The 69,874-nt window shown below is 32.5% G+C and overlaps 9 protein-coding genes and 1 long non-coding RNA gene across 13 annotated transcripts; 6 read left to right on the forward strand and 4 right to left on the reverse strand.

The window, feature by feature from the left end:
* Window positions 1-2,920: 2,920 nt before the first annotated feature.
* Window positions 2,921-3,382, forward strand: LOC128042567 (uncharacterized). The gene has a single exon (XM_052633957.1). The coding sequence runs from the start codon at window positions 2,921-2,923 to the stop codon at window positions 3,380-3,382; it is 462 nt and encodes a 153-aa protein (XP_052489917.1).
* A 15,401-nt stretch (window positions 3,383-18,783) lies between these two features.
* On the reverse strand, window positions 18,784-19,598 carry LOC105789048 (heavy metal-associated isoprenylated plant protein 21). Its single transcript, XM_012616258.2, has 3 exons — window positions 19,446-19,598; window positions 19,281-19,356; window positions 18,784-19,195 (listed from the first exon to the last, which is right to left on the reverse strand). Exons 1-3 carry the CDS (start codon window positions 19,515-19,517, stop codon window positions 18,897-18,899), a joined length of 447 nt encoding a protein of 148 aa, XP_012471712.1. The 5' UTR covers window positions 19,518-19,598; the 3' UTR covers window positions 18,784-18,896.
* A 947-nt stretch (window positions 19,599-20,545) lies between these two features.
* Window positions 20,546-22,766, forward strand: LOC128042327 (uncharacterized). Its single transcript, XR_008197546.1, has 2 exons — window positions 20,546-20,746; window positions 22,529-22,766. It is a non-coding gene; the product is annotated as an uncharacterized LOC128042327 (long non-coding RNA).
* Window positions 22,767-24,342: 1,576 nt separating this feature from the next.
* Window positions 24,343-25,740, reverse strand: LOC105789023 (heavy metal-associated isoprenylated plant protein 21). Its single transcript, XM_012616223.2, has 3 exons — window positions 25,543-25,740; window positions 25,380-25,455; window positions 24,343-24,791 (listed from the first exon to the last, which is right to left on the reverse strand). Exons 1-3 carry the CDS (start codon window positions 25,615-25,617, stop codon window positions 24,493-24,495), a joined length of 450 nt encoding a protein of 149 aa, XP_012471677.1. The 5' UTR covers window positions 25,618-25,740; the 3' UTR covers window positions 24,343-24,492.
* A 3,696-nt stretch (window positions 25,741-29,436) lies between these two features.
* LOC105789017 (uncharacterized) lies at window positions 29,437-33,324 on the reverse strand. The gene is made up of 12 exons (XM_012616209.2): window positions 32,997-33,324; window positions 32,852-32,914; window positions 32,084-32,218; window positions 31,706-31,808; window positions 31,570-31,640; window positions 31,380-31,484; window positions 31,263-31,296; window positions 31,082-31,182; window positions 30,432-30,491; window positions 30,161-30,367; window positions 29,961-30,081; window positions 29,437-29,864 (listed from the first exon to the last, which is right to left on the reverse strand). Exons 1-11 carry the CDS (start codon window positions 33,129-33,131, stop codon window positions 29,992-29,994), a joined length of 1,104 nt encoding a protein of 367 aa, XP_012471663.1. The 5' UTR covers window positions 33,132-33,324; the 3' UTR covers window positions 29,437-29,864; window positions 29,961-29,991.
* A 1,216-nt stretch (window positions 33,325-34,540) lies between these two features.
* On the forward strand, window positions 34,541-37,728 carry LOC105789012 (ATP-dependent Clp protease proteolytic subunit 3, chloroplastic). Its single transcript, XM_012616198.2, has 5 exons — window positions 34,541-34,884; window positions 35,697-35,811; window positions 36,319-36,494; window positions 37,132-37,227; window positions 37,312-37,728. Exons 1-5 carry the CDS (start codon window positions 34,615-34,617, stop codon window positions 37,573-37,575), a joined length of 921 nt encoding a protein of 306 aa, XP_012471652.1. The 5' UTR covers window positions 34,541-34,614; the 3' UTR covers window positions 37,576-37,728.
* LOC105789004 (uncharacterized) lies at window positions 37,689-39,480 on the reverse strand. The gene is made up of 2 exons (XM_012616185.1): window positions 39,290-39,480; window positions 37,689-38,622 (listed from the first exon to the last, which is right to left on the reverse strand). Exons 1-2 carry the CDS (start codon window positions 39,414-39,416, stop codon window positions 37,793-37,795), a joined length of 957 nt encoding a protein of 318 aa, XP_012471639.1. The 5' UTR covers window positions 39,417-39,480; the 3' UTR covers window positions 37,689-37,792.
* Window positions 39,481-40,069: 589 nt separating this feature from the next.
* On the forward strand, window positions 40,070-42,347 carry LOC105788974 (thymidylate kinase). Of its 2 annotated transcripts, XM_012616140.2 has the most exons (7): window positions 40,070-40,135; window positions 40,785-40,845; window positions 40,935-41,294; window positions 41,450-41,561; window positions 41,649-41,708; window positions 41,790-41,894; window positions 41,961-42,347. In XM_012616140.2, exons 3-7 carry the CDS (start codon window positions 41,020-41,022, stop codon window positions 42,084-42,086), a joined length of 678 nt encoding a protein of 225 aa, XP_012471594.1. In that variant the 5' UTR covers window positions 40,070-40,135; window positions 40,785-40,845; window positions 40,935-41,019; the 3' UTR covers window positions 42,087-42,347. The 2 variants fall into 2 exon arrangements, with proteins under 2 accessions (XP_012471594.1, XP_012471586.1); XM_012616132.2 differs by lacking the exon at window positions 40,785-40,845 and having other exon boundaries at window positions 40,080-40,135.
* Window positions 42,348-42,695: 348 nt separating this feature from the next.
* Window positions 42,696-46,124, forward strand: LOC105788993 (uncharacterized). 3 transcript variants are annotated; one of them, XM_012616173.2, is made up of 3 exons: window positions 42,696-43,008; window positions 44,287-44,477; window positions 45,412-46,124. In XM_012616173.2, exons 1-2 carry the CDS (start codon window positions 42,753-42,755, stop codon window positions 44,439-44,441), a joined length of 411 nt encoding a protein of 136 aa, XP_012471627.1. In that variant the 5' UTR covers window positions 42,696-42,752; the 3' UTR covers window positions 44,442-44,477; window positions 45,412-46,124. The 3 variants fall into 3 exon arrangements, with proteins under 3 accessions (XP_012471627.1, XP_052489949.1, XP_012471618.1); XM_052633989.1 differs by lacking the exon at window positions 45,412-46,124 and adding an exon at window positions 44,588-44,800; XM_012616164.2 differs by lacking the exon at window positions 45,412-46,124 and having other exon boundaries at window positions 42,697-43,008; window positions 44,287-44,800.
* A 12,325-nt stretch (window positions 46,125-58,449) lies between these two features.
* Window positions 58,450-69,024, forward strand: LOC105788982 (uncharacterized). The gene is made up of 2 exons (XM_052633958.1): window positions 58,450-58,789; window positions 68,930-69,024. The coding sequence occupies exons 1-2, from the start codon at window positions 58,450-58,452 to the stop codon at window positions 69,022-69,024; spliced, it is 435 nt and encodes a 144-aa protein (XP_052489918.1).
* Window positions 69,025-69,874: the final 850 nt, after the last annotated feature.

Consider the following 69,874-nt stretch of genomic DNA (forward strand, 5'->3'; position numbering starts at 1 on the left):
CTACACAAATAACCAGCTAGCATATCAGTACTAGCCTTGCTCTTGAGCTCAGAGACACATCATAGCGCGTTAATAAATGTGTTAAATGAAACTTATGTCACTGATGATATCTCTATGAGCAAGCTAGATCGTCTAGTTAACAATCTGAATGCCGATAATTTTGTCTTTTTCAATGACAATGAAATACCGCTAGGGGGCATAAAATCCACGAAGGCTCTATACATCACTACCCGCTGCAAAGGATATACATTGTTAGGGGTGTTAATCAACAATGGATCTACACTAAACATCTTGGCTTTATCCATACTGAATAGATTGCCAATGGATAGCTCTCACATAAAGACATGCCAAAATATAGTGAAAGCATTCGATAGTACGAAAAGGAGGGTAATAGGAAGGATTAAAATACCTCTCCTAATTGGTCTGAACACATATGATGTAGACTTTTTGGTGATGGATATCAAGCCCTTTTATAATTGCTTATTGGGTAGACCTTGGATTCACTCAGCTGGGGCAGTGTCGTCGTCACTACACCAAAAAATGAAGTTGGTAACATAGGGTCGACTAGTGACGATAAACGTTGAAGAGGACATCATTGCATCTGTAACTAGTGACGTACCATACATAGGAGTAGATGAAGAAGCAATAGAATGTTCTTTTTGATCACTGAAATTTGTGAATACAACCTTCATTGTCGAAGGAAACAAGATCCCAATGCCCAAAATATCAAAAACTACGAGGATGGGCCTGCAGTTGTCGATTGGGAAAAGAGCCTTACCTGGAAGAGGACTCGAGAAATACCTCCAAATGAGAGTCAAGGCACCAATGCTGATGGACAAACAAGACCGCTTTGACTTAGGATACAAGCCAGATGTGAGGCAAAAGGAGAAGGAGCTAGAGAAGAAGCAAGAAAGAAGAAAAGTGTGACTAAGTGGGGGAGGGGTCAAGTGGGAACCGATGACCTTTCCCCATATATCTAAAACATTTGTGTTAGGAGAAATCATTTGTCCTGAACAAAAGACGTCAACAAAAGAAATTGCGGAAGAAATGTTGGGAAAACTGAGCATCAACGCTATATCTGAAGAAGGAATTAGGGAAAACTTATCAAGCATTTCTCCTTATATCCCCAGAAGTGTTCTGAATAATTGGACTGCGGAAGAGATCCCTGTAATTTTTAGAACTAATTCAGAGTAATGTTTAAAACACACTCATTGCTCTAAGCCTGAGATCAATAAGAATCCTTTTGTGAAAAAGGCATATGTCCATTATTTTTATTTCAATAAAATGCATCTTTACGTCTCATTTTGGCAAATATTCTTCTATTATTTCCATTTCATTCATACTCATACCACACAGATAATTAGTCTTAGATTCATTTGTTCTTTAGGTCTTCCTTCGTTCCTATAACAGGTCTCTAGATATCAATGATATGAGTGACATTGTTACTGGCTCAAAGTCTCCTTTTAAGCAGGATATGTGTCCAAAAGAACCCCAGGACTTTGAAGATGATCGATATTGTAGCCTATCTCATGATTTTTTCAAGATGGTAGGACAAGATGAGAAACAAATCCTACCTTACAAAGAGTCAGTAGCAATTGTGAGTTTGGGAGACAAACAATAAAAGAAAGAGGTGAAGATCGGGACTTGCATCACTGCAGAGACAAAGTGAGACCTTATTGAGTTACTCCAAGAATTAAAAGATATCTTCATATGGTCGTATCAAGACATGCAAGGTCTAAGTAATGATATCGTGGTACACCGGCATCCTATAAGGGAAAGATATAAGTCGGTTCAACAGAAACTTTGAAGGATGAGGCCCGACATCCCGCTAAAAATAAAAGAAGAGGTCAAGAAACAATTCGATAATGGTTTCTTACAAGTAGTTAAATATTCAGAGTGGGTAGCTAATATAGTCCCCGTCCCTAAGAAAGATGGGAAAGTACGAATGTGTGTAGACTATAAGGATTTAAACAAAGTCAGCCCTAAAGACAATTTCTCATTCTCTCACATCGACTCCTTAGTAGACAACACGGCAGGTTACTCGTTGTTCTCCTTCATGGATGGCTTCTCCAGTTACAACCAGATAAAGATGCATCCTGAAGACATGGAAAAGACCAAGTTCGTAACCATGTGAGGAACATTTTACTATAAAGTGATGCCATTTAGACTAAAAAATGGGAGAGCGGCGTATCAAATAGCCATAGTAACTTTGTTTCATGATATGATGCACAAAGAAATCGAGGTCTATGTCGATGATATGATTGCAAAATCTCGTACAAAAAAATAACATATACAAGTTCTGAGGAAATTGTTCTTGATGTTGAGGAAATTTCAGCTTAAGCTCAATCCAGCAAAATGTACCTTCGGGGCTAGGTTAGGAAAATTACTAGGATTTTTAGTTAGTGAAAAGGGGATCGAGATCGACTCAGACAAAGTCAAGGCTATACAGGAGTTGCCTCCACCGCGCACTTAAAAAGAGGTCCAGGGTTTCTTAGGAAGATTAAATTACATCTCCCAGTTCATTTCACAACTAACTGAAAAATGCGACCCCATATTTCGTCTCCTTAAGAAACACAATTCAGGCGAATGAGATATAGAGTGCCAGAAAACTTTTGACAAGGTCAAAAACTACCTATCCAATGCTCCAGTACTGATGCCACCTAGTCTAGATAAGCCCCTGATACTGTACTTGGCAGTATTTGAGAATTCTATAGGATACGTCCTGGGCCAACATGATGAGTCAGGAAGGAAAGAAAAAGTGATATACTACCTCAGTAAGAAGATCATTGAATGTGAGATAAGATACTCGCCGATTGAAAATTTGTGTTGCGCTTTAATCTGGACAACCCGAAGACTGAGACAATACATGTTGTACCACACAACTTGGCTCATCTCAAAAATAGGTCCTCTAAAATACATGATGGAGTCGACTGCTCTGAATGGAAGGATGGCCCGACAACAAATTCTTCTTTTCGAATTTGATATAGTCTATGTGAACCACAAGGCAGTAAAAGGGAGTGCAATAGCATATTTTCTATCCAGTAAAGCTCTAGAAAATTACGAGCCTTTAAACTTTGATTTCCCAAATGAAGATCTAATGTATGTTGCGACTACTGAAGAATATGCTCAAGAAGGACATCCTTGTAAACTAAATTTTGACGGAGCTTCAAATGCTATGGGTAACTTAATCAGGGCAGTCCTAGTATCCCCAAACAAAGATCATTATCCCTTTACTAGTAAATTAGATTTTGATTGCACAAACAATATAGCAGAATACGAAGCATGCATCATGGATATCCGTGTAGACATAGAATGCAAGATCAAAGTATTGGAGGTATATGGGGATTCTGCATTAGTGATCTATCAACTCAAAGGTGAATGAGAGATAAGAGATTCCAAGTTGATCGAGTATAGAAGACTGATCCTAGAGTTAATTAAATAGTTTGATGACATCACCTTCTGCTACCTCCCGCGAGATGAAAATCAGATCGCTGACGCTCTGGCTACTTTAGCTTCTATTATCAAAGTGAACAAACAAGAGGATATAAAACCTATCCAGATGAGTATTTATGAGGCTCCGGTCTATTGTTACAATATCGTGGAAGAAGGAAAGGATGGCCACCTTTGGTACCACGATATACTGTGATATGTGAAGAATTGTGAATACCCCAATCAAGCAACTGAGAATGATAAAAGGACGTTAAGAAGACTGGCTAATGACTATGTCTTAGATGGAGAGATCCTATACAAAAAAAGAAATGATCAAATACTATGAGATATGTAGACATTGTTGAGGCCAAAAAAATTTGGAAGAAGTCCATGAGGGCGTCTGTGGAACGCATGCTAATGGTTTTACAATGGTTAGACAAATCATGAGATTTGGATATTATTGGTCCACCATGGAAGGGAATTGCATCAGTTATGCCAAGAGATGTCATAAGTGTCAAAGTTATGGAGACAAAATTCATGTGCCTTCTTCATCTCTTCATGTTATGACTTCTCCATGGTCTTTCTCTATGTGGGGCATAGATTTCATTGGGTCGATCTCACCAAAAGCTTCCAACGAGCATCGATTAATCATTATGGTCATTGATTACTTCACCAAGTGGGTAGAAGCCGTTTTTATGTCAATGTCACAAAGATGACAATTAGCAAATTCTTAAAGAAGGAGATCATATGTAAGGATCATATCTGACAATGCATTGAATTTGAACAACAGCACGATATCATAAACCTGCAGTCAATTCAAAATCAAACACCACAACTCATCACCATATCACCCAAAAATGAATGGTGCAGTTGAGGCAGTCGATAAGAATATTAAGAAAATCGTGTGGAAAATGACTAAGACTTATAAAGATTGGCATGAAAAGTTACCGTTTTCCCTCTACGCTTATTGAACGTCTGTTAAAACCTCCACCAGTGAAACACCTTTCTTATTAGTTTATGGAATACAGGCAGTTTTGCCCATTGAAGTTGAGATTCCTTCTCTCCGAGTTTTGTGAAAGTTGAAGTTAGATGAAGCAGAATGGATCCAATCTCGATATGATCAGCTAAACTTGATTGAAGAGAAGAGGTTGAAAGCTATCCGTCATGGTCAGATGATGCGAGCTTATGACAAAAAGGTTCTACCTAGAGAATTCCATGATGGGGACCTGGTATTGAAAAAGATCCTTCCCATACAAAAGGACTTCAGAGGAAAGTGAATGTCAAACTGGGAAGGACCCTATGTGGTAAAGAAGGTCTTTTCTAGAGGAGCGCTAATTTTGATCGAGATGGATGGAAAAAAACATGCCTAATCCTGTGAATTCAGATTCAGTCAAGAAATACTTCACCTAAAAAGAAAAAGGAGAAGCCAAGGCGAAAACTCAAAAACGGGCGTATTGAGACTAAAAGGGGTTTGAGATGAAATCCATGGAAAGGGCAGCTCAGATTTAGATTGAAGATTGAACATGCGGTAGTCATATCCTTTCAAAAGAAGAAACGTTACATCTTGGGGATCAACAAAGTACTCTAGATCTCCTAAACACATATCAAGCTTAAAATGGTCCTCGAGAAGTTTGTGCAGAGAAGCTCATGCTATGATTTTTGGGGCACCTATCTTCATCTTACTCGTTTTATATTTTAACAACGTTTGCTATTTTGATTAATCTATTCATGTCAAGCTCTGCTCCCAATAAATTTCAATATTTTCCATTGTTATGATCTTTTCAAGCATTTTTCATTGAAATAATGATTAATGGACTAATAATATTCAAGTAAAATGGTTTTTACATGTTGCTCTGAAACGTTTCTAAAAGGTACAAGGACCTGAAACAGGACCGCTAGTTGGAACTGACCAAATCTAAGGGTTAAAAATAACAGGGAACGAATAGTTAAATTGTGATTACTTATTCAGGTTTTCTGTCAAAGATACCAGATTTGAACAAGAAGGCAGGGTAACACGTCAGTGATGGAACCTTGACGAACAACGAGCAATGTTAACCTAAGTACTAAATAGGGAATCATTCTAAAAAAATGACATTCTGCATGCACGCTATTATCATTCATACATCTAGCTAGGAGCATTTGATTCATTTTAATCATAACATCCTAATCGCTTGGCATAAATAAAGGCCCATGAAATAGATTCTAAAGGTAATGTTCCAAAAAGCACGGTGTAACAGATCAATGAAACCAAATATCTTATCTCCTTGTAGTTACAATAGAGCAGATTGAAGCACCAATTTTATCTCCCTGAAGTTGCACTGGAGCAGATTAAAGCTACAATTCTTATCTCACTGAAGTTGTAGTGGAGCAGATTGAAGATAGCAAATCTTATCTTCTTGAAGTTGCAATGGAGCAGATTGAAGATAGTGAATCTTATTTCCCTGAAGTTGCAGTGGAACAGATTAAAGCTAAGTTACAAACCTTATCTCCCTGAAGTTGCAGTGGAGCAAATTAAAGATAACGAATCTTATTTCCCTTAAGTTATAATTGAACAGATTAAAGCTACAAGTTACAAGTCTCACCTCTCTGAAGTTGCAGCGGAGTGAATTGAAATTAAATCCTATACATCTAAAGTTGCAGTAGGTCGGATTAAATCTACCATAGCGAATCTTATCTCCCTAAAGTGGTAGTGGAGCAGATTGAAGTTACAAGTCTCATCTCTCTGAAGTTGCAGCAGAGCAGATTGAAGCAACAAATCCTATACCTCTGAAGCTGCAGTGGGTTAGAATGAAGAGCACCAAAAAGGTCGAGATTCGGCAAGACAAGACCAAACAAAATTGGTCTTCTTTAAGGTCTTTGCTCCATTCCAGTTACACGATAATGAGAAAAGAGGGGCAGCTGTAAAGACCCAATTTAGTCCGGCCCAAAACCAAAAATAAATAAATAATTATAATTATAATTATAATAAAAGAGCCCAAAGTCCAATGATACAAAAAAAACCAAGGCCCAAATATACAAACCCTAACCCAATAACCCCGAAGCCCAAACTACCAGTTTTTTTATAACAGTTTATAAATGAGTTTTTTGAATTTTGTTTTACTTCAATAGGGCGCCAAAATGACACCGTTTCAAGGTGGTTCAAAAGGCCCCAAAATGACGTCGTTTTGGGGTTGACCCGAAACCCGACCGGTTTTCCTAGCAGGATTCGCGCTTTTTTGTGACTAGGGTATAATTTTCACCCTAGTCCTTCCGCTTTTTAGGTAGTTTTCAATCCGGTCCTGTTTCTTTTTTCTTTTTTAATTTTTACCTTGTGATTTTGATTTTGTTTCGTTTCAGTCCCTCATGGAACGACACGTTTATAGGACTGGGAATAATTTTCCAGTTGGTCCTTCCTCCTTTTCGCGAATTTCATTTTGGTCCTTTACCTTGTTTTATTAGTTTTTTATTTACAATTCATCCCCCTAAATTTCATTTAAATTTTGATTTAGTCTTATGTTTACTTATTTATTTTATTACAGTTTAGGCACTTAATTTCATTTTAATTCTGATTTAATCCTTATTTATTTAATGTCAACCCTTTATAGATTATTTATTTATTTACTATCTTATTACCCTTTTACATATTTAAAATTTATAATGTTTCTATTTCCTTTTGTTTGTGCATTTTTCTGATATATTATTATTATTATTATTATTATTATTATTATTATTTATTTTTTCTTTATCATTTAATTGTACGAATAGTAATTAATATGATTATTGCCATTGTTATTATTTGGTGTTTTATTATATTGTTATCATTATAACATTCCTTTATTTATTATTTATTATTTTAAAATTCTACCCATATAGCTACTTCACATTACTTTATTATCATTATATCATACACTATATTTAAACATATTTTTCCATTTTCATACTATACCCGAATAAACTAAATATACACCATTTTAATTATTACATTTGTTCTTACTCGATGCACAAAAAAAAAAAATTTTAAAATTAAGGCAATGTTCCATATTTGGAGATTCGAGAAGTCGTGCTCTAACTTACGGGGTTCGACTCTCTCATTGACCCTAGATAACCAAACATCCCTTTTAAAACTAAAACACATGAGATTTAAATAGTAATTAAATAAAGAGCAAGCTTATTTTCGAGAATTCGAGATGTCGTGTCCTAACTTATAGGATATGACCTTTTTGTTTCCTCGAGATAAGAAGGCCTTTTACATACGTTTCGATTTATTCAAGTGATTTTAATTAAAAATAACGTTATATAAAGTGGGATCATGTTTTTAAATTCTCTTCAAATTTTCTATTCTTGACACTAAGACATAGTGAAATCAACTAGATACCAATTTTGGGCGTCACGAGGGTGCTAATCCTTCCTCGTGCGCAATCGACTCCTGAACCCATTTCCTGAATTTTGTAGATAAAAAAATTGTTGTTTTAGTAAATCAAACTTTTTATTAAAACGATAAAATTACGAGGTGATCCGATCACACCTCATGAAAAGGATTAGTAGCGACACCCATTTTCGTTTTAAAAAATAAAAAGTCGATTTAAAAAAAATTCAACAAACCGAACTATGAACACCCCTAATTTAAATAATCTTTTATCTTGGGATAATTTTAACATCACTTTGTTTTTCATATTGACCTAATGAGTTTTTAGAAATTTATTGGTAAAGCTCAAAAATTAAACTCTAATTGATATGGAAGAGACTTCAACCTTACTATTAAGATAGAAATATTTGTATATTAGAGAGACATTTTAATCTAAGATTAGTTGCACTTCCAATTTTACTAATAGTATAACCTACAATAAACTTCTTTAGTGAGAGTAGCCTCACGAGGTAAGGAAGTAATGTTGTTTCAAAATTTATTCACATTTGCTCAAATTTAGCATAATTATCATATTCAAATTTTGTTCAAAATTGATTCATATTTGAAAATGGTTTAATTTTTTTATGCAAGCTCATACTTTTAATTTTGTTTTTAAAATTAATATACAGTAAATTTTAATATTTTCATTTATTACATTTTTGAATGATTTAGAGAACGTTGAGGTTCAGATTGACGATGAAGATCAGACTATGTTATTATTGTACTCTTTACCCTTTTCATACAAGTCTTTCAGGGAGACCCTAATTTATGGCCAAGATAACCTCTCATTCGAGGATGTGAAGGGTCATCTATTGAGTAAAGACAAACTTGATAATGAGTTTGGTTCGAATAGCAAATCAGATAAGTAAGCCTCAATTTTGGTAGCATCAAGGAAGCGAGACAAGAGATGTCGCTATTGTAAGAAGTTAGGTCACGTTAAGGCAGATTGTTGCAAACTGCGAAATAAAAGGGCTGCTAAGAGCAACAAGGAAGATTTAACTGGTGCTAATTTAGCCAATGATAAGGGTGATCATATCTTGTTGATGTCAACGAGTGAAAGCTCTGAGCTTACGTTAGAGTGGATCCTAGATTCAGGGTGTTCTTTCCACATGTGTCCTAATAGGGACTAGTTCTCCACATACAATTTAGTTGAAGGTTGAGTTGTGTACATGGGGAATAGCTCACCCAGTAAAGTAACCAGTGCTAGTACTGTTCAGATCAGGATGCACGACGGGACAATCAAGACACTATCAGATATCAGGCATATGCCTAACTTAAAAGAAAAATCTCATCTCCTTATGAAATTTAGACTTGAAAGGTTGTAAAGTTAACATCAAGTAAAGAAGCATTAAGGTGACCCATGGAGCTCTCATTTTGACGAAAGGTAAAAAGATTGGCAGTTTTTATGTTATAGAAGGATCAACAGTGACTAGTGAAACAGGACGCCCCTCGTCTATTAATGAGTCAAAGTTGACTCGTTTGAAGAGGAGACAACTTGGTCATAGGAGGGAAAATGTATTATCGTTCATATAACAGAGGTTCTTTTTTAAGTGCAGGTTTTAAAAAGATAGGGCACTGAGTTCGTGGAAATCAGACCCGAGTCAATTTTGATTTGACAGTGCATAAATCGAAGACTAGAAATCTTCCAACTTCTAAGCACAATTTCGACTCAGTTAATATCTTGCATTTCGAGATAAGCTCGTGGCGAGCTTTGGCAAAGGTATTGTGGAAATACGAGTCAATGTGGAGATTTGTAGAGTTATACCTCGCATTTTTCGGCTGTTCTTATCCCAATTAAACTTTGTTTTTAGTTTCCCACTTAAACTCTTATTAGTGTAGGTTATTTTAATATTAGTTTCTCAGATAAGCTCTAATTAGTGTAGGTTATTTTAATATTATTTGTAACACCTTAAACCCAGCCCAAACGAAAAGATAAGTTTAAAAAGTTACAATGTCTCACCAGACCAACTGTCATACTTAAAGCAAGTCATTCGCTATAGTTAAGTCGTAAACATTCAATATCCAAAACATAGTCAAACCCTAGAAGTTTTGAAATATGAATTCAAGTTATAGATTCACACATATATAAATATAGTAAGTCCTATAGATGATCGAGTCCCCCCATCCATCGACCGTTTAATCTTGTGAGTTCCCTGAAATTCATACAAATAATTAGAGCGTTGCAGCATAGAGTGAAACATAATTGAACTATACTACATATAAATGCTCGGATGATATTGAGTGTCCAAATACTATTCGGTATCATCATTCAAGTAACAACCTAAAGCAGATTCAGATACATAATAGTCCAAAAATACAGCAGATCAGCTATAGACGCACATATAACACAAACACATCAGCAGATACATATATCATATTGATACAGATATAGATGCAAATTCTTTAGTCCAACCGCTACACACTCTCTCCCCCCCCACTTTACACACCAATAGGTATATTATACCCGTCCATCCCTATACACCTCATAATGTCGGTATGACGCGTTGCAGTGTTTATAGTCTCACTGCCATAATAACATAATATACGGGTGGTATGACCACTAATTCTGTACAGAACACTTCACTTCATAATCTCCCCACATGCAGTTTTGGAACAAGAATCACATATAGATGTAACACGGTTGCATAACACTCGCAGTAAATAAGTCATACAACTCAGTCAATTCAAACGACGGCTTACCCGCCTTGCACATCAATTACCACACTAACAGGGATTTAGAATTCAAGCTCACACGCCCATACGGCCTGGCACACGCCCGTATGTCTTGCCCATGTGACTCTTACATCTCATTACCCATACACAGCCTCTCCCATGCCTGTGTGGTTTGCTCGTGTGTCCACAAATTCAGAGTTAGGGAGTTACACAGCCAGCACACACACCCGTGTGGCCACCTGTGTGTCGTCGACAGTCCCCGATTCTGGTGAAGAAAAATGCAGAAAAAGAGGGGTTTCGACACCCACCTGTTACCCGACGCTACAAAGGCACCAAATTGCGAATTCCAACCTAAAACAAGTTTCAAACATTCAATTCAAAAAAACTTTCACAAAATACTCAAGCAACAACAATTGAACTTCATCGAAACTTTTGACTTGCTACACGAAATGGTGAAATATTACTTACCGCAGATTCCCGACACCCGTTCAGTTCCTAAGAAAACGATAGGCATTAGACATCTCTTGGATCCCCCTTGAAACACACTAGAACAAGCAATGACACGATCTAACGAAACAATTTAAACGGAAGAATCAGACAACAAAAAGAAATGAATTAAGAAATTGTGAACGGAAAAGAAAGAAAAAAAAAAGCAATTTAGGAAAAAATATGAAGAGGAACATTAGATGGAAGGACATTTAAATTTCAAATCAGTTTTTTCTGAATATGCAAAAAAAAAAATAAAAATTCTTCTTGAGTACACAGAGACTCAAACACGAAACCAAGGAATAGACAGATGCTTAACTAGTGAACCAACAAGCTCATTCTTAATACAAATTGCACAGAACTAAATTTAGACAAGGAATCCTAAGCGAAGGGTTCAAGTCAAAAACTTAACAAAATTCCAAAAATTTAAGCAACTCAAACCTTAGATCTCAAGTAAGCAAACAGAGCACACAACCACAGAAGTAGACTCATTTTCGTCGACACAACTTAACAATAAAAACTCAAATTTTGGGGCGTTACATTATTTGACCTACAAATTTAGCCTATAAATAGGTCATTTTTCCACCCTAGAAAGATAACTCATTACACATTTAGGTATTAGCTTTTACAAGCTTTTAGAGAATATTATTTTTACGTTTTGAGGGTTCTTGTTTCCGGTTTCGGGATTTTGTTTTATTTCTATCTTTTGTACTCTTTGTTTTTGTCGTTTTAGTGAAATTATTTTTACTCGTGGTTTTTTATTCTCTTTAGAGGGGTTTTTTCTTGTAAAATATTTGTGTCTGATCTTTTCAATTTCTTTGTTATTTTAGTTGTTCATTACTTAAATCAGGTTTATCTCTAACATGGTAAAATTACACTTTACCTCCTCAAATAATAAGATTTTAATTTAACCCTTTAAAAATTTTAAAACTATTAATTAATACAATAATATAGTTACATTTTGAGTTTTATCAAAATTTATAACTTAATTTCGAACTATTTTAAAAAAAAAAATCAAGCTTTGTTGTACCAGAATTATTAATCTCTTGAACCAGAGCGTCTGACAAACACGTCTTTCTTTGTTACCCAACAAAACCACATACTTAAAATTATTCATAAGCAAAAATAGTCAATACTGGAGATGTGAAGTAAGAAGGAAGTAGAGAGCCTTGAATATTTTATTGTGTCTCAAATCCTTGAGAGTTGGAGTTCAAAATAAGCAATGGGTAGCCCGTGAACAAATAAGGTTTAAAAAAAGCCGACTTCTTTAGCAATGTTACAAAAGTTGAAATTGCAATTATGTATATGGTGGGGTCGATTAAATACATTATTGCATGAAATGGGTAGGATTCATTGTGAGGTACAATGCTAGTAAATCTCAAATGGTTTTGCATGTTCCTATCCTATTAAGGTTAGTTTACTCGTGCATGCTCATGTTCAACTCATTTTTACCTCGGGCAGATCATTTTTTATTTAGAAAATGCATATATATTATTAAACCATTACAATGTACGAATACATGGAGAATCAAAATAATTCGAATAAAATCTACTCACAGGGACAAATATGAGGGAAGGCAGGAACTTTGGTTTTTCTTCAAATAGAAAAATTATTATTTAAGTTCCTATAAAATAATTAAATTAAAAATTAAGCGATGGAGTCTCATAAACAAATGACGAAATAATAAATTATTGCATTATAAAGTTATGTTTTGATCTCTCAAAATTTTATTATTTAATTTTGGCGTCCCTTAAAAAAGTTGATCGTTTACCTATTGGATAAAACTCATCTATATAAGTTACAAATGTATATGATGAGACTTGAACTTTTGCTTACAATGCCAAACCTTAATTAGATTTAAAAGGTATTTTTTTATTGATAATTTTCCAATACACTTATCTTATTATAAATAAAAATAACCTTTTAAAGATTTTACCAAAAAAAAACTCAAATTGTTCACAAGATTGAAAAAATTAATAGAAAGAGTTGAAAATAAAATAGAAAAATCGGTTTATAATTTTGAAAACGTTTTAATATTTTTCATGAAGTAAGATAAAAATACAAATTTAGTAATAGTAAGTGGGTGAGATGTGGAGGGACCAATATTTATCATTATCAAATCCTCACCCAAAGTACAAATATTTCTTTAATTGTCTTTTAACAACAAATTATTGGGAAATTAATAAGTGGATTAATTCTTTTTGTTAATTAATCCTTAGAAACTATGTCAAAAATGTGTTTTAGGAGAAGAAGAAGCTTCACAAAAGATTATACCAAATCTTTTGTTTGCTTTATATTATTTTGAAAATTATTTCACTCGCATGCTTAGCGGCGAAAGTAATGATGATTTAACTTTTATTCACCACTACTATTATATAATGATAAGTTTGTATTAATTTTGTTGTCTCTTTGTATATATAATTAAGAAGAAATATATTTTAGATAAGATCATACCTAATTGCCGCTGCTATTTCATTAATTAATATTCTTTTGTATATCCTCAGGTCCATTAGATTTAAAGCCAAAAATTAGGAAATGTCGTTGAAATTATGAAAACTATGCTTGCCATTAGGACAGCCAATTCTTTTTAAAGAAATGTATTTTTGCTTCTTCTTTTTTTGAGGGTTCAAACCGACTTATAATTATTTTATTAATCATTTTCTTTTGGGTTTTTTTCCTTGATGTCCATAAATTAGTAGCATTGATTGAAGAACTTTTTTATTGAAATTCTATAAATTATTTGATGACATGTCATTTAATTGGTTTAAAATAAAATACTTAATTGCATATTGGATTTCAATGCCTAACTTTTCATATATAGATAATTAGGTCGAACCATATTATATATTATTATTTTCATGCCAATGTTGGGATAATTTTATGCTTATTGTGTTAACATCACATTTAACATTTTAAAAAAACTAATTGAGTAATTGTTTACTTAACTTTCCGGTGCTAATTTACTCTCAATATTTAGCTTTTGTGCAAGCAAAGCAAACTCGACAATGCTGATAAATTAAACCTTGGTTTAAGGTCTTATCTAATCTAATAACATCATATGGAAGTTCCTACCTTTTGTTTAGAATGGGAAAAAAAATATATATATATATATATATATATATATATATATATATATATATAGCATTGGATAAAGATGGGAGGCCAAAAGTGGAGTGAATGTATTTATATATATAAATACCAAATATTTTCTGATTTTATGTACGAGAAGAAATTCACTTATATTAATATAAAATTAAAATAATCTTACACATTTTAATAATTTTCTGAATCAATATACATTTCAATAATTCATAATGAATGCGAAGATTTTTGCATAAAAAGTAGCTAAACATTTTAAATTTACTCAAAACTTGACATGCATAATTAATATGAATAGAATATAAAATATAACAGTCCAATTGTTAAAATATTATTATATAAAAAATATAAAATAACGTAAAAATACTTTAATTTTACATTAATATTAATAGATCCTCTCATATATATATATATATATATATTACTCGGTATGGACTCATATAAGCAACAAAAATCATATATATATATATATATATATATATATTACTCGGTATGGACTCATATAAGCAACCAAAAATGGGAAATTGTATTTGAAATCTCAAGCAGAATATTCAACTTTGAGATGGAGAGTTCAAATAGAATAAATTATTAAATTATTTCAAATTTAATTTGAATTATTGTATAAATTCACTTTCATCAAAATTCAAATGATTTCAATTTTGATTCAGATTATTATTTTAATGATGAAAATAACATATTTATTTAAATTTAATTATAAAATATAAAAATATTAATATAATAAGGACGAAAATAAAAGGGAAGCAACTCCCAAAATGATAAATTTGTCATTTAATTCCTTAACTTTTTATGAAATTATATAGTAGTATAATAGTAAAATTGTATTTTAACTCCAGCTAAAATAATTTTCTAAATTCATCTTTTAACAATATATATAATTATTTTTATGAAAATTAAAAGAACATAAATTTATTCATAATCTTTTTTTTTTTTTTTTACTTTTTCTAGTTAAAAGAAACTGGAAAATAGTCCAACACCAACAAAAATTTGCAGCCGTTTGTTGTGGGAAGCAAAGAATCATATGCTTCACTAACTCCAAACTCTTCAATCTTGAAAATCTGTCCCTTTCTTCGAATAATTTTACTTACCAATCAATCCTTTTTAATATATGATGTCAAAAATTTTAAAATGATGAGTGTTACACCCTCCGCTATTCGAATATATATTTGCATCAAAAACATCGTCTGCCAACATTTTTCGGTAAAATCACTCACCCGCTTTTAAGTATGAACAGTCTTCTAGTGTGAACACATTCCTGATATAATAAAGAGTCCATTTAAGTATAATGATCTCGTATTGATAAGGTCTCATGATATATGTCTGTGAAGACCCTTTATGCATTTAGCGGGATTGAATGTTTATATGACCATGTCACTATAAATACTCTAAGGAACGATGAAGAAGGGATCGATCTTTTAGCACCCTAGAACTACTCTGAGCAGTTGTCTTCTTGGTCAACATGTTCTCTTGTCCTTGTTCCAACTCTCAACCTCTTTAGGTGAATTGGCCTCTATTGCACCACTTTGATCTCTTCTTTGTCCTCCTCTCTTGTTGTATTTTGTATTAACAATGAGTAAAATTTGACTCGATTTTAAAATATCAATTCATATTTTAAGTTAAAATAGTATGAATTATTTGTAATTTTCAATTCAATTTGAATAAATATTTCAAGTTAAATATTATAATATAGCCCTCAAAGTTACTGCTTGTGTTTTATTTTGCTTTGAACAACTCAAATAATTAATCATTGTATAATTTTGATCAAATCAATGGTTAAAAAGTCATTCATGGTTGGTTTGAGCTAATTTTAATTTACAATGACTATAAGACTCAAAAACGATGGGATTAGTCATCTAATGGGTATAATTTTGTGATTTATAGCCTAAGCAAGTCTTATTTTTGGGGTAAATATCTCCAACTTTCTCTCCTTATTTTTTAGGTCACTTACAATAATTAAAAGTAATGTACTCATTATGATAGTGGACAACAAAACTTTTAAGCTAACTCTTTAAGTGTGGTGATTTTTATTTTGATAATAATTACTTGTAACTATATTTATTTTTACATTTTGAGTAATTATTACAATTGGTCATGTTTTATTATGCTTCAACATAATTAAAATTTATTTTAACTTAAATAAAATTTCAACTCAACTATATTTAAATTTTTTTATCCACTCGATTTATAAGATTTCAAATTATGTTCAAATTCGATTATTTTAAAGTTTTTCCCCTTAAATCAATAATTAAAAAATTATTTTTAAAAACTCGTTTTGTGACTTGATTTGTTTCCTCTATTTTCACTCTCAAGCTTCCATCTCTCTCAAATGCTTTCTAAAATTTATATTTTGTGTTAGACATATTTGAAGGTAAATTTGTTTCTGTGGTTACTTCTGTGGTAGAAACAGTGGTTACATCTTCAAGCACTGTTTCATTGTTTTATTTGTTTATTTTAAGAGTTGAAATATTTTAGAACAAAAGTATTGGACTGATAATTTGAAGATATTTGGACGAGTAAAGCTCATAACTTAAAGACCAATTGAGTTGAAATTGAAGACTTAAAGATTGGTTTCTTGCGAAACACGTTAAGACATTTTCTATAGTTGAAGGCAGTTGATTAAATCGAAATTCTTATGCAAGTAGTATCTTGTGCTGATTTTTATCCTTATTTATAGAGAAGTGATTAGATTGTAATTCTTATGTAAACAAAACTTAAGTTTTGCCTAGGTCAAAGATAACTTGAGATCTTGAGAGTTTGATAGAGCACAATATGTTCAAGTGAGGAACGTGTGTGTGTGTGTGCGTGCGCATTATTTCTATAAGCAATTAAGAGTCTCTTGAGTTGCAAAGTTAAGCTTTCGAGAGAGAAGCTTAGTGGAAGAGTAATCTAATCTTTGTACAACAGTGAGATCGCTAAATTTGTAAGTGTTAAACCAATATTAGAACTTTGTACTACGAGAAAAATAGTGGTCAAATTATGTAAACAATCTCAATGTTCTTTTTATTGTTTTCGTAATTTTAATTCCATAATTAAAATTGTGACCAAAGTTCGAATCACCTTACAAAACAAGTACACTCATTTCTACATTTTGTTTCCTAATTTACTATCTCTCACTAATTGGAATAATCTCATTCCTTATTTGATTCACAATTCAATCTAAAATTTAGCTTTTTGATGATTAAGACCAATCAAATATTGGATCCCCAATAGTTATAATCTTAATTTCTTTTTCTTTTTTAATTTGCGTTAAGGAAAAGCATATAAACATTTGATATTCCAAATTAAACGATAATCATTAATGCAACGACCAGATAGGGTGACTAATGAATCTCATTCTCCTACTAAGGTTGACAGAAAAAAAATTCAACTTTCTGATTCTGGTTGAATTGCTTAAAATATATATCTGAATTCATAATAACTAATAAAATTTTATAAAAATTCAAAGAAAAGAGAAAATACAAAAAAATATTTAAAATTTTATGTTTGCAAAAATATCAAGGATGAAAATGAACTAAAATATGATGAAAAAGCTAAATATTTTGTTTTAAGATTTTGGTTTTATAAGTTTCAATCAATTTTTTAGTTTTTAATTTTTGTTTTAATTTTTTTATTCAACTTATCAATTGGTTCGAACTTTAGAAGCGGTATTATCGTGAGGATAACTATAAACTCCAAACATGAACAAGTGAAACCAACATGAAAAGTATCCAAAAAATTACTTCTAAAATTTTTAAAATTAAATAAGAAATTGTCTTATTCATTGATTAGATCACACCAATCCTTTTAATATTAAATGAATAAATTCAGTTCTTATATTATTAAAAATTAAATAAAAATAAATTGTAACATAGTTAACATTAAAAAAGTCATAAATTTTATTTATTTTTATTTGTAGTTCAACTCCAAAAAAAGTGTAATAATTACAATTTTAACTAATTTGAAATTTTCATTATCCATAGGTACTTATCTATTTAATAGTAGAGGGACAAACTTGATCCGATCATTATAATAGAGTGAACTACTAAGTATTTTCATCTATTAGATGCATATTAACAAGACTCATGTGTTAAAAAAAATATAATTATATTTATTTTTAATATTTTAAAATTATTCATTAATTTATTGATGAGCTAGGCATTAGAGGTATAAATGAAACATTGGTACGTGCAAGTTATTTGAGTTCAACTTCAAAAAATTTGAATTCAAATTGAAAGTTATCGAGCCAATCTTGAGCTTGAGCAGCTCAAGCTATCAACCGAGTTGAATTCGAGCATAATAATACTCGATTCGAATGGATTGCGAGCCTAATCGAGTTTATCATTTTAATATATCTTAACATTATAAAATTATATTTTTACCCTTATATTTTATAAAGAAAACCTTAAGTATGAATGAACTAATTCAAGCTTTAATAAAAAAATTGATAATAAAAAACTTAATCAAGCTCAAACATGAAAATTGATAAAAAAATTAACAAACTTGAATTGAATAACTCAATTAAATTTCGAGTCAAACTCAAACTTAAAATTAAAATTCAATCAAACCTCAAACAACGTCAAACCTCAAATTTTGAGTTAAAGCTAAAGTTTTGGCTATTCAAGTATATATAAAAGAGAGGTTTAATTAACATTCTCCAATAAACAATTGTAAAGCATAAAATGTACCACAACCATTGAAGATATATAACACTGTCGTCAAAAATCCATTATCTAACTTTATTATTCCCCCTACTAAAATGATACATACATAGATACATATATATATATATATATATATATTTGGTAACCCTAAAAGCTTAAGCTTAAGCCTACATGATTGAACATGCATGAACATTATCGTCACTGAAGAAAGATACGAAGTTCTCTTCGGGAGCGTGGGAAGAACTACCCGGATAAGCTTGAACCACGTTCCGAACAAATCCCGCCGGTGCCTTTTTGTCGTACGCCCCGGATGCGTACGGATAATACACCACATGTTGCGGTATGTATGGCCAAAACTCCGCTCTTTTCCCCGTGCTCTTCACTCTCTTCAACACTCTGTTGGGTTCCACGTTCCCTGTCACCGTTACCCTGCTCTGTTTCCGGTTCACTTCAACACTTTTTACACCTACATATGTTAACAACATGAAGTTAAATCTGTCTTTTTCTTTCAATTTATGTAATGAAATTGGAAAGGGAGGTTGGGGTTGGACCTTTCATGTTGGTTACAGCATTTTTTACTCTTCTTTCACAGCCATCACAGTCCATTTTAACCTTGATTTCAACTGTCTGAGAACATGTTACATCGGTAAGTAAAAAAAAAAACAGAGCATAAAAATCAAAGGAAAAAGGGAATATATATGTAAGTATGTGCAGACCTGCATTGGTTTGCGTTTGGTTCTTCTTCTAGAGACAGTACAAAAGTTTGAAATATAATCGAGAGCCCCCATGTTGTTTTGTTTTTGGTTGGAGAAAGTTAGATGGTAAGACAAAAAAAACAGAGGAAAAACAGAAGTAACAGGAGTGTTAGATGTGATAATGGGATAAAGAGACATGGTATTTATATGGAAAGGGAATTATTAAGTTTGTTTTCAAAAATAGTAATCATCTTATTTTATCTTAAACTATGATAATATCTGCGTTCTTATTGAATGTTGTGTATTTTATTAAATAAAATAAAATAAAATAAAATTTTAAGTATAAATTTATAATTTAAGGGAAAAATTATCTCATCTAAGTTGGAGAAAGGTAGGGAGTAGAAGATAATGTTCCTTGGCATAAAAAAAGATGAATACAAAAAGGAACAAAAGGTATGCCCACAAACCATGCTTTATGTGACTAAAAAGCATGTTCCTGTTGAACCCGAATATAACATATATATTCATGAATGAAATTAGAAATTTTGTGTTAAACAATCCAGATTAAATTATAGGAAGTTAGAGATAGTAAACTTAAATTATTAACTTATATATTTACAAAAGATTAAGGATAAGGATAAAAATGAATTAAAAATTTTAAAACAAAAGGTTGATTTTTAATTAAAGGTCATTTATTTTGTAAGTCGACATTTTTATTTTGGTCTCTTAATTTTTATTTTTTTTGTTAAAGAAACTGATCAAACTAGTCACTCAACTGTTAAATTATCTCTTCCACCATTAAATCTATTTTTTTAGTCTTTCTTTTTTCTTATTTTTTCATCTTCTCTTTTCTAACCTAAAAACCGTAGTTGCTGCCTCCTTTAAAGATGTCTTCACCGGTTTTGTTAAACCACTTTTGGCGAGCTCAAAAGTAGAAAGATATCTTAAAATCAAGCCATATCAACAGTAGGATTAGGAGATCGGAGCCCGAAAATTCTAAAACCTTGGAAGTGACCTTACAATTTTTTGAAGGTTTTCTTTTTGAGAGATATAATCCTATAGATTTAAAGATAAGGCTTTAAGTTTCACTTAAGTGGTTTTGGATTGACAGTTTGACGTAGGAGAAGACATCAAATGATCACAACAGCAATGGTGGGAAACAACAACCGTGAGTAAAGAGAAGAAAGGAACACGGAAATAAGGAGAAAGAAGAAGCATCCCTCGATGTCACTGATAGGACAATACTCACCGATAGTGGTTTTGTACTAGCCCAATTTTCAGTGGTGTCAGAAACAGTGGTTCGAGACCACTAAATTTGACGAGTGAGTTCAAAAATTTTATTATTTATTATTTATGAGTCAAGTGTGATTTTAGAAAGATTTTTGAATTGGTAATTTATGTTTTAGAAGGATTTATTAGGTAGAATGATTTAGAAAACGAGGTATCGAGACCTCGATTTTATAAACCGAGCTGTAAATATTTTTATAAATATTTACTGAGTGTCATTAAGTTAGTATTAAGATTTCGTTAGAAAATTTTAACGTTTTGATAGTTAATTAATTAAAAAGAACTAAATTGAAAAAGGTGCAAAAGTTGCTAAAATGATTAAATAGCTCAAGTGTTAAATGAGGGAGGACTTAAAAGGCAAATTAGCCCAAAGATTATGGCTTGGGCAGCATAGGCAGAGAAAAATCAAAGAATCAGGTGAAATAAGGGCAAAACTGGAAAAGTTGAAAATTTTAGCTTACAAATTGAAACAAAAAGAGAATTCTAGAGAATTTCTTCATAATGCTCAGCCAAAAACACCATTGAAGAATCCTTAAGAAGCCGGTTTTCATATTTTGCTACATGTGAGTTCAATTCTTTCTCTTTTCTTGAAATTTTTGTGTTTTTAAGACTTTTGCAACTAGGTTCAACTATCTAATTCATTAGTTTTTGATTTTATGAGTAATTTTGAAAGTTACCATTGATGAGTGTTGGATGTTTGTGATGAATTAATATGGATTTAGGGTTTTAATTTTGTTATATGATGATTTTATAAAGTGAATTTGATAGATATTAATTTTAAGACTAAATTGTGAAGAATTTAAGAATTAGGGTTTGCTATTAAATTTTATGTATCAAAGGTTGTAAGATAGCCTAGAATACTTAGATAAATTTTCAATTGAGAAAAGTTAGTTCATTTGGTAGACTAATTAGTAAGGGACTAAATTGCAAAAACTATAAAAGTTGGGATAATTGTGTAATTTTGAAATTTGTAAGGTACTGATTGTAAAGTGAATTGAAACTGAAATATATGCTGATGCATGAATTATTTTATATTTTAGATCAAGATCTCAGAGATCAATGAGAAAAAGAAAATTAATGAATAATCCTTAAACTACTACAAACTTACAATTTAACTCGTAAGTTCGTATGCTTAAAATTTAATGTTAAATATTAAATTGATGATTGGTATTATGTAATTATTCATATCATTTGTTGAAAATAAAATTATTGTTAAAGTTATAAAAAACTGAATTGAATGTTTGAGGCGAAAGGAACACAGGATTGAGTATATTTGTTCTGTGCAAAGGAGGAATTGACGGTAAATTACCCAAGTAAACCGGGGTTCAGCATTTGTTGCTAACTTCAGTGTTTGCTTTTAGTTTAGCTCTTATGAGCTTCAGTTAACTCATATGAGTTTCAGTTTAACCCTAATGGGTTTTAGTTTAGCTCTTCTGAGCTTCAGATTAACTCTTATGGGTTTCCGTTCAGCTCTTATGAGCTTCCGTTTAACCCTTACGGGTTTCCGTTTAGCACTTATGTGCTTCTGTGCAGCCTTCGGGCTTCTGTATACGATATACTCGTATCTGTAAAACGTTCTCTAATTTGACAAAGGCTGGTAAGTGATATATGGAGTATTATTGGAAAACTTAATGATATTATCGGTTTTGAGATGAAATAAGTGAAATCATCAATTGAAGTTGTGATTGGCAGGAAATGTGTAATGAATGATTTAGTTAAATGCATCATTATAGTATGTTCGGTAAGATTTAAGTTTAAAGCCAACGAACTTACTAAGCTACATTTAGCTTACTTGTGTTGTTTAATGTTCTTTGTAGATTTTTGAGTAGTCGGGAGGTCGGATCAACGCATTGAATCACACTATCCAACTTGCCGGTAGATTTTGATAAACATACTATGTTTTATATGGCATGTATAGGAATTTAAATGGCTGTGTAAAATTAAAATTACATTTTGGCTATGTTTCATGTTAACTTATATATGTATGATTTGTCATGTTTGGTATAAGTGTTGGTATGGGTAATGAATAAATTGGTATAGCATGTTTATATAGAAGTTGCATGTGTGAATTAATTTATGTTCTAGTTTAGATTGTTAGAGTATATGTGATAATATGATCATAATAATGATAGGATTGGTTATTTTGAAGATTTTGTTATGGCCTATATGTATGAAATTTGAGATGTGTAGGTTGGAGCCAAGAATGGGTGAGAAAAGAGTCCATAAAATGGCCTATTTTCGTCTACACGGGCAGAGATACAGATGTGTGTCTCAGCCATGTGTGACACATGGCCTGGCATATGGGCATGTTGTCTGGCCATATGTCCCCTGCACCTTGAAATTTCAAAATAGAATACCCAGGTTTTTACACACAACCTAGCACATGGGCGTGTGGCTTGGTCGTGTTACCCCTGCATTCTTCACATGGCCTATCACACGGGCATGTGGATGGTCGTGTGACCCAAGTCAGAGAGTTACACGAGTATGAACACGGGTTGAAACACGACCGTGTGCCTCACTCGAATACCCACACGGCCTAAGACACGGGCGTGTCACCTGCTCACACGGCCGGCCACACGGACATGTGTCCCTTGCTCCTAAGAAAATTTTTTGAGATTTTGAGAAAAATTCCCTGAGTATCCAGTTTAGTCCCGATTCACTTCTAAGGTGTATATTAGGCCTCGAGGGCCTATATAAAGGTCCATATGTGTGTTTTATGTTTGGTTCTTGATGTGTATATTAAATATTGTGAAACGTTAGTATTTAATCCATAAAGTTTAGTAATAATCTGTAACCCTGTTCCGGCGACGGATAAAGGTTAGGGGTGTTACAGGTTTGACGAAGGAAGTTGCGACATCTTTAAGGGAGACGATGGCTAGGATTTCTAACTTAGAAGGGTGGAGTGATTAATTTGGTCAATTTCTTTAAATACAATGATCAAATTAACAATTTCTTTTAAGATCAAAATAAGAACATCCTAACTTTAGAATAATTAATGGGGGTAATTTACCCTTTAATTGAAAAACAATTCTACCAATTTTAACTTTTTTTCAGTTTTGAATTTTTTTATCACTTGTATCAATTCTCAAAATAACATGTATGAAATTGTAATTCCTTAATATATGCATTTATATTTGTATCACAATATGTCACGTGTTAAAAATATAAAAAATAGGAGGGACTCACTTACACAATGTAAAAATTAAAATAGTTTTGCACACTTTCGTACCTATTTATATGATTAATATTTCAATGATCCAATCATTGAATTTATCAATATAATTGTACTTATCATGCATGTAAGTTTTGAACTGATTTGATATCTTTATCATATTGATAAAAATACTCTATATATTAATATATATATTCAACATTCAAGTTTTTTATACATAAAACAAATAGTTAGAAATTTTAAATTTACATCAAATTTGACATGTATGATTTACATGAACATACTATTAAATATAACGGTTGGATCGTTAAAATATTAATTGTATAGACAATCAGTAAATTTACTTTAGCTTTTAAAGTGTGTAAGTGGATACCTTCCTTAAAAATGTTATGAATATACAAAAGAGGTTTTATTAATATTTTCGGTGAACAATTGTAAAGCTTAAAAGTATACCAAAACTGTTAAAATCTTTTAACTTTTATTATTAAATAATATACATATATATGGTATAAGGCCTGATTGAAAACCTCAATTTGTAACGTATTACTAAAGTGTTCACTCTCTCCGAAAATAGTTTAAATTCGTCTCAATTTTACCAAAAATAAAATCCTACATGATTGAACATGCATGAACATTATCATCGCTGAATAAGGATGCGAATTTCTCTTCAGGTGCATTGGAAGAAGCTGTCGGGTAAGCTTGCGCAACGTTCCGAACATGTCCGGCCGGTGCCCTTTTGTCGTACGCCCCCGATGCGTACGGATAATACACGACATGTTGCGGGATGTACGGCCAGAACTCCGCTCTCTTGCCAGTGTTCTTCACTCTCTTTAACACCCTATTCGGGTCCACATTCCCGGTCACCGTTAATCGACTTTGTTTCCGGTTTATGTCAACTGTTTTTACACCTGTATGTGCATAGAGGAGGATGTTAACAACATAGGAAGTTCCTAATGTTATTTGCTAGTGCGATTGACAACTTAAAAGTGAAATTGATGAAAATGATTAAGTCATAGTTTTGATCCCTCTATTATGATCAAATTCGTAATTTAGTCCCCTATAATTTAGTTTTGCATAATTTGATTTATTTTCAATTTTATAATATCATTACTTAGTCCAACTATTATTAATTATTCGAATTATCAGGGGCAAACAGTAATGGTGCCCAAGACGGGCCAAGCTGCCTTTTATTTTTATTTTTTAATTTTAATTAAGCTCTCTTAATTTTTGGAAAATTCTCATAAATCTCAGAAGATTTTAAAAAATTCAATCAGATCTCCATATTTTTTAAAAACTCTCATTTTAACTCCTAAATTTTTGAAAATTTTAATAATGCCCCAAACTTAGTTCCTGCCACTGCCAATTATAATAATGTTATGGATTTTTCTTAAAATTACTCATTTTAACTAAACATGTTGACACAAATTTCGGAAATAAAATTTGAGCACGGTAGAGGGACTAAAACCATAATTAAAGCACAGAAAGAGAGGTTGGACCTCTCATGTTGATAACAGAATTTCTCACTCTTCTTTCACATCCATCGCAGTCCATTTTAACCTTGATTTCAACTGTCTGAACATTCAAAAAAGAAAACAACAACAACAAATTCCATTGTTAGCATTTAATTATTAATTAAAAAAATAAAAACAGAACATAAACCTGCATTGGCTTGCGTTTGCTTGTTTTAGTGCTGCTAACACTACAAAAGCTCGAAATATAATCGAAAGCCCCCATTTGCAGAAAAAAGCAGAGCAAAACAGAACAAAATAGAGCCTTGAGAGAAAATTTACAAATGAACAAAAAATGAATGTAGATATAATGATGGGATTATGAGACTTGGTATTTATATGGAAATCGAATTTATTTAACTTTTTTAAAGAAAACAAAACAAAGGAAAGATATGGCTATTTAAAACCCTTCATCTCATTCTAATATTGTATCATGGTTAAATTTTCTCTTACTCCCTCTGCCTTATAAAAGTTATCGATTTACTCCTTGTACTTTCATTTGATCAAATTTAGTCATTTTACTTTTTGAATTGGTCTATTTTAGTCCCTGTATTTTTTAATTTTGAAACTTTAGTTTTGACCCAAATAGTAGCAGTTAAATATGTTTGGTTAAATTCAACCATTGGTCCTATACTATGTGTACAGCTGTAGATTTAATCAATATTCTCTAGTTGGATCATTTTAAGTCCCTATATTTTTTTATATTTGAAATTTCAGCTTGATGCAAAAGACCATCATTAATTCATTAATTGAATTTTAGTGAGTAATACATGTAATAAGCCAACATGGCATTACACATATGATAATATGTTTGCAAGATCATATTTTAGAAAAAAACATAATTTAACTAAAAAAATTCAGTAATTATTGTTTGGTGAGGATTAAAATTTTAAAATTTTAAAAATAAGGGATTAAAATGACCAAATTAAATTATAAAGTCTAAATTCACCACTTTCTCAATGTACAAGGACTAACAACAAAATTTAAACTTGCATCATTTTTCTAAAATTGAAAAGGTAGGCTCTAGAAGATAAAATGCTCCTTAGCATAAAAGAAATGAATACAAAAAGGAGCAAAAGGTGTATGCCCACAAACTATGGACCAAAAAACTTGATTCTAGTAAATTCGAGGCGAGATTAGAAATTTTGTATTAGAAAATTGTGATAAAATGATAAATTTTTAAGAGTTCAAAATATCACTTAAATTATTAATTTTAAAAAATAAAAAAAAAAGAAATATAGGGTCAAAGCATTTGTACCATTATTAAATTTATTGTGCTTTCTGTATGGTGTCCCATTTTATTGAATTTTGTTCTATGGGTGTGGCTTGAATTTGATTTCTCTTTCTTTATTTATTTTTTCATTTAATAATTACTAAAATAGTAGAGAATATTGTCATTTATTGATTGATTCCATTAGTATTTTTATTTTCTTTTGAAATTTAACAAAGGCAAATTGTTCCATTTAACTTTTGGGGGTCATATTCTGGGGGTCCTCTTGCTTTGGTTGCTCTCAATCATTGATGGGTTAAAATTTTGGTCATGTCTCCAACACTTTTATTTAAGAAAACGAATCATTTTACGAATTATGATTTTTTCTTCTTCTTTTTTTTAAAAAAAACCCTAAAATGACTGTTCGAGTTTCTGCTTACCCCTTTAGCCTCGTCGGTGCAAAAGTCAATTTTGACAAAGAATAAACTATTTTGCGAACAATAAGAGTCGTGAACCAATTTGTAGACGAAGAGAAAAAAGTGGGGAGAATACAAAAAGTTGCACTTTATTAGATGCCCAAAGCCTAACTTGGAACAGTAGAGAATCATGGACTGCCTTTGCCACCCTATCCCATGTTCATATCCAACTCTCTTTCTTAACCATGAAGCTGCAGCCCAGTTTTAAATAACTTTTTTAAGTCTACATCCCGTTAAATTCAACTTCAGCTCATCACCTGATTCATGAATCAATTTATTTTTGCTTTCATGTCTGTTTTTTTTATCCATGTTACTAGCTCTCCCTTTTAATACTGTCGTTCCTGAAGTTTAAATTTGCATCTCCCCTTAAGAATGCAATACGTCTTATCATTACACTTACCACTCCTACCATACAATGATAAATATTATTGGATAAACTACACCGAATATCACTAAATTATTAGTAAGTTTATATTTTGGTCACTCAACTTCAAAAGTTAAAATGGTCACTAAATTATTCGAAAGTTTTCATTTAAGACATTGGGGAATTAAAATCGTTATCATATAGCCCTTTTTGTTCGCACCATTTGTACCAATCAAAAGCTTTCATTCCTCTTTTTTTTTTTTTTTTTACAATTCAATTTTTTTCATGAAGTAACTTTAAACATCATGAATTTGCAAACCACAATCCCAACAACTTTCTTCTCTAATATTTGACATTGATCATTAAATCGACTTGGATTTAAGGTATGTTCTGCTTGTCGATAGGTACTGATTCATTGTACTGGTCGTCGAATTGTTTCTTGAAACTTGCTAGCCGGACTTTTTATAAAATAAAAAAATGTAATATCCCGGTGACTTAAATAAAAATTTTCGAATAATTTAGTGACTATTTTATAATTTCTTAAAATTGAGTAATCAAAACGTAAATCTACCCAATATTATTATACATCGCCAATTGTACGATATTTATATTTATATAAATTGAACAACATCCATGTGATTATACTGTTTTTTTTTCTTATAATATTAAGCACCTTTTTTTATGGTTAACATTGTGCAAATTATATGACGTTTAAAATTAGTAGTGGAATGTTGTATATTCCTTTGATCGTGAATTTTGTAAAGTAAGAAACATTATTTACGGTTTACCATAGCTGGATGGGGCGAGTGGCGAATGCTTTAATTTGGCAGAGATGCTATTTTGTAGAACTTTTTGCTATGTCCTCTGCGTGTTCATGCCAAAAGCAACAACTTTTATATATTTACATTCCAATCTAGATCCGACTAAATCCTATTTTCAACTCGTTTTTAGGTAATTTTAAAATCAAATCTTATCATGTGTAAATTATGTGCATACTCTTTTAAAATTTATTATTTTTTGTTGAAACTAAAACATTCAGTAGTGAAAGAAAAACAAAATCAAATACTAAATGATGCATTGTACATGTAGCAATCATTTTATAGTTAAACGTAAATATTATTTGAGAATGAAATTCCTTTTGTGTTTTGGGTATAAAATGAAAAGCATATATATATATATATATATATAGGATAAGATGTGAAAGGAGAGATAAAAAAAAAAAAAAGGAAAGAGGAAACCCTTTAATTTTGAGTACTTTTATTCCTTTCTAACAAAAGGAAGAAAATAAACACTATTTCCTTTCAACTACTTTTCTTTATTTCCTCCCCAATATTCTCTTATGTATTCTAGTCCTGTTGTGTTCTTAGGGCAACTTTAATCTTCAATATGTTAATTTAACCTTCATTTTAAAGCTTTAACCTCAACATTTATAAATTATGCAATTTAATCTTTTTACAAATTTATTTTTCTATGTGATCCTTTCACTTAAAAAGTTAAAGAAAATTGATAAAAAAATACATAAAAATAAAAACACCCAAAAATTCAAAATAACAATTTTCATCTTTTCTCATTCTTCTAAAATTAACTCTCAATTTCACAAAATAATAAAAGTGCAAAAGGACCAGATTACACAATGTGCAAATGCTAAGAGTTAAATTTTTGGAATCAAGACTAAATTAACACAATATATAAATGTCAATTTTAAAAGTTGTCAAATTATCTCTTTATTAGGAATTTAATGGCTGATGAGCAAAAAGTAAAAGTCAGAATAGTTGAATGATCATTTCATAATTTTTCACAGCTAGATGATTAAAAAGAAACTTACTAATAGTTGAATAACTACCAATATAGTTTATCCTTTTTTTTTTTGTTAAAATATCATATATAAATATAAAAAAGAAATTCAATATATGTTCATAATTTATGTTATATTAAGTTTTGACATATCCGTTATGTATCTTGTTCCAGTTATTTTTCACTAATGCATCATTAATATGATCAAAGATATTCAGCAAGATGTTTCAGCAGAACAAAGATTACACCGAGTTGCTAAACGAAGACGATGAAAAGAGGTACATGACGAGATTATTGAACAATCAATAGCAGAAGTTTATAGGTTCCTAAACCTCGGGTTTGAAAAACCAACATGGTGAAAATGATTGAACATCTTGCAGTATGTCATGTTTGAAATAAACAATTATGTCTAAACCTACATTTCATGGTTACCAAAAAGAATTGTATGCTCTTAAAAGAGTCAACAATCAGAGTCCATAGCTGATGTCATGTGGCAGATCCCAGTTTATGAAGTAAGCAAATGATATGAAGCTGGAACACACGAACCTGGACAAAACTCGGGTAGTTTTACTGTCTTATATGTTTTCTGCAGCTTTGCCCGGATGAAAGAGGGAAGTTGGTTCAATGCTCTGCAAAACCGAAACACTAGAGCTGTCAGATATTACATTCTTACCGTAGCCTAAACATGGCAGACTATTTGTTGGAATCGAACATTAAAATTTTACATTATCAGTCTAATGTAAAATGCCTTGTTCATTATAATGTCTTTAGCTTTTGACCGCGTAAACCATTCCAAAAGGCAGCTGCAGATGTCACCTTCTTACCAGGAAGTTGAACTTCCAATACCTGTTTCAAGACCAGCAAACCAGAAAATAATAAGAAATAAAAAACAACAATACCAATAAAGCAACGAATTTTCACCCACCTCAAGATCTGTACGTCCTCCACAGGGAAATACCAATGCATCCTTGATGAAAGCAATGTCATGTACATCATTGTCCCGGATTTTATCATTAGACCCTACTCTTGTGGTGATGATTTTAAGTTCGAGGATATTATGGTTGTTGCTACTTTCATCATCAATGACTAAAACTTTAGCTCGGGTTCCTGGCCAACCTGCAAATGCACGAACCTAAAAGAAGTTGCACGTCATGACTGCATTGTCGAATTTCAAAGAAAATGGAAGAGAAAACAACCTTATTATGTAGAATTAAAGCTTCTTCATCAAAGGATAACCATGATTCTTCAGGACTTATCTGCATAAATTGAAGAAAAAGGGTTAATTTAAGCAAACATTAAGTACTCATTAAAGGTCATTGACCGAGCATCCAAATGCATAATTGAACATATCAAGGTAAAGGTACCATTGAGGCCCTTGTATTAGGATTCAAATTGCATTTTGCCCTCTCTACTAAAAAAATGAGCAAATTAGCCCCCGTACATTAAATTAGAGAGTAAATTGGTCATTTCTGTTAAAAATTTCATCCATTTGTATTGTAACTAACATGACTAATAGAATAACCAAACAGTGATAAGTAGCGTGCCATGTGTATCTTATGCTGATGTACAAGGACCAGCTTTAATTGCAGAAATGGATGGAATTTTTAATAGAAGAGCCGGTTTGCACTTAAATCTAATGTACAGGGACTAATATGTTCAATTTTTTAGTAGAAGGGACAAAATGCAATCCGATTCTTAGTACAAGGGCCTCCGTAGTGCTTTTACTTGAGTAAATCGTGTGGAAATATATAACATGGATGCATCAAAGATGCGGCACGATTCAAATAATTCCTGTCAATGATACTTAAGAAAGAGAGAAAGAAATAAAAGAAAATGGAACCCTTGCCTTTGGAGCCAATGTAACTTTAGAATCATCTTGAGGTTCGGCATTCACTTCAGCAGATCCATCAAATATGGAAGGAAGTTTACAGATAAGAAGTTTAGACCCTGCATAACTTACGATGAGATAAGTTTAAATAGTATATTAGATTTAATTGTACGATCATCAAATAACATAATAGGAACACCTTCAGAAAATAGTAATGCTAGCAGATCCGGTGCCTGCAAGTAAATCATATAAGCATTCATCATTCTATCAGTGATTATTAATTGACAAATTACTTTCGGGAAATGAATACCTTTACCTTGATTTGGTCATCAACTTCTACTCTTTCACGGGCAATGACAGGTCCAGCATCTAAGGCACGTACGGTAAATGCTAATGAGACTCCGGTCTCTTTAACACCATCCTAATAAAGAGACTAAATGGTTGAAGATCATACGAGAATCATAAACATATTCATAATCGCAATCAAATTTATAGCGAGGAAGAACCTGAAGTGCTCTTTGAACAGGAGCAGCACCACGGTACAATGGTAGTAGACTCGGGTGAATGTTGACCGTTCCTGTATACATGGAAAAAATGAAGAAGATAAAAGTAATTTGTTAACGAAAAAAATCATGGACTAACCTAATGGTGGAATGTTGAGAAACTTGGTGGGTAAAATATTCCCATAGGCTGCTGTGATGCAAAGTTCAGGCTGCAAAGCTCGTAAATTGGACAAGAAGGTCTCCTATATAAAGTACAAAGAAGCATGAAAATAAAAACCGAGCATGCGAAACCAAGGCATAGCTAAATAAAACCAGCTTTCATCATCCAAGTTAAGAAAGCTAAAAGAACCAGATAATTACATATATGTTGACATAAAACAGAACATATCATAATGACACAACATATAGGCTCTAACCGTCTAGCGCATTATCATGTAGTTGTAGATTGTCAATAAGAACAGATGAATGACTTAATATTCCAAACTATACTAAATCGGAACAATGAAAGAAAAACTACCTCTCCAGCACGTTCGGGTGTGAAGATGAGATCAGAAGGAAAGCCTCTATCAAGAGCATATTGTGCCACCGGTGACGGCATCACCTTTCTGCCCCTATCTCTTCTAGAAGGCGGCTGAGTAACAATTGCTGTGACCTAAATGAATTGTAAATATAGCAATGACTATCAACGAAAAAAAAAACTATGTCGCAAAATAGCACGAGTATTTTAAGCTCTTCCTTCAGCAAATGCATATATTGAGGTAAAAGTATCATATAAGCCCCTGTACTAGGAGTCAGATTGCATTTTGTCCCATTTACTCAAAAAAATGAGCAAATTAGTTCCTATATATTAAATCAAAGAGCAAAATTCGTCATTTCAATTAAAATTTTCATCCTTTTCTACAGTAAAAAACTGGCTAACTGATGAAATAACCAAAGAATTACAATACAGTGCCATATGTAACTCATGTTTTTAAAAGTAGAAATTGATGAAATATTTAACAAAAGACCAATTTGCTACATGAACCAATTAGAGGCTGCAAAATGCAAGGTATAATGCCAAGAAAACCAGTAAAGTTTCAATTCACAGTTCCACATACAATTGGGAACACCAATTGATAGGCTGACTCCCATTATAAACCCTAAAACAATCAATTTTTAGCTAATCTCAATGAACATTATCACCAAACGAGACCATACTTTCAAGAACTAACAATAACCCATTATCAATGAACTTATAAAGGACCAAATTACAACAAAAGTCTCGAACTTTTTTTCTCCCTAGTACCTCAAAAGAAGAACTTGGTGCAGCAGAAGCATTGAAGAGAGCATCAAGAACTGTTGCAGAGACCTTTTAAAAAAAGGAAACCAATTGTTTAGAAAAACAATACAAAACAGCATAGAAAAATATATTGAAAATGATACTTTTTTACCTGAGGGGAACCCAAGAAGACAAGTGATTTTTTCTTGGAAGTAATAGTAGTAGTGTAAGAAGAAGGTGTTATTGAAGACGATGATGCTGCTGCATTGAAGAAGAAGAAACGACGTAGCATTGAGGTTGAATACATAATTTATCTCTATTCTTCTTTTCTCTTTGTTTCTTTTTCCTCTCTGTTACTTCAATGACTAAATTGTGTTTTTGGGAACTTGATTTTTGACATTTGCTGCTGTTTTTCAGCTTCTATTTCATGTTTTGTATCCCCATTCTATCTACTGCTGCAATAACTAGATAGCGGAAGAGGACTGGGCTGGCTTTTATCCAAGGTAAAAGGCAAAAGGTGAAAATTGTCACAACAAATTCCCTCTGAAATTTTTATCCAATCCCTCTGAAATTCGTTCTCTCAAAAAATGTCACAACAATTTATTACGAGGGTGAGCAACTAAGGAACATTACAATTTTAACCGACCCATTCGATTTTTCAGTTTCGGTTTAGTCAGTTGGGGCGGGTTGGTTGGTTTTACCTTTGTTTTAATTAATTATTGATTTTTGAATCCGAACCGGCTTAAAAATAACTTATTTTATATTATTTTTAAATTGTTTAAAATATATTTACATTCTTAATGTATAATAAATAATCATATAAATCTAATTCAATAACCCAAAGTCGGTTAATCGGAAAAATCAATCAAATCTACCAAATCAAAATTGGTTTGATTTGATTGGCTTTCTTAACTATCGTCAATCGAGTCGATTTTTTCATGTTAAAGTCAGTTCAAGAAAAACCCAACCATTAAATTGATTGCTCGCCCCTACCATTGATAACAATTTCCGTCAATTTATCCTACTCTTTTACTTGTATAATAACAAGCTTGACCCTCAATCTTTATATATTCTATTAATTTGATATTGATTCTTAAACAAATTTAGGACAATTGATAAATTTTACGCACCCTATTAATCTGGTAGTAATTTAGCAAATTTACCACAACTAACTCTGTCGTATATCATCATCAAACATGTGGCAATTTATAACTCATTGGATATCACAACAGTTCAGTTTCTAATTGGCTGGGTATCACAAAAGTTTTATTTAATGGCAAAGGATCACTCATTTTAGAATTGAACCGGATGGACCAAAGTACCGAGCTAGAATAAGGAATTGAATTGGTTAACCTGTAAACTAGTTGAACTATCCAATCGGATTGATTAAACTGGTTAGTTAAACTAGTTGAAGCGATTGTCGAATATGTTTTCTCTATTTTTAAATATATAATTTAATTTTTATAATTTATTCAATTAAATCCAAGAATTTGGTTTTGAAAATCTTGCAAAAGATTGAATCAATGAAAAGTCGAAAACTTTAAATTTGGGCGAAAAACCATTTTAAGGACCAAAACAAGAAAAGCGATATACTTTAGAGAGTAAACGATGCATTAAGCCTTTTGACTAAGGACAAAGGCAAATAGAGATATGTATTTGTAACTAAAACGACACCGTTTTGACATCCAAATAGTCGTATAACATATCCCAAACCTGTGTCTTGCAAAACCCAAACGCATACGGCAGACGGAACCAAAGAACACAAAACGAAAAACGCAATCTTTACAAACATGGAGATGAGTTTAACCCAAATAGCCAAGCCACCACCATGTCTTGTTAACAAAAATTCTCTTTTTACAAACAAAAATAGAGTAAAATCCACTGTAAAAGCTTTAAGGAATTCATATCCAAAAAGAGCAACAGTATCCAGTAATTGGGATGTCTCTAATTTATCCCCTCTTTCTTCATCTTCAACAACTCCAACTTGGTTTCCCAGATTTGAAGAGCTTGACACTACCAGCATGCTTCTTCGTCAAAGGATTATATTTTTGGGTTCTCAGGTTTGGGTTTTTATTTTTATTTAAAGTTCTTTGCTTCTTTATTGCTTTGTTACACAATCTTGAGTATGGGTTTGGTTTATATTTTCAATTGGGAAAGTGGGTTTGGTTTTTAAAGGGTGGAATGTTATTTATTGATCAAATATGCAACTTGATTTGTGAACTTTTAGTGCAATTATTCAGCGTTTTCTTTTTGCTATTGTACTGGTAAAGTGTTGATTTTGATACTCAATTCTTATACCGCTTTGCACCAAATCAATGGATTACATTGCCCACTATATTGAAGTTCATGTGTAATTTTGAAGATTTATCCCATAGTTTCTATAATTCAATTTGGAAATCGATTTGTTTATTGCCGTTCTTTGCTTTTTTATTATTATTATTATTGGATAATGGGTTTGGTTTTTAAAGGGTAGAAATATTACTTACTGATCAAATATGCAACTTGATTGGTGAACTTTTAGTGCAATCATTCAGTGTTTTTTTTCCTATTGTACTGTTAAGATTTTGATACGCAATTCTTATACCACTTTGCACCAAATCAATGGATTACATTGCACAACACATTGAAGTTCATGTGTAATTTTGAAGATTTATCCCATAGTTTTATAATTCAATTTGGAAATTGATTTGTTTATTAACATCTATTTGTGTTTTTTCTTATGGAATATAGAGGAAATGGGATTATCTTTCTTCAGCATTTAGTTGGTTTAAAGATAGACTTTTCGAAATTTACGGTATTATGGCTTCGAATTTAAGGTCTCAGTGATTATTTTGGTTTGAACTGTTTTTTATTTTTCATTGATGTTAAATAGGTGGATGACATGACAGCAGACTTGATTATAAGTCAGCTATTACTTCTCGATGCTGAAGACTCTGAGAAAGACATAAAATTGTTCATCAATTCACCCGGCGGCTCTGTCACTGCCGGTATGTCTATATGTATTCTTCCATATGCTCGACTCCTTGCTTCTTTCTGTCTTTTGTTGCCTTTCTTCATAAGCATTAGAATAGGCTTTGGAACTTGATAAACTGTTTAATACGGTTTACATTTAGGGTATTCTTTGTAGTTTACAATAAGGTAAACTCCTAGAGTTCCGAGCTCGGTTAGTTTCAAAGTAATCATATGGTTTGCAAATGGTCTTTGATCAGTGTTATTTAAGGATGCACAGCAAAAAAGAACCTTAAGTGAAGTAAGGCGCAAAATGTATAGGTGTGTATGTATATACAATGAGCGTAAGATATATAATTATGATAATGAACTCAAAGAAGTGTTTACAAAACATGCAATTTCATTTTCTTTTGTTTGCTAACATGCTTGATTTCCTTTGGTCCTGTGTATGTTGTTTAATACTCAACACCGAGAAGCATTCACATAGGTGATATGCAAACAGTTTAGGTGTACATTAACCTTCTGTCATTGGTTGTTGCTTGTAGGAATGGGAATATACGATGCCATGAAGATGTGCAAAGCAGATGTTTCGACTATTTGTCTAGGGCTAGCTGCATCAATGGGTGCGTTTCTCTTGGCTACCGGTACAAAAGGGAAGAGGTTTTGCATGCCTAATTCGAGAGTGATGATTCATCAACCACTTGGAACTGCTGGAGGCAAAGTAAGTCTATGATGATCCGCTTTATATCCTCGTTTCAAGGATTGTTGGGCACTATTAGCTTCATTGTGTGGCTTAAACCGACGAGAGATTTGAATGCATTATATTTGCTAGAGTTGACTGTCTTATAGGTAAAAGTATCACAAAAGCCTCTGTACTAGTAGTCGGGTTGTATTTTGCCCCTACTACTCAAAAATGGGCAAGCTAGTCTTTATAAATTAGATAAAAAAGCAAACTGGTCATTCTGTTAAAAATTGGCCCCTGTATGTCAGCATGAGATACATGTGGCACGTCATGTATCACTATCTGGTTATTCTGTCAGCCTCGTTAGTTTTTAACAATACAAATGGATAAAATTTTTAACAAAAAGGACTAATTTGTTCTTTGAACTCATATACAAGGACTAATTTATCCATTTTTTAATAGATAAGGCAAAATGCAATCTAACTTCAATACAGGGTCTCCATACTATACCAACTTTGAGTGCTTGCCCGAATTGTCAATACAAAGTTTTTCTGCTAATTCTACGTAGATTGGTTTTCTGCTTATGTGTGTTGAGAGTGTATTTGATAATATATAATGTCGCTAGTTGATTTCTGGTGGTTCGTTATTCACACTCGACCGCCGCATATGATTACAGGCAACAGAGATGAGCATACGGATAAGGGAAATGGTGTACCATAAGGTTAAGTTGAACAAGATTTTATCAAGAGTTACAGGAAAGCCCGAAGAACAGGTTAATGCCTTCTGTTGCCTTTATCATCTACTGTTTTTTTTTATCACACTTGGTGTTTGTTTTTTACTATCCATTATGTTGCAGATCGAAGTAGATACAGACCGGGATAATTTCATGAATCCTTGGGAAGCCAAGGAATATGGTCTAATCGACGGAGTTATAGACGATGGCAAGCCAGGGTTAGTTGCTCCAATTGCAGATGCAGCACCGCCACCGAAAACCCGGGTTTGGGATTTGTGGAAAGTTGAAGGGAGCAAGAAAGCAAAGAAGAATTTGCCTACAGAACATAAAATGCTACAGAATGGTCATACAGGTGGCCAGGAAAAGAAAGAAGCTGCTCCTTTATGAAGATTTTGTGAGAGAACTGTTTACCTCCATTGTTGTTTCTCTCTTTAAGCTTTTGACATGTTAGATTGTAACAATTATTTTTTCAAAAATGACAAAAAAGAACACAATCTCAATGAATTGAAACTTAATAGATATCAGATTATGGTTGCATCATTACATTGTCATGATTGTAGCATTAGCATATACATACATACATACATACATGATCATCAACCACTTAAATAGATACTTCTGAATTGCCATCACTGCTTTCACTTCCACTTCCACTACCACTTCCGCTACTTTCACTACCGCTACCGCTCTCACTGCTCTCACTTCCACTACTACTACTCGAGCTTGAACTCTGCTCTTCTTTCTCTTCAGCATTCACTTGAGCTCTAAGAGCTTCTGCGGCACTACGTCCTGCTTTATGTTCTTCATCCTCACTTAAATCAACCTCCTCATCTATGTCAACTGGTAAGTTTATATCGATGCCAACACCAGTGGATATCTTTTCAGAAGCGTTGTCATCTTGTTTATCGGTTCCCAACCCATCATTGTCATCATCATCGTTGACTATATCAACCTGTTCTTCTGATTCATAACTTTTTGGATCTGGTGAAACCTTTGGTTTATTAGGAATTGAAGATGCGTGCTCACCTCCGCTATTGAAGTCACCAGTGTCAATATGTTCCAGTAATGGAGGAACTGGACTTTTGTTTGAAGACTCGGGTTTTGGCCCTTTACCAAGTGGAGGGGAATAAGACTCTGCAGCAGGACCAACTGAAGGAGCCATGGCTGTGGTACCGGTAGCTGCAGCCATGGATTCGCCAGGTTGACGTACATGCCTCAACCGCTTGACAGCTCGGTGTAACCGTTCCAACCGGAAAGCCTCGCCATCAAAGAACAAAACAGCATCATTATCCTTGTAATCTTCACAAACACCATCAAATGTCACCTTGGGTTTTCCATGTTGGTTGTTTTCAAATTCTACCTTAACCCTGTAATCTTTAGACTTATGTAATAATCCTGGTTGGTTCTTATCAATTGATGCTGGCTTAAATTCATCTGAAAACAGAACCAAACAAAAACAATATTCAATTCAAAATTCAACGATTTTCATATGTGAAAGATTGGTAAAACTAAACTAAAATCCTTAATGAATTTTCAACTCTGGGTATTTACAGCAAAAAGAATATGTAAAGTTAATAAGGTAAAAATACTATAAAGGTCCTACTATGAGTCAGATTACATTTTGTTTCTTCTACTTAAAAATTATAAATTAATCAAAGAGTAAATTAATCTTTCCAATAAAATTTCCATTCATTTTATTGTTAAAAATTAGTCCATGTAGTAGCACCAGCTTTTAATAGAAATGAATGAAAATTTTAAACCAGTTTGATCTAATGAACATGAACTAATTTACATTTTTTGAGGTCAAAATGCAATTTGACTGCTAGTATGGGACCTCTATAGTACTTTTAACAAGTTAATGACATTGAGCATCAAAGCCTAAAATTCAATGATTTGCAATTCTGAATACTGGTAGAACAAGAATATATGAAGTTATCCCATTGAAATTAAAGATGGCTAGTTAACAAATTTCTTTCGTTTTCTCGGAAAACATTAAGAACCCAGAAAAAAAAAAAGCAATACCTACCATGAAAAACTATTTCTTTTTCTGGGTTAGCAAACAAAACCCAGAAAAAATTAAAAGGAGGAAATGAGTACTTACAGCGTAAAGTACAGAACTTGGAATTAGGTTGGTGTTGGTCCTTGAAGGAAGACCCTAAACTTATATTGTACCATCGATTAGGCTTAGGAGCAGTACTTGGTTCTTCTTGGCTGCAGTTACTTGCCATTTTCGAAAACCCTAGAAGGAATTTTTGAAAGGGGTAAAAGAAAAAGACGAGTAAGAAAATTAATCAATTGGGGGTCAGAAAAAGGGTGGTTTGGTCTTTTTAGCTCAGTACTAAAGTTGATAAATTTACCTATGTAGTTTAAAAAGTTGCGAATTTAATACCATACTTTAATTAAGTTACTCTACATTTTAAAGTTTAAAGTACGGTTATGCGACAAATGTATTATTATAAGTGTAATGTCATATTAACTTATTATTTTTACACATTACTAACTAAAAATCTAGTTAATGGATTAATGACAACCATTTAAGTCAAGACAAAATTTATAAATTAAAAATACATACAAACTTTGAATGATATAATTAGAAAATTTGTACTAAATTTACAATTGTACAAATAGTACGAGACTGATAATTGAATTTAACCAAATAAATTTAACTCTTACTATTTAGGTCAGTACTAAAATTTCAAAATTTGAAAAGTAATAAGATTAAAATTGATTAATTCAAAAAGTTCAATGATTAAAATTGATCAAATTAAAATATAAGACTAAATTCACAACTTTCACAAAGTTTAGGGACTAAAAGAAACATTTAACCATATATTTAACTTACGCGGGTAAAGGTTAACTCTTTTTTTTTTTTTATAGAAGTCCCCATAGTTTTTTTCCCTCGAAAAATCTCTCATTTTCCCTCTCTAATGGCTGCAGTTCCTCTCAGGTACTTACCCTCTTCCATTTTCATTTTCTGGGTTTTTTGTTTTTATAAATGATTGTTCTTAATCCCATTACAACTTTTTTGCCCATTAACTGTAAATTGAGTCTTATGTCATTATATTTTCCCCCTTTTAGAACAAAGATCGTTTCTTTATGTTGGGATTTTCTTCGATTGTTTAATTATAACTTTTGATTAATCTATAAAGGTGGGTTTGTGTTGAGAATTTGGATTTCAAAAGCAAATGGTATTGAGGCCTTAGTTTAAAAAATAGCAAACTAGTTCTTATATGTTAGATCAAAGAGCATACTGCTCCTATTAAAAATGATATCCATTTCTACGTTAAAAATCGGGCTTTTATGTCAGCGTGGAATTTTAACAATAGAAATGGAGGAAACCTTTAACAGAAATGACCGGTTTGCTCTTTAATCTAACTATAGGGACTAATTTGACTAATTTTTAGTAAAGGGGTAAAAAGTAATTTTACTCCTAGTACAGGGGTCTCCATGATACTTTTACCTGTCCTTTTTTATTTGGATTTGTTTATTATATGATAAACACACACACACATGTATATATATATAGTTGCAACTTCAAATTTGTCTGTTCAATTGTTTAATTCTTGGATCTGTTTGTATTTCGATCTTAATTGCAGTTTGTAGCATTAGTAGGGACATAACATATGCTTGCTCTTCTTTTTCGGTTTCTAAGGCTTTGTAAGTACTTTCATGTTTGAATTGGTAGTTTAATCGTCTTATATACTCCATAAAACAGAACTTGTAACTTCGAAATTGTTGGATTTCAGAAATTTCGATGATTTTTTAGTGAGGAGGAGATCATTGAATTTGAGATTGAATCTTTCCAGCGAGTTTCCACTTAGATCCATTAGAATGGAAATCAGTGATAATTGTACCCCTTTGAGTGCAAACAATGAATCTAGAGGCGCCTTGGTTGTTTTCGAAGGGTTGGATCGTAGTGGGAAAACGTCACAATGTGGGAGGTTGGTTTCGTATTTGGAGGGATTGGGTCATTCAGTTGAATTATGGCGATTTCCAGACAGAACTACAAGTGTCGGACAGATGATATCTGCGTATCGTACAAATAAATCTCAGTTGGATGACCACACGATTCATTTCCTTTTCAGCGCAAATCGGTGGGAGAAGAGGTAAGTGTTGAAACTTATTACATACATTGTCCTATAATAATCTTGTCTGGTTGGAAACTACATTGAAAACTAGACCAAGATATCCGTAAACACGTGGTTCTGATAGTAGTATCAGGGTTTAACACAAAGTTGTAAGATCAACTATTTGTTTGCAGATCAATGATGGAAACCAAACTGAAAGCTGGAACCACTCTTAGAGTGGACCGTTACTCTTATTCCGGGGTTGCTTTCTCAACTGCTAAAGGACTTGATTTCGAATGGTGTAAGGTGAAAGCATGCTGCAGAAAAACCAAACTGTTATAAGTATTATTTAGCATATGGTCATTCATATCAAAATGAGGTCTTTCCTTACAGGCACCAGAGATCGGTTTAATAGCCCCAGATTTGGTCGTGTATCTCGACATAACACCCGAGGTTAGTCATGCACTCAACTGCTTCTTCCTTTTTTTATGTTAAATATCCCTATATGACTGAAATATCGTTTCATACTATCAGAAAGCTGCAGAAAGAGGAGGCTACGGAGGTGAGAGATATGAACAGCTTGAGTTTCAGCGGAAAGTCGCCCAACACTATAAACTCCTCAAAGATTCTTCATGGAAGGTAATATATATGTATATGTCTATGTATATGTTGGCCATAGATGAAAGTTTTCTGTGTTGATTGCAGATTGTAGATGCTTGCCAACCCTTGGATGATGTGGAAAAACAGGTGAAAGAGATTGTATTACAGCATATCATAGCATGCCAAAAAGGGAAAATTCTTTCATCCGTCTGTGGAGTTTTTATATTTTAAATCGGTGGTGGTGTTTTTGGATTTGGATTTCAATTTAGTATCTTTTTTCAAACTAGAAATGGTATCCTTGAATTTCACAATATTGCTATGGTTACATTTATTAAGATGTTGTTATAGTTTTAAGGTAAATTATTAGAAGGTTATTATATTTATTGAATTATTCAAAACTTTTCATTTTAAGTTATTTGATTGATAAAATCATGGTTGTATAGCCTTTTTTGGTTTGCACCTCCTATACTAATCAAGAGCTCTTTTCTTTTTACAATTTAATTTTTTTCATCAATTAATTTTCAACATATCAAATTTTCGAATCAAAATCTAAACAATTTTCTTTTCCATCAAATTGTCTTGGATCTAAGGCATGTTTTATTTGTCAATAGATATTGGTCCATCATATGAATTATCAAATTGTCATTTGAGGTCAATAATTGGATTTAAAAAAAAGTCTAGTAACTTAAATAAATTTTTTAAATAGTTTAGAAGCTATTTTGTACCCTTTTAAAATTAAGTGACCAATATATAAACTTATTAATGATTTAGTGATCTTGGGTGCAATTTAACCCCATAAAAGGTGATTCATATGAAAAGGCCAAAACTGGACGTTAAATAAAAAGCCGAAAAGGGTGTTGTAGCTTGAAGAAATCTACAAAAGAGATTAATTGTTACATGGCTCTAACAATCTCTCCCTTTTCTTTGCCATATATTCACAAAAACCCGTCAAATTTTCACCACAAATTGAAGAACCCTTGTTTATCTTCTATTAAAACCCACCAAATACAATCCAAATCAGGTCTATTTCCAATTTTCTGCACATCGAAACCCAGCACCAAGAACCTGAAAACATGCAAGAATTGCAAAACCCAATTCGACCCATTGCTCAATCACCCTCGAGCATGCCATTTTCACACTGCCCATTTCGGAGGTAACCATTTTTTTTTCTGCATTACTTCGTTTGCACTGATTTCAGCGTTGTATGCTTGAACTGTAAACATAGCCGCATAGGCAAAGTATTTCTGTCAAAATTTGGGGGTTTTAAGCTTTAGATAACTAAAAGAAAAATGGGTTCTTTTGTTTAGGAATTGTTGATTGAATTTTATTATTATTAGTTTTTTTATCAATGATTTTGGGTGTTGAATGGTTTAAGTTCTAGCTAAATGAGAGTGGTGACAATCTTGCATAATCAGTTTGCAAAGTTAATTGTTGAATTAACAGTAATAATTTGTAATGATAAGTTCATTCCTTGTTCATATCTTACCACAATTGGCTTTGTGGGAGCCATAATTGAGATATAGTCTATGTAACTCTCGAGTTTGAGCGTTGGATATGTGCACCACATAGGTGTTCAAAAATGAGTTTTTCAATGTATTTGGAAAATCATAGATATGTGTCGAATACGAGTACTAAAAAAACTTAAAAAGTAGAGTAACATGGGATATGTCGATATTGGAAAGTGACGTGGAGGAAGATGGGATGGAGATCAAGAACGGTTCACCCTATTAGGGTGGAGAGTTGTATTGTGTAGGTGGTGAAAAGGAACGAAGGGAAGGAAGGGAAAGGATGGACTGTTTGTATAGTAAGGGATCAATGAACATGGCACCTCCTTCAGGTGAGAGAGAGCTTATATCAATGTTTTTTAAACTGGACCATTGGTTGAGTCAGTTAGGATACCAAATCGCCAATTCAATTGGTTTGACTGGTTCAATCGATTTGAATAAAAAATTATTAAAAATTAAAAAAAAAATTAAAAAATTTTGGTTCAATCAGTTTTTAGCCAGTTTATCTGCCAGTTCAATCAGTTCTCAATCTAACCGGGTTAAACCACTCTTCAGACCTACCCTGGTAGGTTCGATTCGGTTCAAACAACACTGGCTAATATAGGTTGATCTTGTGGGACACATGGCTGCCTTTGGTTGGTTGGCTGATCCCTTCCAAGATCTTTGTTAAGTGGGCAACATGACATCATTTAAGTTGCAAGGTATGTGGATGATGTCTTATCGGAGTGGTCTGGTTGTCAGAACTGGTTGACTTGCATGTTCCTCACGTCCGGTGAAAGTGTTCATGTTTTGAGCATGTTTTGAACCTTTTTTGCACTTGTTTCAGCTTCCAATATATGCTTTTTGATAGATCACTCTCAAAACTGTTATTTTTCTTTCAATTAAGTTTCTCATATTCACATTTTTAGGAACATTTTTGTTTACAGGGGAAACAAAGAGGAAATTTGAGAGTGTATATGCAGGGGGCACCATGGATACACCTGAATCTGGTAAAGTATTTCAATACTGGCATTGTTGTGGCTCTGAAGATCCATTTGATCCTGGATGTACTGCTGCTCCTCATGCTTCTTACGACGACTAATGCCGGTTCGCCGCTGTCTTCAAAGACTGATGCCGGGTCGGTTTCTTTATAAACATTTAACTTTGTATGTACTTATTATTGGAAGTACATTTCATTCACATTTTGTAGGAAAAAAAAACATGTGATAATGCATCTGTTTATTGTAGGTTCAAGATGAACTATGTGAGATGTTGAGACTCTGTTAGTGTAGTTGTTTTTTCAGTTTTTTATGGTTCATTGAACAGTTGAACCAATGATTTCTTTCCGAAATAAGTATGGTAGTGGCTTGGATATTTGTATGTTTTTGTAAATTTCGAAACAAAATTTGCAAATTTGTTTCAACATCAGAATTTATTTATTGTAAGTATTATATTTGAGTATTATTAATCCATTGGATAGCCTTTAGGGTAAATTTGATATATTTGTAGTTTTTACGAAATAATTAGGGTTTTAGGTATTTTTTTATATTTAATAAAATAAACCGATTTGGAGAGAGAAATAGAAAATGCATCTTACTAGACGCGTTTTCCTGCCAAGTCAGATGAAAACACGTCTAACGGGACGCATTTTCAACCAATGGTAACTTTTCCCAACAGTAAAAAAAAATTTAACTGCAAAATTTTTTCCAACAGCTAAAAGCGACTAGTTTATATGCTATATAAACTCAAGCCATTTTATTCCCTTTGCTTTTAAACCCCTTTTTCCTAATTCTCTCAATTCATCCATTCTTTCAATTTTTTCAACGTATTAGTTTTAAATTTTTCATTCAATTTCTCTCCAAGTCTTATTGTTTTAATTTTATATTTTGTCTTTATTTTTAATTAATTTTTATGATGACAATTTCGCTTATTTGTTTCCATGACAAGTATATTTCCGACATCCAATTGTAAATGGTAAAAAAATATTATTATATTTTTTAATTTTAATTAAGTTCATTATTAAGTTGTTAAGATTACTAATTTTATAATTTTTTTTATCTTTATATAATCAGGCCGAAAAGCAGATTTTAGAGACGTACATACACAATTTAACTATAAAGGCACCGCGTCTTATTAAACAACACTTGGAAGAGGTGGGATTCTTGCACATATCTTGTATGCTCGGGGGGATTAAATTGGATTCTACTCTTATCAGCGCTTTAGTGAAAAGATGGAGACTCGAGACACACATTCCATCTTTCGTGCGGTAAGTGTACAATTACACTCGAGGATGTAGTTTTACAACTCGATTTACTGGTGGATGGGTTAGTCGTTACGGGGCGGTGGTCGTTGGTAATTGGAGCGCAATTTACGAGCAAGGTGTCGGACAATTTTTTTAGTAGCCGGATAAAGATGAAATGGTTGGAAGAAAATTTCAATTGTATCGACAATTCCGCGAGTGTCGTTGAAAGAGAACAATACGTCTGAGCATTTATCCTGAGGTTAATTAAGGGTCTTCTAATACCCGATAAATCTCAAAATCTGGTATATTTTAGGTGGCTACTACAACTCATCGACTTGAAAGAAGTGAGGCGACTCAATTGGGAAGTAACCGTGTTGACCCTATTGTACCGAGAGATGTGTTGGGCGACGTAACTACAAAAAATTATAATCAGTGGTTGCATACTCCTTCAGCAATCATGGGCATGGTACCGACTACTATTTTTACATTCCCGAGTAAACACCCCTTATTCTTTCTCACTTGTAATAAGGTAAAATTCATTTGATAATATAATTACCATAATATTTTTTTTTCATTATTACATTTTTTAAAGAACATATTATTTGAATATGTGGAACAATGAGGCGAGTCATGTGGGTATAGCGGACGACATTGAAAATATCTGGCTACTGTTAAATCAACAATTGGAAGTCGAGATTTCTTTTCGAAATTTTAAATTATATAATGTTTACGTAAGGATTTGAAATTTAATATTGGGTAGATAATCAAATTTATAATTTTGTACTATAGTTTAAACGAACGTCATATGCTGATTTGAGAATTCAAGAATTCATCCTGGTCAAATTTTTGGCCAAGCGCAATATTTGGCATGTCAAGGTGCCATTGATAGTTCGCGATGGTGGAGATGCACGAATCTCATCGAGTGATACGACAGTTCGGATTTAGGGAAAGTATTCCACCATCACCCCAAGACATCGAAGAATTGCACAAATCGACTTGCGGGAGAGAACCAACAAAGATTGGGTGAAATGTCATGACAAATATATCTACATTTGGGAGCATAGGTACGATTTCATATATATGTTGAATCAATCTCACACCGGAATTGACGACCTCTCCGAATTACATGACATGGTTTAGACATCATGGTAAGTCATATCTACTCTTGGAGGAGGAAAGGGCTAGACAACATCGTCATAAGAGGTCGAGACGAACCCACATGAATCCTAGGTTGGGAGTACATGTCTTGATGGAGTCATCATTAGCTCTAACCCCACACGTAGCATTGATGGTTGCACCACCTCCCAATCAGAATGGTTCATATTATTCTGGTGTTTTCACTAGTCACATTTTTTATACACAAGCACCATATTATGCACCACTGTACCATGTATCAACACCTTTTGCAGGTGTATTTTTTGCACCACCTCCATCCTAAGTACCAAATAGAGCGCCAATGTCGACAACAACACGGGCGTATCCATCATTTTCGAAAATTCCATTATTTTATCTACAATCGAGTTATGCGACACCGTACACTTATCCATCAATAGTATCACAAACACCCTCGGTGTCATTGTTCTACCAAGGTGGTTCATCTTTGCAACTACATGTTACTTAAACAAATGATATATGATGGCAACCTAGGACGACACGACACTCAAGCATGGAAGAACAAGAAGAAGATGAAGATGGAGGTCGAGGTGAAGATGAATATGAAGATGAAAAAGATGAGGAGTCAGAACCCCAACTATGAAGAAATCCTCCTTGGAACCGACACCCACCAGGTTGTGGAAGACATTCGGTCCAATGACGTGAATGATTTTTTTTTAATTTTTGTCATGGAAATCATCATTTAATTTATTAACTTTTAATTTGTACTTTATTACATTTTTTATCCGTAATGTACCTATTCCAACTATACAAAAAAAAGTTGATCAACAGTATTTTACATTAACAATATACTTATTTAGAATCTAAGGAAAAAAAATTAAAAGTTTGGGTTATTGTACTATTGTAATTTTCATATTAGTAGTATATACTTATTTATTTACAATCTACGAAAAAATGGAATTTTTTATATTATATTCTCTATTTTTACATCAATAATACTATATCAATATTTACAATTTACCAAAAATTGAGAAGCAATGAAAAAACGAACAAATTGCTTGTTTGTTTGCTTCTTTTTTTTTTTGTATGTCTATAAAAAAATGAATAAATGTGTTAATTGGTTCTTGTCCTCAATGTTTCCCCCAAATGATGATATGTTGGCTTAGTATACCCTAGGTTCCTACAATAACTGCATAACCTCAGTTTGTTTGTCGTCTCTCGAATATCCATATTATTGTGTATCCGAGTAGAATTCGGTTGACCTTTTAGTTTGTAACTCAATAAAATATTCAATAAAACTCGAATGGAGCGCTCGATACAGGCAGCCACATACTTTCATTTGGGACTTGTAATAGCCCGTTTCAATGAAATTGGAACAGTGGTTTTGGGACCACAAATCTGAGTCCATAAAAAATTATTTTAAAATTTATTTTATGGTCTACTATATGATAGAAATATTATACGAAAATTTTGTTAAGAAAATTTTATCGAGTACATGTTTAATTGATAAAATGACCAAATTGTATGAAATGCAAAAGTTGAGTTTTAGTAGCTATAAGTATCAAATATCAATGAAATTCAAAATTGGAGGTCCTTATATGATAAATAGACCATTAATAGGAGTTAGTAGATAAATATGACGATTCATCCATGAAAATTTAAGAAAAGAAAAGGACTAAATTTGAAAGTAAATAAATAAAATATGATAAATAAAATAAATATCTAATATCATCATTTTATATCATCTTTCCCAATTAAAAGACATGAAAACCCTAGTTTTTGGGTGTTGAGTTCAAGCAAGTTTTTTTTGGCTCAATTAGGTATGAATTCTTGTCTCGGTTTTAGTAATTTTTATGTTTCCGAAATCGTAAAAGCTTAATTTAGCTATCTCGGGATTAATTTGTAAAATTATCAAAGTACTAGGGTTTTTCCATGGATTAATATGCATGAATTATGAAATTTATGTTAGAAAATGAAAGGTTGTTGATGGATAAGCAACTTTTGTAAAGTATTTTTTTATGAAATTGTGATTACGGACTAAATTGTAAAGATGTAAAATTCATGAAAAAATTCTAAATTTTATGAAATAAATGGGCTGCTAATGTTACATGTAAAAATCGGTTAGGCTTGGAATAAGGAATAAATTGCATAAATTTCATTTTCCGAGCCTAGGGACGAAATCATCATTAATTAAAAGTATAGGGGCAAAACGATAATTTTGCCTAAGATGTGAATTGAATTGAATTGAATTGAATATGAATTATATTAAATTGAGTTAAATTTACTCGTATAGATCCGGATAAACAAAATATGGAATTAGATTGAGGAAAAGAGAAAGTGTCGGATTAGTAAACAACAAATCAACGAACACTTGTCAAGGTAAGTTCGTGTAACTAAATTGTGTATATTTATATGTTTGAATTGGATGTTGTATATGTGAATTGTATAAATGATATATGTATGAAATTGATCACATATCTGATAATACTCGATAAATAATAAATCCCATTTGGATAAATGAGATTCGATGGATACGAGGTTCCCAAACTGGTTATGGTCTTGCATATATTGCGGACACACCACAGCTTGAAAGAGCGTCTAGTTATTTGCTCTCATGAGCATCCTGATATATGGCCCTCTCGAGCTTCCCGTTATGTGGTTCTTGTGAGCTTCCCATTAATAGCTCTTCAGAGCATCTCGATTGGTTGTGATTCTGCATATGTTGTAGACACACCACAGTTCTTATAAGCATCCCGATATATGGCTCTTCGTGAGCTTCCCGATTAAAGGCTCTTTGTGAGCTTCCTAATTAATGGCTCCCCGGAGCTTCCCGATATGACTCGCATGAGCTTTCCGATTATGGCTCTTATGAGCTTTCCGTTATACAGAGCTTCCCGTTAATGGCTCCCTGGAGCTTCCTGTTATATGGCTCGAGAGAGGGCTTCTCGATTATGTGCTCAAATGAGCACCCCCGAATATGAATTAACGGATTTCAGATTCGTACACTTCATGTGTACTACCCTTGTATCCATCGATATTTTAAATGATTCAACGGGTAAAGTTCTGATATGAGATGATATGAATTCAAGATGAATTACTATGATAAATACTTGAAGTACAAAGATATGATATGTACATGTTCACGGATACTTGAAGTGATAAATACATGTATGTGGAAATTGAATATTGATGAGCTCATTCATGTTTCTTGGTATTTATGTGAATTACATGACTAACATACTTGATGAGGATACGTGCTAGGCAATTGGCCAAATTGGTTTGAGCATGTTTATTTGCTTACCTTAAATGTGAATTAATTGGTAAGTTAAATTCAATGTTGTACGAACTTACTAAGCTTAAATGCTTACTCTATTTTGTTTCTCCTGTTTATAGTATTGGAAGCTCGTAAAGGTTGGAAGTTGGTCGGAGCTAGATCGCACTATCCATCGGCCCAATTCGGTATAAATAGTAAATTACTTTTGGTTATAATGGCGTGTATAAGTTAATTAGCCAATGTTCGCACATACATGTTTGGTTGTAACTAGCCATCTGATATGACTTGTGATTGACATATTTTGACGTCTATATGTGTGTCTTTATCTAGTTAATGTGTATGTTAAAATGATTGAAGTTGAAGTGAGGATGGATAATGCATATGAATATTTGATCAAATAGGTAAGTAAGCAAGTTTGTATACTTGGTTATATGAGGTATTATATAATGCATAAGACTTGGATTTGGCTTGGTTTAAATGTCTTGGATTGGCTTGTGAATGTGTTAAAGTGTTAATGTAGGTGGAAGACCAATTGGGTGAGAAATATGGCTTAGAAATTACCTTATTTTGTCCACACGAGTAGAGACATGGGCGTGTGTCTCAGCCCTGTGTGACACACGACCTAGCACATAGGCATGTGTTTCGGCCATGTGTTTCCTGCATCTTTAAAATTTAAAACAAAATGCTCAAGATTTTTCACACGGCCTGGCACACGGACGTGTAGCTTGGCCATGTGACTCAAGTCAGAGAGTTACACGGGTACGAACACGACCGTGTGTCCTATTTCGAATGCCCACATGACCTGACCATATGAGCGTGTGTCCCCTGCACCTTGGAAAAATTTGAAATTTTGTGAAAAATTCTCTAAGCGACTAGTTTTTAATGCATTTTTTTTGCCTCAAAGGCTCATATAAGGGACTTTATAAATAATTTCTGACATGAATGTTAAATAATATGAAATGTCTATATTTGATCCATATATTTTGGTAATGCTCCATAACCCTATTCCGGCGACGGATACGGGTTAAAGGTGTTACATGACTGATGGGAATTTAGATTTTCATACTTTATATATGTGTTTTAGTTTGTACACTTCGTTAACATAGCTCATGTGATCCAGATGTACCGAAGCACATACAACACGACCGTGTGCCAGACAGTGTGAACCATAAGGTTTGAGCCAAAGCGGTCGTGTGGGCCCAAATTTAATTTTATTTCCTAGGACCATAGTTATTGTATGAATCGAATCTAGCCCTTTCGAAAGGACCATATGGTATAAATTTCCTTGGAAAGAAGTTTACTTTGGCTCCACTTGCTCCAAGAAGTCTACAATGATCAACTCAAACTTGCTAGTAAGATGGGTAAGGGAAGTGAGGTAAAATCATTGAAAAAGACTGAGAGTAAAGAGGCCCTTAGTGTTAAAATCCAACTTAAAGGCCTAACATTGGTGAGTGATTGCACACACAAGTCACGAGATGAGAGAGTGAGTTTATTCGTTAGGTTTCGAGATATCAAATTTGCTCTTTGTACAAAACAAACATTTGTAATTATTAGGTTTAGGGAAAACTTTGTTTTGACTAACCCTAATACACATTTGCCTAGTTGTTTTGTTGATCTTTTGCAGGATTTTGAGGATGTATTTCCTTCTAAAATGCCTAAGGGATTACCTCCTTTACGAGGGATTGAACATCAAATTGACTTTGTGCCTGGTTCGAGTATTTCGAATAGACCAGTCTATCGAAGCAATCCTGAAGAAACTAAGGAGTTGCAAAGGCAAGTTGAAGATCTCTTAGAGAAAATGTTGATTCGTGAGAGTCTAAGCCCTTGTGCAGTCCCTGTACTTCTCGTCCCCAAAAAAGATGGTTCTTGGAGAATGTGTGTTGATTGTCGTGCTATCAACAAGATTACGGTAAAGTATCGACATCCAATTCCTCGATTAGATGATATGTTGGATGAGCTTAATGGTGCATGCATTTTCTCTAAAATTGACTTAAAAAGTGGTTACCATCAAATAAGAATGAAACAAGGTGATGAATGGAAAACTGCTTTTAAGACTAGGTATGGCCTGTATGAGTGGTTAGTCATGCCATTTGGCTTAACTAATGCTCCTAGCACATTCATGAGATTAATGAACCACATACTTAGACATTTTTTAGGAAAATTTGTCGTTGTGTATTTTGATGACATACTGATTTATAGCAAAACTTTGAATGATCATGTTGGGCATGTTAAATTAGTATTGGATGTGTTAAGGCATGAACGACTCTTTGCTAATCTTGAAAAATGCACCTTTTGTATGGATAAGCTTATTTTTTGGGGTTTTGTGATAAGTTCTACAGGCATCCATGTGGATGAGGAGAAGTTAAAGGCAATTAAAGAATGGCCTATCCCTAAAACTATTTCTAAGGTAAGGTATTTCCTTGGGTTAGCCGGTTTCTACCGCAGGTTTGTTCGTAACTTTTCTACAATTGCTTCGCCTTTGACTGCACTTATTAAAAAGGATGTATCTTTTCATTGGACAGATAAGCAAGAATTAGCATTTAATGAACTTAAAGATAAATTGTGTAATGTTCCTATTCTTCTTTTACCTAATTTTGAAAAGACCTTTGAGATTGAATGTGATGCTTCTGGTGTAGGTATAGGTTCCGTCCTCATGCAAGATAGTAAACCACTAGCCTACTTTAGTGAGAAACTTGGTGGAGCACATTTGAACTATTCGACCTATGATAAAGAGTTGTATGCCTTGGTAAGGGCATTAGAAGTTTGGCAACATTACCTTTTACCAAAGGAGTTTGTTATTCACACTGACCATGAATCACTTAAGTACTTAAAGGGACAAGGCAAGTTGAACAAGCGACATGCGAGGTGGGTTGAATTCATTGAATCTTTTCCTTATGTTATAAGGTATAAGAAAGGTAAAAATAATATCGTGGCTGATGCTCTATCAAGGAGGTACACTTTACTTAGTACTTTGCATACTAAGTTATTAGGTTTTGAGTATCTCAAAGATTTATATGCCACTGATTCTGATTTTGCAAGCATTTATGACGCATGTGAACATGGTGCATTTCACAAATTTTATAAGCATGATGGCTATCTTTTTCGAAATAATAGACTATGCTTACCAAAGTGTTCAATGCGAGAATTATTGGTTCGAGAGGCTCATAGTGGTGGTCTTATGGGTCATTTTGGAGTCACTAAGACTTATGATGTTTTACATGAGCATTTTTATTGGCCTAACATGCGAAAACTTGTTGAGAAAATTTGCTCTACTTGCATTACTTGTAAACAAGCTAAATCCACTGTGATGCCTCATGGTCTATATACTCCTCTTCATATTCCTAGTTCACCTTGGACTGACATTTCAATGGATTTTGTAATAGGTTTACCAAGGACAAAGCGTGGACGAGATAGCATCTTTGTGGTTGTGGATCGATTTTCTAAAATGGCTCATTTCATTCCATGCCATAAGACTGATAATGCAACCCATGTTGCTGATCTATTTTTCCGTGAAGTTGTGAGATTACATGGAATCCCAAGGACTATCGTTTCCGATAGAGATATAAAATTTTGGAATGTGTTATGGGGTAAGTTAGGTACTAAGCTACTTTACTCTACTACATGCCACCCTCAAACTGATGGTCAAACCGAGGTGGTAAATCGAGTTTTGGGATATTTGCTTAGAGCCATAATAGGTAAGAATGTTAAATCTTGGGAAGAATGGATACCCTATGTTGAGTTTGCTTATAATCGTTCTGTTCATTCTTCCACAGGTTTTACTCCTTTTGAGATTGTATATGGCTTTAATCCACTTACTGTTTTAGATTTGCTTCCTTTATCTTTGAATGAGATTGCTAATTTAGATGGTGAAAGGAAAGCTGATTTAGTGAAAGAGATCCATAAGAAGGCTCGTAAAGCCATTGAGAAAAAGAATGAGTCCAATGCACATCGCGCTAATAAAGGGCGAAAGCAAGTCTTGTTTGAACCTAGAGATTGGGTATGGGTGCATATGAGGAAGGAACGATTTCCTTCTAAGAGAAAGAATAAACTTGATGCACGAGGAGATGGACCATTCCAAGTACTCGAGAAAATAAATGACAATGCTTATCGCATTGATCTTCTTGGTGAGGATTGTGTTAGTGCTACTTTCAATGTTTCTGATCTTTCTCCTTTTGAATTTGATGTAGGTTCAGATTCGAGGACGAATCTTCTTGAAGAGGGGGAGAATGATACGAGCTAATGAGGTGACACTCAAGGGATTGTTTTTCCTAGTGGTCCAATCACTCGAAACAAGGCACGATAATTAAAATCAAAGATGAATGCTTTTGTCCAAGACTTTGTTGCTACAAATTTAATTCATCATGTTTGTGACGTTGACAAATACGGGAATGCAATTCACTGGACCAATCTTGGAATAGTGAAAGCCCATAAATTGGTGGATTAATCTTTTATGTATCTTATTATTATTATTATTTACTTAATTCTCATTGGTTGGGACACATCACTTATGAGTTTTAAGTAATTTTATTGGTTAGGTTATTATTTATTTATTTTCTTAGATAATTTTAAAGAGTTTTAGTAGGGTTCAATTACTCTTGTATTTTGCCTATAAATAGGCTTGCTTTCTACACATTGGGGAGGGAATAAAAAGAGAGTATTTGTTTTCTTCCAAATTTGTGTGAGGCAAATTTTTGAGAGTAGAGTGATTCTTCTCTTGCTATTTAGTTTGGAGTTTGTTACTTTCGAGGGTATTTTGGAGTTACAAATATTCAAATTTCTTTCCCGTTCATCGGTGTTTCTAGGGGTTTCGTAGGGAGCTGCTCAATCATTGGCGTTTTTGGTTACAAGTTAACCAAGGGTTCCATAAGGCAAATCTATCCTTTTTTTTCTTTATTATTATTATTTAACTAATTTTATTTATTCTCATTTTATTTCTAATTTGTGTTTCTCTTGTGTCTAGATCCGGGTTTCCGCATAAAAAACGTTGGATTTTCAAAAATCAAACTGCGTTTTTCAAACTGAATTTAACTAAGAGTTCTGCAGTAAACATAGGCGATTTATAAATATAAATTTAATCAACAGAATTAACAAATTAAGTAAGAAAGATATTTTCTTTTAAAATAAATCAGAATTGTTTTTTTATCAAAAGCTAGTGTTTTTCTACAAACCTCAATTAATTTATGAATTTTCATAATTGATCATGGTGACTTCTCCAGATCTGGCCATAACGTCTAGGCCGAGTTTCGGTGTTATAGTGTGGTTACTCGATGTCATTGGGTAAGGAATTCATTTTCAAAGTTGAAGCTAGAGCGATGGTGAAAGACCTTTTTATAGCATGGTAAAAGGGGTTCAAAAGGATTGAGGTTGAATGTAATAATGCTTTGTTGGTAGAATTACTGTTAGCAGGTGGTGGTGCTAGTAGTAGCTTGGTGGAGTTAAGGCTTTTGCATTAGCTTTTGCATAGGAAATGGGACGTAAGAGTGTGCCACATCCCAAGGGAGCATAATGGGGTTGCAAATCATATGACTAAATGTGCTGCAATTGGTTTTTCAATTTTACAACTATTTGAAGAACCTCCTATTTTAATATAAGATTTATTGCTTGTTGATTGTAATGTGTCGTTGCTTAATTAATGTTTACAGGTTGAGGTAATCGTTTTATGTTGTTTCTTTTTACCGAAAAAAATATACATTTGCCAAAAATAGAACATATTTTAAATTAAAAAAAAGAAAAAGTTATGAAGAGAAAATTAACCAATTGTATACCCTTTTATACTTAAAATTCCAATATATAATTTAATATATAACTTAAATTTAATATTATAATATAGTTTTTTCAAAATATTGGAAGTCTGTTATTTTTTAATACATAAATTGCCCATACTTCTAACTTCTAATACTTAAATTGCCCTTATTAATTCCTAAATAGCTAAGGGAGTTGGGTTTATTTTTAATGTTTAAGACTTAAAATGCCTCTTAATTCTTAATGGCTAAAGAGGAGTTGGTTTATATATATATATATTGAAGATTAGATATTATATATAGATATAGATAAAGATTAAATAAAATTTAAAATTTATTTAATTAATTTTTTACAAAATACCTAAATTGCCCTTATTATGTTCTAATACTTAAATTATCCCTATTGGTTTTCAATACTACCTAAAATACCCTATTAGTTTTTAACACCACTTAAAATACACTTATTAATTCCTAAAGGCTCTCTTTAACAGTTAGTTATATATAATGTATAAACTACAAGTTAATATAATAGTAAAATTGCACTTTAACCTTCCATTTGTCTTGTAACCTCTTAGAAATTTATGAAATTATAAGTTAGAATAATGGTAAACTTACACTTTACCTCTCCAAATGTGCAATTCATTTTTAGCCGCCTAGAGCAATTTTCTAACTTTGCCTTCCGACATTCAACTTCGCAAAGTAGCCTATTTCAATCATTTTGGGATATTCAAATTAGTAAAATTCAAATTCAAATACGTTAAAATTCTTTATTTTATATTCAAAAAATAAAATTTATAAGCATTTTATAACCAGTGGATTCAGATATCCGCGAAGAGCATAGAGAAATGGGAAGTCAATAGCCTCGGCCCCAATGGTAAATATGTTTTGTAGCCCTTTAGAAATCTATGATATTACAACTTAATATAATGGTAAAATTATACTTTAGCTCCTAAAATATTAAATTTTCATTGTGACCTTTTAAAAATTTATGAATTATAAATTAATATAATAATAAAATTAGATTTTGCCCCAATAAATCCAAATAGTAATTTTAAAATTGGAATTTAAATATTATTCAAATATATAAAACAAAACATTGGTATCCGAATTACCATTCCTAGTTTTGTTATGCAAGATAAAGTTGATTGGAAAGGGAGATGGGTTGTTCATTGAATTGTTTTTATATGTCGCAAAAGATTACTTTCTACTTTAGCTAAAATCAAATTGGACCATACCACATTCCTAATCCTTGAATAAATCAAAAAACGTCCTATCAAGATGATTAATTTAATAGTAATTGGAACAAAGTTTGCTCATCAAAACAATGAATCTATTCTCTTTTATCGTTTCAAAACTTTATATCACCAAATAATGTTGTAGGATTTTAATGAGAATATGAACAGTATAATAAATCTTAAGAAAGAAGTTTGCCCACTAACTAAAGTCTCACCGTTCAAAATTTTCAATTCACGAAATTAATATTACTTAGGCCCAATCATTATTCTTTTATTAAAAGGTATATAAGGCTTTTAACTTTGGTGAAAAAACAATTTCCCACATCAACATTATAATAATCAAAAATAGAAAATGCTGGTTAAAAGTAATTTGAGAGTTTGTGAAGGGTTTAATTGATGTTTTACTAAAATTCAAGGATTTATATATCCTTTTAGCCTTATTTTATGGGTTTTTTCTCTTCCACTAGACTAGTATTACTTTAGAAAAGAGGAAACTAGAGATTAATGTGAAATCCTCGTAAAATATCAAATGAATTTAATATAAGATGAATTATTTTGTAAATTGTGTATAATAAATGAATACTATTTTAACACATATTTAATTTATGTAAAAGTATATTTAAACACGATAAAATAATTAAATGAAAATGTATCATAACCGGGTTTGGTTAATAGAATGTGAATATTAAGTAGACGTCCAAATGCGTTTTTGCATCTTTAGATGTGAATTAAATTGACGCAATTCAATGAATGGAAAACAGAAGGCATTATTTAAAGTTAGGATATCAACATTTGCGAGTTTTAGATAAAAAAAAACCTATAATGATAGCGCAAAGTAGCCTCAAATTTTAATGCTGACATGGCTAAATGCATGCATGAACCAATTTATATTTTTAAAATTTTTCTACGAATCATATATTCAATTGATCCGATTTTCAATTATATTTCTTATTTTTTAAACAAAATTCTAATTTATATTTATTTATTAATTAGTTAAATTGCACAAATCATCTATTGAATGTCCAATTGAATGTCCACTTCAGTTCGATTTTTTTCAACCATATTTAGAGGGCAGGTGCGGTCCCAAAAAAAATGTAAATTGTATCTCTTTTCCCTTTAAAATGCATAAGAGTATCAATTCTATTTAGTTTAACCTTTTAAAAGATATTAAGATGAAATAATTATAAAAATTTATAACTTAATTCCCGCCTCCACTAAAATTTTCCAACTTCCCCACTAATCATATCCCTTATAATTATTTTCTCTATTCACAGTAAATGATGTCAATTTTTCTTTTGTCATTACATCCCCACATATCGTCGTAAGCTAAAGTTAAAAGTCAATTGAACTGAAAATCACACGGTGGAATACCACAATGTTTAACACGGTTTTGCTGCGAAGTTCCTTGTCATTTCCTACTACGATAAGCCTGCTAAAACCCTATAAATTTTTTCATCATATTACTGCTTCTAAAACCATCATATTAAGTGCTACTTCTTGAAACCATGGAATCAACAAGTTTTTCATCTTATAACCTTCTTAACTTCAATCAAAGACCTCTTCGGCATGGCCCCAAGTACCGGAGAAAGTCAGGAACCTTCATCGTAGCTTCAACTGGAGGTATCAATAATAAAAGCAATGGACCGGATTATGTCGGTAAGCGCGTCGACGAAAACATGATCATGCTACGAATGCGGATTAAAGATACAAAGATTTCGGAGGGTTTTGAGTTGCCTTCGGAATGGATGGAATGGGAGAAGCAATATTACCTTCATTATAATGAGGATGTTTGTGAAGCAATGGGGGTTTTGCAAAACTTGTTGGTGAATGTTAGGCCAAGTTTCGGTATTGCAATGGTGGTACTTGTTTTATTAAGCTTTCTAATATCAACTGGTGTCACCTTGTTTCATGTTTTGCGGTTAGGTCAATGGTTCATATCTGGGTTTAATCCAAATTGATTTGCCAAAATAGATTATTCTCCTTAGGGTTTATTACTTCATATTTAGGCTTAATCCAAGTTGTTTTATTAGTGCATGTAGTTCCTTGGTTCTACCACTTAAGTTTGTAACCTTTTTGTTTGCTTCAATAAAATTTAATAGCTTTTGTATCTATGTATGTATGTGTCCATGCTTGCTTTGGAAGGAGTGTTGCATTAAAGGCTTGCAAGTCTGGGTTTAATCCAAATTGATTTGCCAAAATAGATTATTCTCCTTAGGGTTTATTACTTCATATTTAGGCTTAGTCAAAGTTGTTTTATTAGTGCATGTAGTTCCTTGGTTCTCTCACTAAAGTTTGTAACCTTTTTGTTTGCTTCAATAAAATTTAATAGCTTTTGCATGTATGTATGTATGTATCGGAAGGAGTGTTACATTAAAGGCTTGCAAGTCTTGAAAGCCCATTCCACACTTGCAACCCCATTCCACTACTCTTATTTTGTGGGATTTAGGTTGGATTTATATATCACATTAAATAGTATATATAATTGTTGAAGTTACGAAGTAGAAGCATTAAATTTTGAGAGATTAATTAAAATTTTTCTAAATTTTTAAAGCGACCAAGGCTCTCTAGCTCTTCTTTCAAGTTCAGTTAGGCCAAATTTTATTCAGTTAATTAAAACTATAAATAGTTAATTTAAACTTGTAAAATTTAAGTAGTTTAACACTTTTTCCAAACTTTTTACACTATTAATATTTTAACAATCTAATCGTCATATTTTTATGTTCCATTTGTGTATATTATGTGTCGAAATTTTTTTTTTGAGATCGAGTTTTTATTAAAAAAATGAAAATGGGAGTCGCCACCGATATTTTTTTATGAGGTGTGATCGGATCACCTTGTAGTTTGGTTGTTTTAATAAAAGGCTTGATTCACTAAAACAATGATTTGTTGTCTTCAAAAGTCTAAAAAATGGGTTCGGGAGTCGGTTACGCACGAGGAGAGATTAGCACCCTCGTTACTCCCAAAATTGGTACCTAATTGATTACTTGATGTCCTAACATCAAGAATTCAAAATTTGAAGAGAGTTTAAAACACGATCACTTTTCGTATTAAGGCATCAATTAACTAAAATTATTTTCGTGAAAAGGGCTTATTTCTAGTTGATCGAGAAGAAAGACCATGCCTCGTAAGTTGAAAACAAGAATAAACTCTATTTGATTGTTACTTAAATCTCCTTTTTTATTTTTGAAATAAATATTCAACTATTTCAAATTTAGGAGGAAGTCATATTCCGTAAGTTAGGAGCACGACTCTTCTAATTTCCAAAAATAACGAATATTGTCTTAATTTTAATTATTTCTTATAAGTCGTATAAAAAACGGGTTCACCATTTAATATGATACGTAATTGAGCATAATGAGGAAACAAATAAATATGTCTAAACCTAAGGGAAAATATCATAAGTGTCGAAACCATTTTTTTTGTAAAAGGGGTCAACTTTTTATTTTAAGAATGAAAACGAAAGAAACGGGAGTCACCACCAATCCTTTTTGATGAGGTGTGATCGGGTCACCTCGAAAAGTGGTTGTTTTTAATAAACGACTTGATTTATTAAAACAAAGATTTCGGTCCACGAAATTCAGAAAAATGGGTTCGGGAGTCAGTTACGTACGAGGAAGAATTAGCACCCTCATAACGCCCAAAATTGGTACCTAGTTGATTAATTAGTGTCTTAGTGTCGAAAATTGAAAATTTTGAAGAGATTTAAAATACGATCTTTTGTTAAAATATCGCTTAATTGAAATTTTTTTTAGAAAAGAGTGTATTTCACGTTAATCGGGAAAAAATTTATGTCTCGTAAGTTAGGACACAAAGTCTTAAATCCCAGAAACGAGAATAAACACCAAAAGTTTTATTATTTTAAAAGATATTTGATTATCTCGGTTTTAGAAAAGAAATCATATTCCGTAAGTTAGAACACGCTTTTATTAATTCCTGAGATTATCAAAAAACTTATGTTTAAAAAAGGGAGTTCGTGTATTCAGATTTATTGAGAAGATCGAAACCCCGTAAGTTAGGGAACAACTTTTCGAATTTCAAAATACAAAATATTGCTTATTTAGAAAAAAAAATTAATGTATCGGGTAAAATGCAACACGGTTTTGTAGTTAAATGTAAAATGAATTACGGTGCCGATATGCATAATAGAATAACAATAAATGCATTAATGTGAACAACAATATAAAGAACGAGAATAAAATACAATAAACAAGAAAAATAAAAAGACAAATAATAAGGATAACAAACTAAAATTTGAAGCTAAAGACCTAATATTAAATAAATAAATATTGTATAAAACAATTTAAGAATAATAATATTAATAATAATGATGATGATGATAATAATAATAATAATAATAATAATAATAATAATAATAATAATAATAATCTAAAGTTTTAAAATTATATGAAAGGATATAAATAAATAGATGGTGAAATAAAATAAATGTATTTAAAACATTTAGGTAAATAAATAAAAATATAATAGAAATAATGATGCAAAACTAATTAATTTAATAATATGGCGATAATAATAAGTGAATAAATAAAAAAGGAAAATAATAATAGTAATAATATTTAATTAATTAATTTAATGATAAAATAACAAAAATAACAAAAAAGGGGCCAAATCAAACTTAAAACATAAATTTGGGGCAAATCAGAAATAAATAAAAATGAAAAGGACCAAGTTGAATGCGTGAATAACAAGGAGGGACCAAATGGGCAATAATCCCCACCCTCCAAAACGCACAGCTTCAAGGTGGACCAAATTGAAAGCCGAAATAAATTATAGGGCAAAATTAAAAAATGAAAGAAACTTGATTGTAAATAATTAAAAAGCGGAAGGGCTAAAAGTGCAAATAGCCCATTAATAAAAAACACATGGATCCTCCTAGGCTGGTCGGGTCAGTGCGCGGGTCAGACACAAAACGACGTCATTTTGGTGCCTGAGAGGCCTGTCCAAAACGGCTTCGTTTTGGAGGCCTATTTAAGTCAAATTTTTTCCAAAAAATTCATTTCAGCCTTCATTTTTAAAAAAAAAATTCTTTCTCTCCGTTTTCTCTCTGTTTTTCTATGGGCACTGCCCAGAATCCGGTGAAGTTTCGGCCATTGGTCGTCGACGATGGCACCGCTGTTTACGACTGCTGAAAAATTAAAAAAAAATATTTTTCTCTAGTGATCAAGAAAAAGGTAAGCCCCCTTTTTTATTTTTATTATATATATGTAAAAGAAAAACGGATAGATCCGAAAAAAATAAGACAAAAGAAGAACCTTTGTATTTTCTATTTTCTCCTTTTCTTTTTGCTATATTTTTGCTTGAATCTATTTTTGTATTTCAAGAAAAATCTGGACCCTTTTACAATGATTTATCGTGGCTTATATAGCCATTTTTACACATTTTAATCTATTTTTGTAAGCTGTCACTTCTGCTTTTGATCTTTGCAAGTGCAAGTGGGTGGTGGCAAGTGGAGTTGGTGGCTGTGGCGGTGGTAGTGGCAGACCTAGGGTGCGGCGCAATAGGGTTAGGGGGCTAGGGTTTCTGCTGGATTTTGGGCTTGGTTTTTTTGTAATGTAATTGGATTGTTTTATTGGGCTTGTATCTTGGGCCCGAGCAAATTGGGCTCATTACAATAAGGATTAAAATAAAAATAAAATGGCTACGTGAATAAAGAGAAGAAAAATCCAAATGATCATGAAAAAAAATAAGTAGGTAGCTAAGATCACAATAATTTAATCGTAATAATGCGACACAGATTGATTATAATAATAACAATAATGATTATGACATGATTAATATTTTATTTAATAATATAATGAATAATAATAATGCAATGTCAATTTTGTAATTATAATGGTACAATAAGAATATTAATTCATGGCATTAATAACAAAATAAAATAACTTGAAATAATAAAAATAAAAATGAAAGGGAAGTATAAATAGTATCAAACTTAAATATTTAAAAAGTAAAAGAGTAATAAATAAATGGACAAAACAAATAACATTAAATTTAAGTATTTAAGAAATAAAGGGATGAATAAATAATAAATAATTAGTAAAACAAGTATAGATAATATCGATCTAAATATATAAAAAAGGTAAAAGAATCATAAATAAATAAATACATAAATAAATAAATAAAAACTTTCATAAAAAATTGAAATTGGATAGATCAAGGATCGAATCAGAATGAAAATGAAGTTAAAAGTAAAAATTATGATAAAATAAGTAAATAAAAACTAAAATGAAAAGCTCGAAAATACACAGGGACTAAATGCGAAATTATCCCAACCCTCAGGACACGTGTCCTTTCTCCAGAAGATCAGTGAACTAAGGACTTAATTGAAAACGAGATAAAATTGAATGGTAAAATTTCTAAAAAGAAAGAATGGTGAAATTAGGACTAAATTAAAACAACCCAAAATGCGGAAGGACTAAAATTGTAAATATACCACTATAAAAAACACGTGGATCCTTGGATCGGGTCAGGTCGAACTTTGGGTCAGCCTCGAAACGACATCGTTTCGGGTGTCCTTTTCCCAAAAATGATCTAAGGACCAAAGTGAAAACAAAATGAAATAGAATGGCTAAAATTAAAAGAAATAAAAAATAGGACTAGATTGAAATAGGCTTCAAAAGCAAAAGGACCAAAGGCGCAATTACTCTATTTTTTAAAAACACGCAGATCCTAGGGATCCGGGTCGGGCAATTGGGTCCTGCTTTGAAACTGCGCTGTTTTGGGGTTATTGAAGCCAGCCCTAAATGATATCGTTTAGTGGCCTCTATATAAACCAAATTTTTTTTAAAAAAAAATCATTATGCCAAAGTTTTTTTAAAAAAAATCTTCAAAGCCCTTTTTTTTCTAGTCTCCCCACGTTTGGCCATTGACGTCGTCGTTCGTTCACCGCGGAAACTGGCCGTCATTAGTTGTGAAATGACGGACGATATAATTTAATCTCCCTAAGAAACCTCGAACCTCTTGTTGAGTGCGCGGCGGAGGCAACTCTTGTATATCCCTGACTTTATCTGGGTCGATCTTTATCCCCTTTTTGCTAACTACGAAGCCTAACAATTTTCCCGACCTGGCCCCGAAGGTACATTTTGCTGGATTGAGCTTTAGCTGGAATTTTCTCAACATTAAAAACAACTTCCTCAGGACTTGTATATGCTCTTCTTTTCTTCGGGACTTTGCGATCATATCATCGACATAAACTTCGATTTCCTTATGCATCATATCATGAAACAGGGTTACCATGGCTCTTTGATACGTCGCTCCCGCATTTTTCAGTCCGAATAGCATCACAATGTAGCAAAATATTCCTCACATGGTTACGAATATAGTCTTTTCCATATTTTCAGGATGCATCTTAATCTGGTTGTATCCGGAGAAACCATCTATGAAAGAGAACAGCGAGTAACCTGCCGTGTTGTCCACTAAAGTGTCGATGTAAGGTAATGTGAAATTGTCTTTCGGGCTGGCCTTTTTTAAATCCCTATAGTCTACACACATTCGTACTTTCCCATATTTTTTAGGGACGGGGACAATATTGGCTACCCATTATGAGTATTTAACCACTTGTAAGAAACCAGTGTCGAATTACTTCTTGACATCTTCTTTTATTTTCAGCAAGACATTGGGTCTCATCCTTCGAAGCTTCTGTTGAACTGGCTTGTACTTTTCTTTTATGGGGAGCTGGTGTTCCACGATATTAGTACTTAGCCTAGGCATATCTTGATACAACCATGCGAAGACATCTTTGAATTATTGGAGTAACTCAATAAGGTCTCGCTTTGTCTCTACAGTGATGCAAGCTCCGATCTTCACCTCTTTCTCTTTTCCTAAGCTTACAATTTCTACTGACTCTTTGTAAGGTAGGATTTGTTTCTCGTCTTGTTCTACCATCCTTAACAAATCAGGAGATAGGTTACGATCTCGATCATCTTCAAAATCCTGAGGTTCCTCTGGACACATATCTTGATCCAATGGAGATTTTGAGTCAGTAGCAGCGCCGCTCATATCATTAATATCTGGAGACCTGTCATATGAACAAAGGAAGACCCAAAGAACAAATGAATCTAAGAATAATTATCTGTGTGGTATGAGTATGAATGAAATGGAAAGAATAAAAGAATATTTGCCAAAATGAGTATGAATATTTTCTTTTATTCTTAAATTCATTTGCCAAAATGGACATATGCCTTTTTTCACAAAAGGATTCTTATTACTCCCAGGCTTAGAGAAATAAGCGTGTTTTGAACATTACTCTGAAATGGTCCTAAAACTACAGGGATGTCCTCTATAGTCTAGTTGTTCAGAACACTCCCGGGGATGTAGGGACAAATTCTTAATAGGTTTTTTTAGTTCCCTTTCCAAACCCTCGATATTTGCAAAGAATTCCAACTCTTTGTTATCCATCAGGCTCTGTACTAAAGTTCTGAACTCGACGCACTTTTGGATTTCATGAAACTTATTGCATACAATGAAATGTAATGTTAATGAATGAAAAAGATGCATGCAAAAGGGCGTTGATTCTAGTTCAAGTCCATAAAAACAACTTTACTAGAAAACAAGTTTCTTTACATAAAGCAAATACATATATGGCCTCGCCTTCACACTTAAAACCTTGACTTTCCCAAGAAACAAAGCTAATTCTCAACCCCGACCTGACTCTGATTCATATTTCAGGCTTTGAACGGCTAGGGTCTGCAAGTGGTCAGCCACTTCTCATACTCGGACCAAAGCTTCGCTCATAACGTAGTCCATATCTTTGACCTGCCCCTCTCAGAGGCTGTCACCTTTCTCTTGTTGCCTTTTCTCGGACCATATTCGCGCGGACATGTTGTCTTCCACTTTATCAAGAAACCCCTTTTATATGAAAAACTCTCTATTTAGCAACTGAACGTGAATCAACACCCTTTTCTATGATGAAAATGTAATGCAATCATAGTCAAAACAAAACGAAACCAGTCAGTACATTTCATACAAAGCTAGAATTTAAAGCAAGCAAGAAATAATAAATAGAGCACCTATTCGGGTGACCACTAGGGGTTTGGGTGTGGTTCTACCTAGGGTGAGTTCTTAGGACTCATTATATGCGGTTTGGTTCTAAAGTAAGGGTATTTGAAATGGCAGATTCCTCTATCCTCACCCATTATAGGCTCATACGGATCAAGTTCAATTCAGGGGAATACATTTCCCTATGGCTACACGGAGATGAAGATCTTACGAAGACATAGGTACGGATGTATCCCGAAAGTGATCCACTATCCTATACGGAGGTGATGACCTCACGAAGGAATAGTTTCTCACTCCCACTTAAGAAAGGCAAAATCGAACAGTTATACAAGGTAATATGTGGCAAGCACACAAAAAAACTTTCGAACCAATAAACTAGATATCCTAGATCGCTATACAACTCGAGATATCAAAACATGAAGGATGAAATGCAATGAAAGGATCGTAAATTTAAACCAAATTATAAATTTCTGACAAAAAGAACAAAAGTAATCAACTCACGGCTTGACTCTAATATTTTGTCCCTAATGGAGTCGCCAAGCTGTCAAAACCTATTTTTTAAGATTGACTTTTTATTAAAAAAAATGAAAATGGGAGTCGCCACAATTTTTTTTATGAGGTGTGAGCGAATCACCTCGTAATTTGGTTGTTTTAATAAAAGGCTTGATTCACTAAGACATTGATTTTTTGTCTTCAAAAGTCTAGAAAATGGGTTCGGGAGTCGGCTACGAACGAGAAAGGATTAGCACCCTCGTTACGCCTAAAATTGGTACCTAATTGATTACTTGATGTCCTAACATCGAGAATTGAAAATTTGAAGAGAGTTTAAAAAACGACCCCTTTTTGTATTAAGGCATCACTTAACTAAAATTATTTTCGCGAAAAGGGCTTATTTCAAGTTGATCGAGAAGAAAGACTATGCCCCGTAAGTTAGGACACGATACTTTGAATTCTTGAAAACAAGAATAAGCTCTATTTGATTGTTACTTAAATCTCCTTTTTTTATTTTTGAAATATATATTCGACTATTTTGGTTTTAGGAGGAAGTCATATTCTGTAAGTTAGGAACACGACTCTTCTAATTCTGAAAGTAACAAACATTGTCTTAATTTTAATTATTTCTTATAAGTCGTATAAAAAACGGGTTCACCATTTAATATGATACTCAATTGAGCATAATGAGAAACCAAATAAATGTGTCTAAACCTAAGGGAAAATATCATAAGGATTAAAATAAAAATAAAATGGCTACGTGAATAAAGAGAGAAAAATCGAAATGATCATGAAAAAAATAGGTAGTGAGATCACAATAATTTAATCGTAATAATGCGACATAGATTGATTATAATAATAACGATAATGATTATGACATGATTAATATTTTATTTAATAATATAATGAAGAATAATAATGCAATGTCAATTTGTAATAATAATGGTACAATAAGAATATTAATTCATGGCATTAATAACAAAATAAAATAACTTGAAATAATAAAAATAAAAATGAAAGGAAAGCATAAGTAATATCAAATTTAAATATTTAAAAAGTAAAAGAGTAATAAATAAATGGACAAAACAAATAACATTAAATTTAAGTATTTAAGAAACAAAGGAATGAATAAATAATAAATAAATAGGTAAAACAAGTATAGATAAGATCGATCTAAATATATAAAAAAGGTAAAAGAATGATAAATAAATACATAAATAAATAAAAAATTTCATAAAAAAATTGAAATTGGATAGACCAAGGACCGAATCAGAATGAAAATGAAGTTAAAAGTAAAAATTATGATAAAATAAGTAAATAAAGACTAAAATGAAAAGCGCGAAAATATACAAGGATTAAATGCAAAATTATCCCAACCCTCAGGACACGTGTCCTTTCTCCAGAAGATCAACGAACCAAGGACTTAATTGAAAACAAGATAAAATTGAATGGCAAAATTTCTAAATAGAAAGAATGGTGAAATCAGGACTAAATTAAAACAACTCAAAATGCGGAAGGAATGAAATTGTAAATATACCATTGTAAAAAAACACGTGGATTCTTGAATCGGGTTAGGTCGGACTTTGGGTCAGCCTCGAAACGATATCGTTTCAGGTGTTTCCCAAAAATGATCTAAGGACCAAAGTGAAAACAAAATGAAATAGAATGGCCAAAATCAAAAGAAATAAAAAAATATAGGACTAGATTGAAACAGGCCGCAAAAGCGAAAGGACCAAAGGTGCAAGGACCAAAGGCGCAATTAGGCCATTTTTTAAAACACGCGGATCTCAGGGATTTGGGTCGGGCAAATCGGTCCTGCTCCGAAACGGTGCCGTTTTGGGGCTACTGAAACTAGCCCTAAACGACGTCATTTAGTGGCGTCTATATAAGCCAAATTAAAAAAAAAAATCATTTTGCCAAAGTTTTTTTTAAAAAAATCTTCAAAGCCTTTTTTTTTCTACTCTCCTCACATTTGACCAGCGGTTGGAAAATTTCAAAAAAATTCCCCTTTGACCTTCTCGACTCCTAGAATCCAAATTTGGAGTCAGTTTTTTTTAGAAAATAGCCAAAAGTCGCCAAAAAGGCAAAGAACCCTTCGATTTTAGGGTTTTAAAAAACTTTTCAACGTAAAAGGAGTCACTGTTCATCGACGGTGACGACCTTGGCCTCTCACGGTGGCAAAAGACCGAATGCCAAGTGAGTCTTCTCTTTTATATATATATATATATATATATATATATATATATATATATATAACAGTTTTAAAAAAGAATGAAAAACAAAAAGGGGATCACCTTTAGAGTTTTTTGATTCTATATTTCGATTGATTTTTTTTTGTATATTTCTTCGTAAAAAATTACAATCCATGGTATTGGCTTTTATAGCCATGAATTGCACTGTTCATTACTGTTTCTTTCTACTGTTTTCATTATTGTTGCGTGTTTGTGTTTGCTGTCTTTTTTCTCACTTTGTTTGCAGGTGGCGGTGGAGGCGATGGGAAGCGGACCCTGGCTATTTGGGCGCAATGGCGGCAGGAGCACCAGACCTCGGGCGGTGTGCCTTCGGGGGAGTAACGGTGCCAGAAGCTAGGGTTTTCCTTTTTTCTAACAATAGTTTAGGCCGTTAGGCCTTAGGGTTTGTGTCATTTGGGCTAGTATTGGGCCACATTTGTTTAAAATGGACTTTGGACTGTTAATTTTATATTTGATTTTTGGTTTGTGTTTTGGTTGGGCCCAAGCAAAAATGGCCCATTACATTATGCATGTTAAGTTTGACATAAATTAAAAATTCCTAACTATTCATTTTATGAAAAGCTTTCAACCATTAAATATATATTTTATAACTAATATTTTAAATCGATATGATAGAGATATCGGATTGATTCAAAAATTTATATGCATTACAAGTACAAATATCTTAATAAATTCAATGGTTGGATTGTTAAAATATTAATCATATAAAAAAGTTACGAAAGGATGTAAAACCATTTAAATTTTACACCGATATAAGTTGTCCTCGCTTTTTCTTTTATTAAAATTTTAATTACAAACAATTTTAGTCATTGAGCTATTTTGGATTGTTAAAATATTAATCATATAAAAAGTTACGAAAGGATGTAAAACCATTTAAATTTTACACCGATGTAAGTTGTCCCTTGCCTTTTTCTTTTATTAAATTTTTAATTACAAACAATTATAGTCATTGAGCTATTCAAAAAGTTCCCATTCAAGTTACTGAAATATTCAAAAAAAATTATTTAAGTCACTAGGTTGTTAAGTTTGTTTTTAAAAAAAAAGTCTGACTAACGAGCTCCATACGACAATTCGACATTGGTGTGGTGGCTCAATACCCATTGACAAGTAGAAAAACATACCTTAGATCCAAGTTGGTCTGATAGTCAATGTCAGAGATTAAAGAAGAAAG

This window comes from Gossypium raimondii, chromosome 7 (assembly GCF_025698545.1).
Source record: "Gossypium raimondii isolate GPD5lz chromosome 7, ASM2569854v1, whole genome shotgun sequence".
Classification (NCBI taxonomy): Eukaryota; Viridiplantae; Streptophyta; class Magnoliopsida; order Malvales; family Malvaceae; genus Gossypium; species Gossypium raimondii.

What these genes read in the sequence shown, in the direction of transcription:
- LOC105789048 (XM_012616258.2), bottom strand. Translation starts at nt 19,517, where the DNA reads ATGGGGGCTCTCGATTATATTTCAAACTTTTGTACTGTCTCTAGAAGA. An exon ending in CCAAACGCAAACCAATGCAG is followed by an intron (nt 19,357 to 19,445) that starts GTCTGCACATAC and finishes ACATGTTCTCAG; the next exon opens with ACAGTTGAAATCAAGGTTAA. An exon ending in TGCTGTAACCAACATGAAAG is followed by an intron (nt 19,196 to 19,280) that starts GTCCAACCCCAA and finishes TAACATATGTAG; the next exon opens with GTGTAAAAAGTGTTGAAGTG.
- LOC105789023 (XM_012616223.2), bottom strand. Translation starts at nt 25,617, where the DNA reads ATGGGGGCTTTCGATTATATTTCGAGCTTTTGTAGTGTTAGCAGCACT. An exon ending in GCAAACGCAAGCCAATGCAG is followed by an intron (nt 25,456 to 25,542) that starts GTTTATGTTCTG and finishes TTGAATGTTCAG; the next exon opens with ACAGTTGAAATCAAGGTTAA. An exon ending in TTCTGTTATCAACATGAGAG is followed by an intron (nt 24,792 to 25,379) that starts GTCCAACCTCTC and finishes ATGCACATACAG; the next exon opens with GTGTAAAAACAGTTGACATA.
- LOC105788974 (XM_012616132.2), top strand. Translation starts at nt 40,116, where the DNA reads ATGGCTGCAGTTCCTCTCAG. An exon ending in ATGGCTGCAGTTCCTCTCAG is followed by an intron (nt 40,136 to 40,934) that starts GTACTTACCCTC and finishes GTTGGATTTCAG; the next exon opens with AAATTTCGATGATTTTTTAG. An exon ending in ATCTCGACATAACACCCGAG is followed by an intron (nt 41,709 to 41,789) that starts GTTAGTCATGCA and finishes TCATACTATCAG; the next exon opens with AAAGCTGCAGAAAGAGGAGG.
- LOC105788982 (XM_052633958.1), top strand. Translation starts at nt 58,450, where the DNA reads ATGGAATCAACAAGTTTTTCATCTTATAACCTTCTTAACTTCAATCAA. An exon ending in GAATGTTAGGCCAAGTTTCG is followed by an intron (nt 58,790 to 68,929) that starts GTATTGCAATGG and finishes CTTTGTTTGCAG; the next exon opens with GTGGCGGTGGAGGCGATGGG.
- LOC128042567 (XM_052633957.1), top strand. Translation starts at nt 2,921, where the DNA reads ATGGAGTCGACTGCTCTGAATGGAAGGATGGCCCGACAACAAATTCTT.
- LOC105789004 (XM_012616185.1), bottom strand. Translation starts at nt 39,416, where the DNA reads ATGGCAAGTAACTGCAGCCAAGAAGAACCAAGTACTGCTCCTAAGCCT. An exon ending in CAAGTTCTGTACTTTACGCT is followed by an intron (nt 38,623 to 39,289) that starts GTAAGTACTCAT and finishes TTCTGTTTTCAG; the next exon opens with ATGAATTTAAGCCAGCATCA.
- LOC105789012 (XM_012616198.2), top strand. Translation starts at nt 34,615, where the DNA reads ATGGAGATGAGTTTAACCCAAATAGCCAAGCCACCACCATGTCTTGTT. An exon ending in CGGCGGCTCTGTCACTGCCG is followed by an intron (nt 35,812 to 36,318) that starts GTATGTCTATAT and finishes TGTTGCTTGTAG; the next exon opens with GAATGGGAATATACGATGCC. An exon ending in CAGGAAAGCCCGAAGAACAG is followed by an intron (nt 37,228 to 37,311) that starts GTTAATGCCTTC and finishes ATTATGTTGCAG; the next exon opens with ATCGAAGTAGATACAGACCG.
- LOC105789017 (XM_012616209.2), bottom strand. Translation starts at nt 33,131, where the DNA reads ATGTATTCAACCTCAATGCTACGTCGTTTCTTCTTCTTCAATGCAGCA. An exon ending in CACCAAGTTCTTCTTTTGAG is followed by an intron (nt 32,219 to 32,851) that starts GTACTAGGGAGA and finishes CAATTCATTTAG; the next exon opens with GTCACAGCAATTGTTACTCA. An exon ending in AAGTTGATGACCAAATCAAG is followed by an intron (nt 31,297 to 31,379) that starts GTAAAGGTATTC and finishes ATTTACTTGCAG; the next exon opens with GCACCGGATCTGCTAGCATT.
- LOC105788993 (XM_012616173.2), top strand. Translation starts at nt 42,753, where the DNA reads ATGGCTCTAACAATCTCTCCCTTTTCTTTGCCATATATTCACAAAAAC. An exon ending in TCACACTGCCCATTTCGGAG is followed by an intron (nt 43,009 to 44,286) that starts GTAACCATTTTT and finishes TTTTGTTTACAG; the next exon opens with GGGAAACAAAGAGGAAATTT.